This window comes from Falco peregrinus, chromosome 4 (assembly GCF_023634155.1).
Source record: "Falco peregrinus isolate bFalPer1 chromosome 4, bFalPer1.pri, whole genome shotgun sequence".
In the NCBI taxonomy this organism is placed as follows: Eukaryota; Metazoa; Chordata; class Aves; order Falconiformes; family Falconidae; genus Falco; species Falco peregrinus.
The window spans coordinates 112,824,978-112,897,066 of NC_073724.1; the positions used below are offsets into that span (position 1 = coordinate 112,824,978).

Genomic DNA, 72,089 nt, shown 5'->3' on the forward strand with positions numbered 1-72,089 from the left:
AAAAAGTTCAGCCTTGAGAAAGGAAATTACATCTTTTTTTTTTTTTTTTTTGATTGTGGTGGAATAGAAGCATGCCTTTGCATCCAGCACTGACTGCACTCATGCAGGTAACTAAAACCACCTGAGATGCTCTGAGGCTTCTGTACAGGGCTGGTGGGTACGGAATGTGTATTGGAATGTGAAGTAAGTAGCCAAGCCAGGTCCCTTTATCACACTAAGGATTTTTTGTTATGAAAAAGACACAGACTCTCACTCCTGTAACACATGTTCATGCACCCATGGGCTGTTAACGTTTGGAATCTCTTTCCCTGTGTTCTCACTGTTTCTCTGCCCCGAATCCTTTCTTGCCCTGAGGTCTGAACTTGTGGGATCTCTAACCCTAGAAAAAGATCCGTTGCTCTAGGGGTCAAAACTGTACCTTCAGCTAGTGACTCGTGCCTGTTTAAGACTTTTATAGCAGCGCTGTAATTGTAAGCTTTTAGCTGTTTTCAAAAATTGTAGTTCTTGAGATAAAACAGACACTACCATAGACTATCCCTGCCATCCAGATCTTGTTTTGGAGGACAGCTGGAGCACAATTCCCAAGAGGTAACACTTGGGCATGCCCATTAAATCCATATTGTTCTGTTATTGATATAGAGTGCTTTCAGCCAGGGTCTAGACTGAACTTTTAATGGGTGAGAGTAATTAAGTGCAGGAGTTATAACTCATTTCAGAACAAAAACGTGACATCTGACCATAAAAGCTAACTGGTACTTCTGTTGGTTGCCTAAACATTTGTTTAGATATTCCTTGAGGGATCTCTCCTGATAAAGTGTATTTTCTGCTAAGTTAATTATAAGTTAAGAAGATCATAATTTAATCAAAGAGGAGCCCTAGCTATGTTTGACAAGTCAATAACCATTCCACTATGGGTACGTTTGATGAGTCAGTAGTAATTTTTAACTGAATGTCTTAATCAAAAGAGCTGCTGGAATGGAAGAATAAAAAATCCAAACTAATTAAGTCTTTCTAGTGTGAAAATAAAATTGGGGGAAATGCACCATTTCCTTAAAACAATCTATTTGTCTGTAAGATATTATTCTTGTCATGATTGACCATTCCCTTAATGAACTCACTGAATATGCTATGACTGGAGTGAAGAAGACAATCTATTAATAAAAGATGAAAAGTCTTCTGTGTAGCCAACAGCTTAGTATTTATTCCAGACCCAGGGATTAATTGGTATACAGAAGTCTGGCAAAAAACTGTGTAGAATGTCAATGTTCTGTATTTTTTTTAAAGCAGGACAGGACATAAAAAATTCTCCTAATCCATCACATTAATTTCTCGGGGGGGGGGGGGCGGGGGGTGTTATACATGTATTGCATACACACACGGAGATGTTATATTTAGCATTTCTCTGGATTGCAGTGTCATATATATTCTATTATATTCAGTAAGATCAATATGATGGCATAGGCCAATCCCTTCAAGACATTCAAGGCTACAAGATATAACATTTATAGCTGTGGTGTAAAAAGCCTGGGTAATTAGATGGCAATGCTTTGAACACATACATTTCTAATAATTTGAATGTGTTTCCTTGCACAAAAAGATATGACCTCGTGTTTTCAATATCTCAGGCAACTTTGTAATTTTTAAAAGGTGTGTCGGTAACAACCGTGGTGCTCAGTCACGATTGATGTCCTTTTCTGTGGTATATGCAGTGCAAAGATCAGTGATAAAATCCAGGATGCAGTTATGAGTTATGCTATCCTCGATTCCTGTCAAATGTAATTGCATCTTCGTTTTACCACTTCTCTCAGAGCAAAATATCTTTACTAATGACAGAGGAATAGTGGCAAATTCCTGCAAATTATCACTGTGAAATGAGTTTCACTTTTATGCTGAGGCCAACACGGTCTGTAATGCCTTAAGTGAGGGAATTTCCTTAAGTGTTATTTACAATGGAGATGTGTAGAGTCTGTATCAATCCCTGCCAATCAAAATAGTGTTAGTATACTCTATTAATGTTAGTATAGGTATTAAAATAGAGATAGCCGAGCATCAGTTGACACTGTTGTGGCAAGTAGCATAGTGGATAGGCAGGGAATACAAAAACAAAACAGCATACATATGTATAATGAGGAGCCAACCAAGAGCTTATGGGTCCGAGTTAAAGGGAGGTCAGGGACGGGTGACATTACAGTGGGGATCTGCTACAGGGTACCCGACCAGGAAGACCAAGAGGATGAGGCCCTCTAGAGACAGGTAGGAGGAGCCGCACCTTCACAAGCCCTGGTCCTCAAGAGGGACCACAACCACCCCGGTATCTGTTGGAGGGACACCACAGCAGGGCATAGGCCATCCAGGAGGTTCCTGGATAACTTCCATCTCCAAGTGATAGAGGAGCCAATGAGGACACGTGCTTTGCTGGACCGTGGTCTCACCAACAAGGAGGGGCTGGTGGGGAATGTGAAGCTCAAGGGCAGCCTTGGCTGCAGTGACCATGAAATGCTGGAGTTCAAGATCCTTAGGGCAGCAAGGAGGGCGCACAGCAAGCTCACTGCCCTGGACTTCAGGAGAGCAGACTTTGGTCTCTTCAGGGATCTGCTTGGTAGAGGACCATAGGATAAAGCCCTGGAGGGATGAGGGGCCCAAGAAAACTGGTTAATATTCAAGAATCACCCCCTCCAAGCTCAGAAGCAATACGTCCCCACAAAGAAGCAGCTGAACAAAAATGGCATAAGGCCTGCATTGATGAACAAGCAGCTTCTGGGCAAATTCAAAGACAAAAAGGAAGCCTACAGGGGGTGGAAGCAAGGACAGATAACCCGGGAGGAATACAGAGAAATGGTATGTGCAGCCAGGGATCAGGTTAGGAAAATTAAACTCTTGATAGAATTAGATCTGGCCAGGGACGTCAAGGGTAACAAGAAAAGCTTCTGCAGGTACATAGGTGATAAAAGGAAGACTAGGGAGAACATGGGCCTTCTCTGGGAGAAACAGGAGACCTGGTTACCCAGGATATGGAGAAGGCTGAGGTAGTCAACAACTTTATTGCCTCAGTCTTCACTGGCAAGTGCTCCAGCCACACTGTCCAAGTTGCAGAAGGCAGAAGCAGGGACTGGGAGAATAAAGAATTGCCCACTGTAGGAGGAGACCAGGTCCGAGACTATCTAAGGAACCTGAAGGTGCACAGGTCCATGTCATCTGATGAGATGCATCTGTGGATCCTGAGGGAACTGGTGGATGAAGTGGCTAAGCCTCTATCCATCATATTTGAGTAGTTGTGGCAGTCCAGTGAAGTTCCCACTGACTGGAAAAGGGGAAACAGAACCCCATTTTTAAAAAGGGAAAAGAGGAAGAATTGGGTAACTACAGGCTGGTCAGTCTCACCTCTATGCCTGGCAAGATCATGGAGCAGATCCTCCTGGAAACTGTGCTAAGGAACATGGAAAATAAGGAGGTGATTGGTGACAGCCAACATGGCTTCACTAAGGGCATTCATGCCTGACAAATCTGGTGGCCTTCTATGATGGCATTACAACATTGATGGATGAGGGGAAAGTAGCTGATGTCATCTATCTGGACTTCTGCAAAGCATTTGACACTGTACAACGTCCTTGTCTCTAAATTGGAGACATGCAGATCTGGCAGATGGACCGCTCGGTGGATAAGGAATTGGCTGGATGGTCACACTCAAAGAGTTGTGGTCAACAGCTCAATGTCCAAGTGGAGACCAGTGAGAAGTGGATTCACCAGGGGTCAGGATTTGGACCAGCCCTGTTTTAATGTCTTTGTTGATGACATAGACAGTGAGACTGAGTGCACCCTCAGCAAATTTGCTGACAACACCAAGCTGTATGGTGTGGTTGACATGCTGGAGGGAAGGGATGCCATCCAGAGGGACGCTGACAAGCTTAAGGAATGGACCCATGAGAAACTCATAACGTTCAGCAAGGCCACATGCAAGATCCTGCACCTGGGTTGGGGCAATCCCCAATATTAATACAGGCTGGGGGATGAATAGATTGAGAGCAGCCCTGAGGAGAAGGACTTGGGGATGTTGGTTGACAAGAAGCTCAACATGGCCCGGCAATGTGTGTTTGCAGCCCAGAAAGCCAACTGTATCCTGGGCTGCATCAAAAGCAGCGTGGCTGGCAGGTCAAGGGAGGGGATTCTCCCCATTTACTCCACTCTCGTGAGATGCCACCTGGAGTACTGTGTACAGTTCTAGGGCCTTCAACATAAGAAGCACATGGACCTGTTGGAGTGGGTTCAGAGGAGGGCCATGAAGAAGATCAGAGGCTGGAGCACCTCCCCTATGGAGTCAGGCTGGGAGAGCTGGGGTTGTTCAGCCTGGAGAAGAGAAGGGTCCGAGGAGACCTTAGCCAGTGCCTAAAGGGGCCGACAAGGACGCTGGAGAGGGGCTTTTTACAAGGGTCTGTAGTGACAGGAAAAAGGGAATGGCTTTAAATGGAAAGAGGGTAGATATAAGATTAGATATAAAACCAAGAAATTCTTCACTCTGAGGGTGGTGAGAAACTGGCACAGGTCATCTCAGAGAAGCTGTGGATGCCCCGTCGTTGGACATGTTCAAGGCCAGGCTGGATGGGGATTTGAGCAACCTGGTCTAGTGGAAGGTGTCCCTATCTGGCGTTTGAACAAGATGTTCTCTAAGGTCCCTTCCAACCCAAACCATGTTCTGATTTTATGATGATTCTATGATGAATCTATGATTTTATGATTTTATAATAAAGTCATGTGGAATTTCAATTATTATTTACAATCCTTTAATGAAGTTTAAAATGTATGTCTTTACCAGAGAAGACACAGACAACCAAAATCTAAATGCTGAGATATCAACTATATTGGTGGCATGTTTACATGTTCTTATTGCTTGGACATTGTTGAAGGACCTGAATCAGCAGAATAAGGGCTCAGAGACACCGTCTGGTTCCCCCAGCTTAACAAGTTACTCTGTGTCATCTGAGCCTCGCTAACTACCTACCAGTGGGTGGCAAATGCAAGCTAATACGGTTTGTATTAGCTGCCCTTAACTGTGGTCTCAGGTAAGATTGCATTGCATCCACTCCAGTCTATGCGCACTTCCCTGGACACCTCTGCCTGCAGCAGATCCTTGAGTCACAGCCACCTGGTTGATTGCCTGAAGGGATCAGCTGGCATCATCAAACAAGTCTAGCAGTGATCACTTAAGACAGGACCAGCCCAAATTATCCACCTTTCCCCATGACAGTGCTTACTGCTCCTACAGCAGAGCTGCAAATGAGCAACGCATCCACACCTCCCTGCCCCGGTGCCTTCAGGTGATAACGAAGTTAAACCAGCACAGACACATAGTTCAGGATGTGGGAAGAGTCCTCCAAAAAGATGGAGCAAGGCAGGCCTGAGGGCCTTCTCCCACCTCCAGAACATTCAGCAGATGGTGTCTACAGAAGCCAATTCACCATGGAGCTAGGAGATCTGGGTACAGTTTTCACTCAGCAAAACACTTCACGCTTCACTTTACCTCAGCGAATCATCCCCCTAAATGCAATGAAGCCTCCTGCATGCTTACCCCACAACTGAACACCTCCCTTGTTGCCCCACCACCATCCTGGGGTGACCTCGATTAAGCCTATGAGGAGCTCGTTGTACCAGGGTGCTGCTGGGGCCAAGAATTTAGCCAGACTCAAAGAAGAATTGGAAACTTAAACAAGCAGCACAATTATCCAGAGCTATTATAGCTAATACTAACAAAAACTTTGGAAGAGAGGTAGAGCCTCATGCTTCTGGGTCTAGGCCAATCTCTAACTACACTTGCTAATAGCCTAAGACCTTTGGTTACCTAATTTCTGCTCACAGTGATCTTCTATGCAGGGTTCTCTGACAACTGGCCATCATCAAAGAAGGATAAAAGATCAGATGTAATTTCAACCTCATCCAAACCACTAATTTTGTCATTTTCTAAATTGCTAAGCCCTCTCAGCCTGTTCTTTTTTTTAGCATCTCAGATGGGAAACCTTCAACACTAGAGAGGAATTGTGACTGTTTAGAAGAGCAACAATAGAGAGGAACTGTGAGTGTTAAGAAGAGCTTGGGTATTGGACCCTCTCTGAAAATGGCAGTGCTGTGAAGGTAAGATTCACAGACCGCACACTACCAGGAGCAACAATAATAAGCTTAAATCATGTAAAGGTAGTAACTGATTGAACTCGTTTGCTTTTCAAATTATAGCCTTTTATGCTGTCCATAGCTAATAAGGCTAAGCCCTTTAAAATTTTCTCTCCAAACAGAAATATGCAAATGATAGCTTGTTTTTGGAAAGAGAATTTATCTTATTGGAAAAGGCTCTCTTATTAAAAATAAAAAGTTATTTTTATGTAAAATAACTAAATAATTTTTATATAAAATAAAGAAAATAAGACATTTTTCTCCACAAATTACTCATTTCCACTTTGTGTGTGTCTGTATATATACAAAATTTAAAGTTTGGAGTTTAAAGACTGATTATAAAAGATTGCATAACATGTGCCCTGAATTCTTTGTCTACTAAAATCCAGATTTTGGATAGATGACAAATTTCTAATGCCATTTCACTGCCCATTTGGATAAAACCTCCGTCAAATAATATTTCAGAAAGTGTGAAATGAGTTTTCATTTTAAGATCATCAATAAATGTAAAAATCATTCATGGATGAGTTCCATGCAGTATTAAAATTCTGGGGGTTTGCTATCAAAACTGTTAAAAGAATCAGACGCCTCTAGGCGAAGGATAGGGGTCTCCAGATAATCTGTTTATTTGAAACTGTCACTGTGTTCTTTGTTTAAAATGTAGGGTCAGTCATTTCAGTGGAATGATTTACTCAAATGTGTTCCATTGTTTGCAAGTTTGATATCGCTTGTTTTAGAAAACAGGACCATTGAGACACTGGCATTCGTATGCTTTAATGCTGTTATGCTTTCATAACTTCTGATTATCAGAGTCATGGGATAAATCTGGATTTTTTGCATTTTAGAGCCCAACTGTATGAAAAAACAAAGTGTAAGCTACGTGCTGCATTCAACAGATGTGAGTGTGCTTATCGGTACAGGCAGACAATCACAATTATGTTAACGAAATTTAAAAATATGTATCTGTTATAATTAAATTAATACTGCTCTCCTAGTGTGGATACAAGTAAAGATGTTTTATATTGCTATAACTGCCACTTCTAGTGATAGAACTGCATTAATGCTGATTTACATTGATTAAAACCAAATCACATCCAAAGTGAAAGTCACACTGATTTAATTTCTGCACTTTAATGGAGGTGTGAGACCTCTGAAAGGAGATTTCTGCTCTTTTGTTTTTTACAGTGACTGACACTTCAAAGATGTCTGAAAACAAGCATAGGTTGATAATTTATCACCGAGCAGACAGTGATTAAAAATGAGTGTGTACAACTAGTACAGAACAGAATCACTATCCTTCCAGTGGGGGTGAAACCGGGAACAGGATTGTTGCATGAATTTTCCTGCAAAGTCTTTGGTAGCCAGACTAATCCCAGACACACCTCGTGCTGACCTTTACACACATACGCACAAAACTTTCTGGGAGACTTTATTCCCCCAGTCCCTTGCTTACTTCATCTCCCAGCAGGGCTGCCTGCTGGACCTGGTGATCCTGCTTCTGTACAAAGGGAAAGAGCCTCCACCTACCTTGCTCTCCTTCCCTCCCCAGTTCTTCACTCCCTCTCTCCCCCTTGGGCTGGCAGGATTCCTGGGGCAGAGCATGCAATCAGTTCGCAGGGAGCAGCCGCAGCCACAGGAAAGATGCAGAAGCAGAATCAGAAGGAGCACCTCTACAAGCTGCTGGTGATTGGGGACCTGGGAGTGGGCAAAACCAGCATCATCAAACGTTATGTCCACCAGAACTTCTCCCCCCATTACCGGGCCACCATTGGAGTGGACTTTGCCTTGAAGGTGCTGAGCTGGGATGCTGACACCGTGGTACGGCTGCAGCTCTGGGATATTGCGGGTGAGTACAGAGAACCATTTGCCCCATAACCCATCCAGAGACAATACAAAATATACACCCAAATTCATTTGTACTGGTCTTTCTGCTGGAAACTACCAGTGCCTGTGCAGTGAGGGAGAGGAGACTGAGGAGAGAGAACTTCTAAACTTTCTAAAAACTTTCTAAAGCCTTCTAAAACCTTTCTAAAAGAGAAAAAGAGCAGATGAACACTCTGGAGTTTCCCTAAAGCTAGCAGCCCCCCAAAGAAGGGGTGTCAGAGTGAAACCTGCTCTGTCTGATTTTTTCTCCCAAGCCCTTAAACACGTGTGGGGACACGGGCACCTCTCTCCAAATGCCCCAGTCCTTCCCCTGCAGCTGGTGCTGTTCAGCTTGCCTCATTATGCTAACAGATCTCTGACAGGAGAGAAACAAGAATTTCCTGTTACATCGATTTAATTTAGTGGAAGAGATGCAGCATTCAATAAAATGGTTAAAATCATAGTTAAAAAAATAAGGAAAAAGTGTCACTAAATTTCTTTCTCAAAACACCTTCCTTCTTCCTTTCCTTCCTCTCTCTCCTACCTTCTTTCCTTATCTCCAATGAAACGTAAACAACTTCTGACATGCTTTGAAGAAAGAAGTGTTTCTGTTTGGCAATAATCCTGGTTGCTAAAAATGTATTCACTCATGTTTACTTGTCCTTATTCAAACGTCAAGAAAAAAAAAAAAAGATAGTTTACTCTGTGCCAGGAGAGAAAGAATAAAGAAGTCCAGCTATCCTTGCATGCGTACATAATTAAAAAGCATAGAATTTGTCACTGTTACTGCCAGTGCTTTGGAGTTTTTATCTTTGGCCTCCAATTAAAACCACAACAATTTTTTTGCCACCCCCCCTTACTAGCAATTAATTTGGATTCAGTCTGCAAAATACAAGTTTATCTTGACGGCATAATTTGCATGCTATAAGTAATCATTTTTCATTTAACGTTGGCAGGAATCCATGTATAGGTCTAACACAACGGCCTGCAGCAAAAGCGAGAGCATTTCAAAATTTGAATTCAATAAAGGAGTTAACCTTTGTTAAGTAGGGAATAAAGGTGAACATTATATCAGCTGTTAGGCAACTGTGCCAGCCGGTGGCCTGAGCTAGGGGTTCAGTGATCTAGTCTGGCACAGCACTGAGCAAAACTAGTGAAATGAGAAAATTCTTGACATTCTTATTGGAGGAGGGAGCGCCTTTCTTCTGCGCTGAGCTGCCTTGGGTCTGGGCTCTGAATTTGGCACCAAGGCACTAAAACTTATGCAACGACTCTGCTTTATGCAAAACATGCATAACCTCAGCTTTTTTACACATCGGTAGAGTCTTGTGGGTTTATGATATTCAATACATTTATGCTCGGTTTTCTTTTTATTAAAAGTTGGAATAATGGGGAGAGCATTACTTTTATTGCTCGCCAGTGACCAATTACAACAATAAATACATACACATCCAGCAAAACTGTTCTGCATGAGAAAAATCATTTAATAGTAAATTCTGAATGCATCAGGGACTTAGCGAATGTGTTTTGCCTGCCTTGTTTCAGAGATTTATTACACTACTAATCATGTGCTGGTGAATCATATGATGTAGCTTTCAGTCAGGCTGCAGGAGCAATTACACCAAGTTGTAGTACTGAATGACTAGCATGCTTTCTGAGTTATCACACATGACAGAGAGAATTACAACACCGTCCTAAATTTCATATGAATTGCTCAATTCAAAGCATCTCTGTGAAGGTCAAGACAGTGGCTGATAATATAAAGAGTTGCTGTCTCAGTTTTAATGACTTCTGTGTAAAGAGCTTTGGCTGTTGATGGCTGTACATAGAAAACAAGTTTTGTAAGCAGCTCACTGAAGTCACACCAGCGTGGTGTTGGCATAGAAGTTACCGTAAGGCATCTGGCTGGTGAGAAAAAAGTTGTTTAAAAATGAAAGCAAAATAAAACTGTTTGGAAATATGGAGGGAATGGAAGTGTTTTATCCTGGCTGTGGCTAGTCATATATCACCACTTGCAAAACACAAATATGCAAGGAGAAGAGGGAGGAAAGTAAAACCTCTGGTCTCAGAGCATCTTCTCTCTTTTGGGAGAATCTCTGTTAGTAGGTCCTGTTTAGCTTTCAGGGTAAGGGAATAAATTTCCAGTCTCTGACCAAGTTGAAGGATGTTGGCTTAGGATTCAGGACGTCTTGAATTGAAGCAAATGCTGCAAATGTATCACTAATGTTTCATGTCAGTATTTATATATTGATATATATTTATACGTGTGTGAGTGTGTATATAGATATATTAGGTATCATTTTAGCTCTTACATCCTCTCCTCCCCCTCTACATTATACAGCCAGTGAACTTACTACTAAGTGTAATGTGTACTCTTCATTGCACTTCACTATGTACATTAATGGGTAGTAAATTGTTTGACAATCTAGAAATAATTTTCTCAAAAAGCTTGTGAGTAAAACTAGTGTCAAGCTTATCTACAGTATTAGTAGGATTTACATATGTGGTGACTTCACTGGAGGAGTGATACTCCATCTGTGGTAGGACCAAGCAGTTTACCCTTGTTTACCCTTTACAGACATGAGAAGAAAAGCAAATTTAGTTCATTCGGTGCCATCTAATTTCATAGTTAATGTAGTATATATTTCTGTAACGTATTCTTCTGTATCATTTAATTTGGTAAACAAAACTACAGTAAGATCTAATAGCTAAATGATGAAACTGCATTTATTTAGATGAGAGATAAATGCTGAACAATAAGGATAACTAAGCATTAGAAAAATTAATTCAGGGATAAGGTAGGTTCTGCATCGCATATTATTACATTAAGGCTTGAGGGCTTTTTAACAAATAATATATTTCTGAAGCTATGTGTGTTAAACAGGAATAATTGGACAAAACTTCATGGTTTATGATGTTATGATATCTGTAACAGCACTGGCATTAAAATCTATGAATTTATGTCTGATTCAGCGAAGTGCCTGTTTGAAGTAACTGAATTTTCACTATAGTGTGTGGGAGGACATGTATGTGGTAGAATCCTCCTTGTCTTTAATGTCCACAAAGCAGTTCCACTTTATTTCACTGAATGTCCCAAATTCTCAGTTTTGGTGTTCATGTCCCTTTTAAAGTGTGCCATTACCTCTACTGCTGTGTCCTACATCTTTAAATCTTGCTCCTCAGTCATTTTTTTTTGGGGGGGGGGGGGTTGTTTCCTTATCTTTTCTGCTGCCTCTGCATGAGCATCCTTTAAATTCATTAACAGACAGTTAGAAAGAAAGCTTTAAAAGAAACTCTTAACCATATTTTGAACAAGGCTGCTGTGGTGGGGTTGGGCCCTGCAGATGCAGGCTGGGACCACTTTTGAAGAAACCAGCTACTGCAGGCAGTAGATCCACGTGTGTTTGCTATTCACTTCTCTGCAAGGCTGCTCTCACTGCTGCTGTCTGTGTTTCATGTCCACATGGCCCCAAGATTTCTCTGCAGACCAGTTTTAGCTACAGATTTACTGCAGGGAGCGGGTCTGGGAGTGCAGCGGAGGGCAGAGAGCAGCACTTCAGAGCCTTCCCCCCCCCGCTACTTTTTCACAGCAGTGTCAGCATCACCATTATCCCCCCTGCTGAGTCTGTGTGAGCTGGCTTATTCATTGCTACCAAAAATATGGTGGTTTGCTTTTACAAAGCTCCTCATCTCATAAAGAGTTGAACCAATGCATTGAAGGTGTCCATACGATACTGGTAGTGAAAGAACAGTTTCATTTCCTTTCCCTGCAACTTTCACCTTCAGAAACAGTAATCTTTGCACAGATACAGGCAAATGCCTCTGCAGTTGTAAAGATTTTAAGACTGTTATGCTCCAGAAGGAGTAAATGGACCGTTCACTAGTGCCAGGCACAGCACATCCTCAGCGGTTTAGGCTTTTAGTGGCTGCTAAGCATTGCAGTACATATGCATAAATGAGATAGTCATGGTGATTTATAAGGCTAAGTTACCTTGAAATTACTGTTCTGCAAACACAAATAAGTCCCTGGCTGTGGTGGGTTTATTTCAGTATAGATCTGCAGTGGGACCCATGGGCCTGATCCTGCTGACAGCCTGCTTTTCCACATTCTGGGGTGGTGAACACCACCTCAAGGCTTGCTTAGGTTTCAGTCTGTAAAGATAACTTGAATTTAAAGGTGAAAATTTTGCAAGTTGTTTTGAAGTGAAAGGTAAAAAATATCTAAATTTTCTACACAATTTCCAGCTTCTCAGCATTGGCTAAAGGCCCTCTGTAAATGCATGGTAGTTCCCAGAAACTTTTGCCTCTTAGGATGAAGGATGATGGCAAGAAGTAAAACCCATTGTAAAAGTGGGCATTAGGCAATTTTAATCAACTTTTATCATGCACTACATTTTAGATGCGGTGGGCAAGATGGTGGTAATTATCTGAGTTTTAGCACTTTATCAGTAGTTTTTATAACTTTATCAGAGATCATAGTGGTTAGTGAAATCTGCAGATTTCTGTACGAGCCATGCTGGCAAATTTATGTGGGGTGTATTTTTATAAACCATGATAATTCAGCTTTTGATGCTTTAAGCCCATAAAATAATACCTTTCCCTGCTGCAGAAGTGCCACTTGGATTGGGATAAACATTCAGGAAGGTGCCATTCAGACAGGGAATCCTGTCCTTTAATGGAAATCTTGTTGCTTTAGCATCTCGGTCTCACTGGGTTCACTTTAAGATGGGCTGGGATTCATCTGGTTTAACAAATAGACATCTTGTACGGAACCATCTGAGTATAAGCTACTCACCCCGGGCTCACCAGGGGCTTGAGGGTAGAGGTTAAATACCTCCATAATGAAGCTGTTGTGACCACTCTTAAATGTCTATCCTTGCTGAGAAGATGCCCCTAGATACCTCTTCTCAGTCTCTGAGTACAAATGGATCTTAGATACACCCAGCTAATTTTTTTGAACCTAAATTAGGGCTGATGAATCCCAATGTAAAGCACTGTCCCAGTGGGCAAAGGCTATTAAACTTGTGGGGTTTGATGCCAGATGCCAGTGGCCTTGCAAGGGATGCAGTAAAATACCATGGGCAGGATCAAGCAAACATTTCACAAGTTTCTTACCTTTCCAATGAAAAGCAAACCCCATCTTCCTCGACCTCTCTTGCAATAAAACAGACCCTAATGCTCAAGGCTGCCTGTGAGATAGCACTGAATACCCAATGCTCGATCTATTTTGTAGCCTAATTACTGCCTAAGCCATTGTGTTGCTGAAAACCTAAGGCCAGATTCTGACACCTTTAATACATCAAACAGTGCCTATTTTCATGAGTAATTCTGCTAAATGAAAAAGTTTTGGGATCCTCATCTATTACGATAGGGGTTTGTTCACATTAGGAAGAATCTTTGGGGAAAAAAAGAGTTGTCCTGGACCCTCTGACAAAATATGTAGCTCTCCAAACACAATGCAAATGCTAGAGATCACTTTTTCACAATTTAAATGAAATAAAAGTAAAGCAATTATGCAAACGACATAGAACTAAAAGTCTCTGGTTTTCAAATCACCTCTTTTTCCATTCAAAGTTTCACGATGTCTTTATGCCAAGTATGTTCATGTATTAATTGCAACTGATGGGGAAAAAGACCACTTCAGAAAGGGGTTAGGCAGTTTATTCAGCCAGCAGCTCCATTCTTTCTCTTTCTTTGAAGGGATTGATAATGGAAGTGGTGAGCCCTGTCATCCTGCATAAGGCTGCTTTTACAAACATGGTGGCTTTTCTGTGCAGTGAAAAACCTAAGTATCTGCAAAAGCAGCGGGAAGCAGGAGGTGAAAACATTGTGGGCCACTACTAGCCAGAAGACCACATCATGAGAGCCTTTTATTCCTCTAATAACTTTGTTTGTGATTAGTGATTTTATGATGCATATTAGTAATTTAGTTCATGTTCCATGACAACGTGTCCCACCTGTCTTAGAGATCTGGGTCCCAATAATTATGTGTAAAGCCCAAGTTTAGCTGTTCTTACATCATCTACATCTCATCTAGAGTGCAAGCATCTCTCAAACTTTGCATGAGAAGTAGAAAGTGTAACTGAAATACAATATGCTTCGAAAACTGCTTGTTACGTTGCTGCTTGCCTCACTGCTAAGTTTCTACCAGACCTTGACTTTTGTTTGAAGGCACCTTCTTGCAGATGAAAAAAAGTTGCTCAACAAGGAGATTATTGAATAGCACATGACTTAGCCATTTATCTGATTAGCCCACTGATAGGTATCATAAGACATTTTAATAAAGCATAGCCATAAGAAATTTTCAATATGACCTCATATTTCCCAGGAATTATATATTTCTGTTTTGCTTTATCAATGGGACACAGTGTTTGTTTAAGGTAAAAAAAAATCTAACATGAATTTGGAGCAGACAGACATCCGCTTTTGGTTTCTGTATCATGTGAATGACTTTCTCCTTCCTGCAACAGCTGGTGCATGACACCAAAGATAAACATCACAAACAGATGGTCTTGACCCCATAAGTGCGTTCAGTGCTATTTCCATTAACTGAAACTTCATGGTCTGGAAGCCCAGTAATCAGCACTCTTCAGTTCTCAATCCAGCCTTACATTTGACAGCACAGTTTCCATCAGATAAAACCTCCACAGGTAACCTTCCCAGGGTCTGAAGCAGACTGCCAATCTTCTCGTCTTCCTAACTTATTCAAGATTATGCACGTTGAGAAAATAAAGCTAGAAACACGTTTCCACTGAATGTTGTCTATTTCCATAGCACCTTTGCTCAGCTATAAAAGCATATGGCGAAATACAAGAGCTGTCTTGCTTAAAGACTGCTGTTGTTGTGAGATGTTTCACGAATTTACAATTCTACTTTTTCGGATCGCAGCTCAGCAGTAGACATCCATGGAAATTCTATTTTTTCACTTCAAGAAAAACTCTGTGTAATTTATTTGCATTCTTGGAAACATTTTTTCAAAGTTCCCATGAAAACAGCTTATATATTTACAAACCTACAGCTGATCAACATACCACATCCTGATCTCAAGTGTGTTAATTTTTACACTGTTAATCATATAAAATGATAGATATTTACAAATGTCCAAGTTTGAATACAATATGATGTTAGCTCACAAAAATATTGTAAAAAACTTCCCAGAAAACATTCTGAATTTAGAAAAAAACCCATGAGGCTTCTGAACAGATCTAGTGTGAAACATCTCCTCCCAGATCTTTTCACTGGAGCAATACAGCTCTTCATATTGCTGCTGCTCTGCTATTTCTTAGAACACTTTCCATGTTTGTAAGGCTTTAAATTTGCCTTTCTCACCTCTGTGTTTTAGTTTGCCAGTACAAGCAAATTCATAATGACTGTAATGCCTGGTATGGCTCCAGAGCTTAATTATGTTACTGTTGATTATTATCACTTGCATGAGAATGTGCAGTATCCTCTTTGTGCATGAGCAGATCGGCTGTTAGATGTTTCCCACAAAATACCACAACATCAACAAGTTTCCAATCTGGTACCTAGATATTTTTGTGACTCCTGTTTAAATCCCTATAATGTACACCAAGACCCTTGGTACCGTCCACGTCTCTAGAAATCTGGCAGCTTAATAAGACTGTACACTAAAGTTCAAGCTTGTCATAAAGTTATTGAATTTCCTTGGCTGTTTGCTTTCTAACTCCTTTTTCATGCTATATAATCCTTTGCGTTTTCATACAAATGAGCCTAGCATGGTACTTGTCATTATTTAGACAAAGAGTAGCTTTCCAGAGACTTACAAAATTAAGTCCTACCTTTAGTAACGTTCTCTTAGAAAACCTGCTATGTGAAATATTGACCTAGATTGGAAGCAATGATTTTTACAAGGCGGTGGTTTTTTTTCCCCCTCCTACTTTCTTTATCACAGGTCAGGAAAGATTTGGAAACATGACCAGGGTATATTACAGAGAGGCCATGGGGGCATTTATTGTCTTTGATGTTACGAGACCTGCAACATTTGAAGCAGTGACAAAATGGAAGGAGGATTTGGACTCTAAGTTGGTTCTTCCAAATGGAAAACCTGTGCCGACAGTCCTCTTAGCAAACAAATGCGACCAGGGAATAGATGTTCTCGTGAACAACGGCATCAAGATGGATCAGTTCTGCAAAGAGAATGGGTTCGTGGGCTGGTTCGAAACATCAGCCAAGGTAATGTTTCCATTTCTTTTTGAATGTTTCTCCAAGCACAGAGAAATTAGCTTGTAAAATACTTCACTCAGTTGAAATGTGTACCTTGCAAAGCTCCTCTTTGATGGAATTAATTAAAGGTGAACTTTTAAATTAACACATTTCTATTTCTTTTAGGCCTTTTATTGCAAGGCAAATTATATGTGACATTCTGAAATGCTGCTGCTCTAATCATAGGCCAGCAGTAAAATATGTATCTGGTCAACAACTTACTGCATAATAGCTTGGGGAGGAAGATGACCTTTGGCAAGGCACAAAAGCTGCCTCTTATGAATGATATGAGGATATTTTTCATAAATCTTAACTGTTAATATTATCTCAAAATATTTATATAACCACTATGCCTGAGAAATGCTGATCAGAGTCAATAGCTTTATTGTACTATCTTCCAGAAAAAAAGTCAGTCTACTGTAGCACTTGTACGATGCCTATTGTTAACGAGCTCTCATTCTCAACAGCCTTTGAAAAAAATCACATATCTGGGGAGGAAGGAAAGTTCAGTGGTCAAAGTGCCGAATGAGCTGCTCTGAGGTTCAATTCCTTGCCTCGGCACAGATTTCCTGGGCACCTATAAGAAAATGGAGATAAAAATTAGAAAGGGCACTGAGACTTTTAGAGTATAAAGGCCCAAGGTACAGTGATCCTGTATATCAATTTGGGATTTCTCAGATAATCTCAGCACATGCAAGATTTGGAAAGCTGGCATGTGAAATATTGATTTGAACACAACAATTCAATGGATATTGTGTTTATTGTCTTCTTCGATAATGAAAGTTGGTGTCATCATTAACAGCTCTGGGGAACGTTTGGATGTTATAAATATAAGCAATCTATAAGTCTGCTTTGACCTAGATTGTTAGTAGGCTGAAAGCTACATTCAATTGTTCAGTTTCTTTTAAACACTTTATTAGAGTTATTTAAGAAACTTTGGAGTGTATACTTGTATTTTACTTTTCTAGTCTTGACTCCCTCCTTCTTTAAGCACTAATATTTCAAAGTGTCTAGTTCTGGTTTAAAAAACAGGACAAGCTCTCTTACATCAGGTTCTTCATAATAATTAAGGCAGAAAGCTAATTATTCTGCAGGGCGGGGTTGGGGCGGGTGCGGAAAAAAAGAAAGAAAGAAAAGAAAAAGAAAACCCAGAGAGTGAAGCATTTGGAATGGCAGCTGTCAGTAAAGGTGTGGAGAGTTAGGGGTTTACAGCACAAATTATTATTATTTCTTTATTTATTTATATATATATATATAGATAGATAGATATATTCTGGCCCTTTTCAATATTTTATTAGGTGTCTAATTGTCTTTCAGGCCACAAATAACAGGAAATATCTGGTTTATTTAGAATTTAATATTTAGAATCCAGTTCACCAGTGATGTGTAGCACTGTATATGGCTGTTTTCTTCAACATTACTTTTTCTTCATTTCTGACATGTACATGAGTGGACATTTCCTAGGACAAGAACTAATTCACTGAAAACTGAGGCCTGAGGGCAAAACCACTGCAAAAATCATGTGCAGAGATATGAATCGCAAGTTGTTTTAAAATGCTAGCATCTAAAAGACTTTCAGAGGAATGAGAGGGAACAGGATGGACCATTGTTTAAAGGATACAGGGCTATAGTTTCATTATTCTAGGTTTGGATTAGCAAAGTCATGCAGCCGGTCACTGCTCTTCGGCCTTTGAGAAGGGAATCTGTCCACTGAATTCCATACATCAAGCATCTGTCCACTTCTTAAAAGAACAGCCACATTTATTGGGCCAAGGGCCGTTGCAGGTCATGACATGGTATGAATGTACAAACAATTTCAAAGGTCACAAAGAGGTTTTACTGTGAGGATGGATCCAGTCTTGGGCAAAACTATGGAAGTATAAAGGACATGTAAAGTTTAAAAACAGAGGAAAATTTTTCCAAGTCTTTCTAAGCCACGTAGAATTCAGATTCTGAGTTATTTTTAATGAAGGAAATATCTAGCTTCTTCCTACTTTATTTAACTCAGAAGCCCAAGCTGTCCTCAGGTTATCCATGCAATCATGTAGGAACAGAAAGAAATCCAGTTACGACAAGACTGGTCTTCAAAAGCCACTGTGAAGGGAGCAGTGGGAGTTAAGAACACATAACTCTGTTATCAGACTGTTCGCTGCTGATATAGACTAAAGGCTAGAAACTGTTATTCTGCAATCCCCACACCTGATTTCCACCGAGAATTGGAGGCTCCTGACTTTAAAATGATGTAAAGAAGAATAATTCTATGAAAGACGGTAGAATCACAATGTGTAGGCTAAGTTAGATCAGAATAATTTTCCCACCTGGTCTAAGTTCTGAACTAAAGCCTACTTTTTTTTTTTTAAACAAGAATTATTATTAGTGCTGTTTTAGAATATTGGATGTTACATGTACCTGGTATTCTTTCAGCCTAGGGTATATTAAATAATTGAACTTGGGTCTGGGGAAAATAAAAACCTAGCTATGTTTGCTGTAGAGAGCAGAAACCCTTTTCTGAAGCGAAATAATACTGACAGAGAAGTCATCATATTGCAGCTAGCAGTTTTAGCAGTTCAAATAAGAAATAACTCTTTTTTGTGGTATCCTGGAATAATTAGATCTCCAGAGGTTTTCTGCAGACGTGCTTGGAAATGTTATTGCCTTCAGAGCAAACTGGATATGATTTATGCATTTTGGAAAAACAAAGGTGATTACTTACAAAAATACATCTTTTAGTTCTGGTTCCCTTGCAGAGTAGCATGCTGTGTATGTACCTACCATATTTCAAGCTGTCAATGGTCTGAGATTTTTGTCTGTAGCATTGGCAGATTACACCAAAACCCATCACTGCATTATTCCCTGGTGCTATTTTTCTAAAGTTAACGACTTCAATATAAAACATTTGAGCCACCTAATGCATTCTCATGTATTAGTTTTGATTCTTACATTAATCTGAAGGAAATAGCCTGTTCCAATCTTCTGCTCCCTACGAAGGCAGAAGAATTTGTTCTGGTAGTTTGCCATGTAAGAAAGGACTTGCTGGGCAATAGCACAACGTTATCACGTCACGAGTTATACATATCACCATACATCCAGCCGAGAGCCTGATCTTTTTTATATATACATATTTAGTTTGCTCATATGGATTGCAGTCTGAAAGGCACATACCCAGATAGTAACGGAATAACCCTTAACTGTAAATTCTTTAATAAATTTCTACTGTGAAAGAGGCATTTTTTTTAAAAAGGAGGGAAGTTTCTCCTTCCTGTCACACATCTGATTATCCAGCATGTGGCCAGAGTAGCTGAGAGGTCCACTCACATTTCCAAGCCTTTAAATTGTTCTCACCACAATTTCTAGTTCAAAGAGGTGACCTTTTGACTTGGATTAGAAAAGCAGCAATTTCAAGCTTATTATCACTTTATGAAGAAAATGGAAATTATGCATCAAAACAGACAAGTCAGGCAAAACTAAATGTTCTTGAAAACACCTACTCCAGAAATAACTTGAAATACCTTACAACCAACCACAGCTGTGCTGTGATTGTGCCCAAGTTCCTCTTTTCCCTGCTGTAATTCAGCTGTTAGAAATAAAGAATTAGGTGAAAAGACACTCACATTTTGTCCCAGTTCCCCAGAAGGGGTGGTAGCTGTGCCTTTCAGATCCTAACCAAACTAGCTTAAGCACACAGCTTGTTGTCTGCTGAGCATCACAGCCTGGAGACTGAATAAACTCCGAGTCTCTGGGCTATTTGGATACATCCTATTTGGATGAGGAAAAAGTTACAGAATCTTTGCTTCTCTTGGAAAAGTGGGTAATAACATGTCCTTCCTCCAGCTCTTGTCTGACAGACAGTCCACAGTCTGTCATAGTGCCCAAATGCTGGACTAGGAATCAGGAGTCCTCTCCATCACTGATCTACCAGGTGACCTTCAGAAAGTCACTCTCTCCTCTGGTCCAGCCTCTTCCTCCACAAAGCAAGGACAGCAATTCTGCTCATCTTACCAGTGAGCTCTGTGAATAAACCAAACTCTGTTAGCCCTTGTTTAAATGACAAATTCTTCAGTTCTTCTGACTGGACAATTATTATAAAAGTTGGAAAAAAAAAATCTATATGGTAGACTTGCAGAAGAACAGGATATACAGTTTTGATTTCCATAAAGATATCTGAGGTTTGGACATTTATTTGAATGAGTCTGACACACTACAGCTGATCTGCTGATCTGGTAACTGAAACCAAAGCAATCCATCTGATACGGCCAGACCCACTTAGAGAGGTACGGCTCCTCACAGTGTCCTTTTAATTTACTCAGAAAAAAAAGTCTAATGAATCTCACTGCACACAGCTAGGCAAATATTTAAGCTTCCGCCATAAACCAAGAAATGAAGCTGACACCTAAGGCAGGCGCTTTCAGTTCAGATATACAGTCACCGTGCGGAATCCTCTGCAGAGTTCATTTCCTGTAACTAAGAGAAGTTGATTCAGATTATCCTACACGTATGAGCTGTCCTGTAGCTCTCTGGATCACTTTTATGAAATAAATTCTTTAGTGCTGGCCAAAAGCTGGAAATTAACAGAATCACAAAATGGTTGAGTTTGGAAGGTCATTTAGTCAAACAATTTTGTTGCAGAATATCCAACCAGCTGTAAGAACTCGATCACAGAAATTACCTCGTTCTCAAAGAGTTGCAGTCACAGAAGTTGACATCCATGAATTTCATGTTCATTCATCTAGATTGTTTTTAACTCGTATGGTTGTGTTTCTAGGAAAACATTACCACAGCAATATGGCACATCTGAATAAGATGCTGCTGCCAGCAATTTCCAAGGGAGCTCTGCTAAGTGTGCGTGTGGAGCCATTCCCTCAGATTCCTTGCTCCAGGGTTAAAACATCCTGAAAGTAATTTCCCTGCTTCTGGATTTTAGCACATTATAGAATCAAAAGGTGGAAGCTATGTGATTCTCACTGGGCTTGCATCTAATACCTGAATATTTCAGAATTTTTAAATGTTTACTTAAGGGAACTAGATTCCTTTCAACTCCAGTAGTAGAGCCCAAGGTTGTGTCTCTAAGCAGTGCTGGCTCAGACCTCCCCAAGTGTCCATGTTAGCCAGCTGCGCCTGCATACGTGTTGTTGTTCACCCTGACTGCAAGGTAAGATGCAGAAGCATCAGATTCAGTCAGAGAAAGAAACTACCCAAATGCAGAAAGGGAGCAGCTTTGTACCAGAAAACAACCAGACAGACAAATCTAAGATACCTGCATGGCACAGAAGGAAAAGGTTCATCTGGAAGTGAAACAGGCCCATAAAACTAGCAAATGCCTTCCTTCTCTGTAAAGAACTAAGAGCCAGGGTAGTCTGTGGGGTTTTATTTCATATATTAAAATGGAATGTTCTAAATGTTAATGTTCTGCATCTGCATTGGAGATGACAGATAAGGGGGAAGGCAATCCAGAATGCAAAGAAGCTTGCTGAGCTTCTGTACTGCTTTGAGACACTTTCAATAAAGTATTTCTTTTCCTTCCTGTTGATTGTTGCATTACAAGACTGCGACATTATTTCCCATAGCAATAGGTTCAAAGGTTTTAAATCATTCAGCTCTCCCTCCCTGCACTGAGTTGCTATCCATTCCATAAAACTGCCCTTCGGAACAACACATCTGAAGGAGATCGATCTACAGAGCAAACTATAATTTCATTTGTGTCTTTCAGCGTTCCTTTCTGGCTTTCAGAGATTGCTCAGAGTAATTTTCTTTGCCTTGCTTTCTTTGGTAATACAATAAGGAGTAGCATGTGCTGATTTTCACTTTTGCATTCCTTCTTGATGGGGTCAAGTGAAAGACTGACTCAAGTGGCCAAACATCATCACAGGAGCTGGGTTCAGGTCCTTGCTCTGGCAGACAGGCGGGGTAAGTCACTTAGGGCTGGATTCGTGATTTAGCTCTTGCATCGCTGACTGTGACAGTGTGTTTCAGGTGCTGGGGCTACTGAGGCACAAAAGTCACAGGAATGGGTTAGGCACCTCAGAGGACAGGGTAAGAAGAGATGCTCAGAAAAGGGTTTCATAAAAACTAGCACGCTAAATGAGGATGTCAATGTGAGAAGCAGAGCAAAAGCGGTAAGAGAGGACTGATAGCAACAAAGGCACCATGATACAGGTAAGATCCTTTTTGGAGGAGAGGAGAGGAGAGGAGAGGAGAGGAGAGGAGAGGAGAGGAAAAAGAAAAAGTGAACTGCAGCAATCAGGACAACTCCTACGGTGTTTTGTGTAGAGCAAAAGCGCTATAAGGGAGATGACAGTTAAGGCATTTCAACTTAGAGACCCTCTGAATGACATTGTTTCATACTGTTGTCTCACCTATATTATCTTTCTTTTTGGAAACATAATTAATTTTATTTTTAGACATAAGTGGGGCTTTTACCATGTTTCAGTACAATTAGTAAGATGTTTGTGATTACTCTTCTCTGTCCAATCTTACACCGTGATTGCTGGTTTCTTTGTATTTGTTGGGTGGATTTTCACCTGCTCCTTTTTCTCTGTCCTTCCCTAGACTGCCTTTCAACACCTCCTGCTCTCTAAAATTACCAGGTCTCTGGGTGTCTGTGTCTGGATAGCAGATCACCTTCTACTGTCTGCAGCTGCTTTGCTGCCTAGCAGAATATTGATTTTTCCTTTGCAAAACATGCTGGAGGAGGAGAGGTGCAGAAATCAATATTTCATTAGACAGACCAGAATACAGCAATGCCTGATCCACAGACCTAGGACACGAAGTGGGCACCGTGGGATCAGCGTTGTAACGAAAGGCACTAGTAGCATGGGAAAGGAAGCGGTCAGGGCATGGAGCTGGCACAGCAGGTGTTGCTTTGTTGGCACAAGCACAGGCTCCTTGCAGCAAGTGACTTAATGTGTCACTTCTCCATACCATGTACCAGTTGTTGTCTGAACCATGGGAGAAGGCTGGAGCGAGACACAAGCCCAAAACCAGCTGTGCTCTCTACCGGGTCACCCTGCCTTTCCGCTCCCCTTGTACCCCAGCAGAAATTTTCACCCACACAGCTTAGGCAGTTCATGTAAACGTTCAGGCTGAGAAAATGCCTCTGATCCAACACACACTACGGGCAGGACTTTTTATTCCTTTTCTCTCATACGGAACAAAAGGCAGAAATTGAGTCTCATGGGGGCAAATGCTTTAAATAGTGAATTCTCACAAACCAGCACATTTTGCTTGAAGAGGTGAGAGCTCAGCAGGCGCATCTGAAGCGATGATACCCTGGCAGAGAGGAAGGTGGGCACGGACTGAAAGCAGAAGCCTTTTCAGGTGGAATGGCCAGAGCTGGGGATGATCTCTATCTGCGTCTAATCCCACTTCACAGATGTTCAGTAGATCTAGGCAGACACCTACCAAGGAAACAGTAAACTCAATCTAAAATGCAATTAACACTGTAATAAGGGATATGGCTCAAATTTGGTAAATAATTTTATTTAAAAGGAGAAAAATCAATGCAGAAAAAAAGAAGCTTTTAATTTACCTATTCCCAAACCTAAATATTTTGCCTTTTTATGTCAAAACAATACTTGCATGTTCAAATTTGGCTTTCTTCCCCCAGAAAGCTATAGAGGTTTAAAAAGAAGTTTAATAATCCCATTTCATTTTTCTTTGAGTTCTGGCTGAAGAAAAACAACATTTTTTTTTTCCTTCTTAATTTTTAGGCTTGGGTCTGACACATGTACTTCTAGAGGGATGTACACCTATACCTATTTTATGCTTTTGTGAGCTTGGATTTTTTCCCCCTTTCCCACTCTTAGAAAATGCTGGCCTTAAATCTAACAAAGAGGGTTGCTGTGAATACACCTGAACATTAATCAATATGGGCACAATCTCAGATAGTCCCTAAGACATTATTGAAAAAATACATGCTGGCGTCCCAAGCAAGAATCAACACATGGGTAAATTAAAGGCTTATCAGTCCGTTGATAAAGGACAACACAATTCAAAAGATTCTTATGTGTGTGTTTTTGTGCATTTAACAATCCTGTTTTCTCTTCAGTTTTCTAAGCAGTACCGAGAGATATTTTTCACTGCTTATTCTTTCTAATGAAATTTCACAGTGTTCTGAAAAAGACATTTGGTGCACGCTTGAGGAATTTGCTTGTCTGGTCTGAAAGTGCCATGTGATACAGTAACATTTTAACATCTCAGTACAGAGCTGTTTTCCAGCTCTGTATTACTTTCCAGGGGTTAGTATGTAAATGACTTGTCTAAAGATTTGGATTTTTACAACCAACTGATAACCTTTACAGGTCAAAGATCAAATATTTAAGTTCACTTGTGTAGCTGAAGAAACCTATGAAATCTTGGCACTAATTAACATTCTCATTTAGATCCCCAGGTGGTGCAAAGGGATAGTTAATGGAATTTGTGGGGCTTTGCCATTGATTTCAAGGGGACTAGAAATCAGCCTCACAGAGTCCATTACTTCAGACTTTGAGCTTCATATAACTCCGACCATCTGTACTGAAACACACACAGACATGTGCTCTAGTGTCTCTTATAGCTGAACTTCATATTTAAACATTTCATCTGACTTTTTTTGAACATACACATTAAAAAAGATGTTTCACATGTTAAATTTTACAGGTTATTTTATTAATGATGCTGAATTGATGCTGAGCATTTGGTGAAGGTAGACTTCATGGCATTGTGTGCATGGGTGTTTGTGGTCTCAGTACAACAGACTTGGAACATTCAGCTTGGAAACCTGGGTAGTCTTCGATTGCAAATAAAAACATAATATTCATGGAGCAAGAGAAGTATGTGCATATACATAAATACATACAGATATGTATTGGTATGCATTTCTGTATGTATATATGTGGGTGTGTGTTACGATTTCACTGAGGATTGACGCTAGAGTGAGGTTTCTATCTCCTGTCACATAAAATAAGTTACCAGTGGTGATAGTAGAAGAGTGTCTTTTTATGCCTGAAAGCAAATCCAAACAAATCAGTGGCTGTCATTAAAAAAAAATCCTTTACTCCGTATTACTGCTTATTTTATATGCTGTGTGGAGCTGTGTCTCACTGGTCAGGCTGCTTCAGCTTTGCTTATTCTACAGAGTAAGGGTTGCTGCAAGTTAAATAAGCTATTGAAGTAAGCCATGTGTTGAAAAAGATGTGCTTTGCCTTGAATTCCAAACCCCTAGACTGAGGATTTCAGTCTTACAAATGAAACCAACAGTGGTATATCACTTCTGAAGCAATACATTTGGGATAGGTCAGCCTCAACAAAAAATGAGGACTCCAAATGATACAGAACATTTTTTACTGTTTTGTGAATAACTTGAGGTTGTTTCAGTTGATCCATTTATTCAATGAATCTAGTTTCATTGTGAGCACTGCATACAGAAATCTTGAAACTGCAGAAAAGGCTTTAAAAAATAAGTGCTATCGATGCCTGTAGTTGCTGATAGGTAATTAATAATTTGAACATCAGAGTAACAGTTATTCAAGCAGTGAAATACAGAATCTGGAGCTTTACTTCAGGCATCTGTCTTTACCATCCCTCTGGCATTTGTTTGTTTAGTTTATTAAAGCAATTAAATCACCAAGAGTTTGGGGTAATTTAAAATGAGCTTTGTGTATAATTTCAATGAGATATGAATCATAATATATGTAAAAACTAACTAACTTAAAAACTACAGTAAGCATTATTTAATACAGTCAATTTCTGAAAGCTGTTTATTAAGGAAAGTAAACTTTTGATGTTGCCTAGAGAAAAGTTTGATTATGCATAGGAAATATGCAGCATGGTGTAATTAATATTGACTAATCAACCTCTCTTTCTTTTTCACTTGCAGGAAAATATAAACATCAATGAAGCTTCCAGATGCTTGGTGAAACACATAATTGCGAGTGAGAGTGATCCAGTTCAGTCTATTGAACCAGATATTATAAAACCACACTTGAATTCCTCCAAGATTGTCAGTTGTTCAGCTTGCTTTAAATCCTAAGAGACTTCCAGACTATTACACAACCTGAACAGCTATGATTCAGGATTTATATTTTATCCAACGTACCCATCCTGTCCAGATTTTCCATAAGCAGATTGTCATTTTCTCAAAAATATACTTAATTTTTTCTGTAATTTTTTGACAGCTAAAATTTATTATGAGCTGTTCTTTGATAGCAACTATTCAAAACTGTCTTTGGCTATTGGTCAAATAAGATTCACGGTGACGGCTGTGTTTGCCCAGTTGGGTAGCACCACCAGTGATAACAAAACCTATTTCCTTGCAGTGTGGTTTCTGAAAGCTCCTATCTGTGATGTGACTGCAGCAAGACCCTACTTGCCCATTGGTCCTCTGGCCTGTCTTCTCAGTACCTTGACCAGGCAACCATCATCATTATACCATTTTGTCATCCCTCAAACTTGAGTGATCTTGTTTCGTATAAGGAAGATGATGACAATGAAAATATAGCTGTTCAGAAAGAGGCAACAAGAATGCCCACACTGAAATCTTCCCATTGCAAGTTCAGTCTCCTGGATGAAGTAGCAGGACTGAACACGAAGCAACTTTTCACATCATTCAGTTCTCCAGAAAATACCAAGTTCTGAGACTGAACCTTGATGCAGTATTGGCTCCCTCTTTCTGAAGAGTTACACTCTCATAGTTGTTAGCATCGTCTTCAGATGAAGCAAAATGGAACAAGTTAAGGGTGAGGGGTGACAAAATGGGGCATCAGGGGTACAGTCTCATAGGTGAAGCAGCTGAGAGTTCTCAGAAAGGTTATCTATTCTATAAAGCCAGCATTTCCTCTGAAAAACGCTGATTTTGTTCCTGCCTCTCCATCCATCATGCCACAGATTTCTCTTTGTGTTTAAACTATGTATATTCTACAGGTCCCTGAATGCATCCCTCCATTACATTGATTCTCATGGGAAAATTCACGATCCACACTATAAAGTAATAGCGGAACTTTTCAGGAATGCATCTGTCGAATAGTAGGGTATTTGCTTTCTGAGAACATAAACCCCACAATTGTATGAATGATCACAGGAAGCAAAATGAAACAGTCCTAAGAAACACTCCTGGAATATGTGCAGAATTTGCTCAGCTATGCTGTGGAAATGAAGTGGTTGATTTTCAGAGCCTCACAAAACATGCAGATTGGTGGGGCTGCTCAGACAAGTGTACCTAGACAAGAAGTCTTGACCTCTGGTTGCAAGTCCCTGCAAGACAAACTTTGCCTGTCTCCTGCCACAGACAAATCACTTGCATTTTCTGTTCCTACTCAGCCTTTTCCTTCCTAAGCTGTGAATTCTCAGCGGCAGGAGCTGTCTTCTGAGATGGGTTTCTCTCCTTAGAGGTGTGTAACACTGTGGAGCGGAAGAGGCAGAACCTCCTGGTGTCTTGTGTTTGCAGGCGTCAGTACAATACTTCACTGAACACTTAGCTGGAACTGAAGGAGTGAAACTCTCAAAGGCTAGTAAATAGGTGTTGGGTAGGAAAAATGAAAAAAAAACCCACCCAACTAAAATCCTCAAAATGACCTTACCCTGTAAGAGCTATGGGGTTCGTGTGCCTCTGAAGTTCATCCCATTCTTGGTGGTGTTAGGTTTACAGCTGGACTTGATGATCTTAAAGTTCTTTTCCAAACTAAATGATGCTATGATTATACCACTAACTGATCTGTTACTGTAGAGGCACTGCAGAGGAGAGCCAAGGACAGAGACAGCCCTTTATGTGCTCTTCCTAAAGCCTTACATCAATATATGCTTGTCACAGAATTTTAGAATAAGAGATCAAGATCTGTGTTTTAAAAGTAAAAATTGACATTGAAAATTAATCCACATGCACATATACATGTAAGGATCCATATATATCATGAGCTGGCTTCCTTTGAAGAGAGTAATTTTCAAGTTGTCTTGATTGCAGTGCTGTCCTTTAACACCTGTGTTAAACATCCTTTAACAGCTGCTGTGATGTGGGTTAAATAACCTTTCTGCCTCAGTTTCCTCACCTGTAAAATAGGGATTGATGTACACACCTACCTCACAGCACTCTTTGAAAGTTGCTGTTGGCATTGTGCTCTGAAGATATATGTTATACAAATGCCAAGCTCTCTTACTGCTCAGAATGAAATATGAGTGCCCTCTAGCATAAATACATGGTGCTGTAATGCCTTAATGTTCTAAATCTATCCAGGGCTGGCTTCTCTGTGCTGCAACAATTAGCTTCAATTATTCCACCTCAGTTAACCTAGTCGAGGTTATAAAGCGATGTGTGATTGCATGGGATCATTAGATTAACTGCAGATGGGTTGCAAACAGAAACTGTGGCTGCATAGATGTCATGGTACTAGTTTCAAAATGTCAGTAACAAAGCTGCAATTCAGAAGTAGTGCCAGGTCAGTAATTTCAAATATAAAGCATTATTTAAGTCAAGTTGTATGGATGCCTTATGAAGGGTAACTGTTCACACCTTGAGCCAACACTGTGGGGAACACCAGCACCTCAGATGGCTTCCAAAGGGTTAAGTTTTCATCATTTGAACCCAATACTTTACTTATAAATCTGGATGCCTCAGGTGAAGCAGACAAAGCTGTCATTTCTTCCAAAAAATATTTTGTTGCTCAACTTGCAATGAGCATAGCAGCTGCTAATGTGTTTTAGTTATATTCAGATCACTTGTCTTTTGTGGCTTGTAGCCAATATTCATTAGTTATAACGGTAACTTTCATTTTCATTTTGACAGCTATGGCTAAAGATCTGGTATAACAGTAATTAAAAAACCCCACATAAATAAAACACCACAATATAGAACATTTTTTTTTCTTCACTCTATTGTATAAACCTTCTTTAAACTATGAACTCATAATTTATTCCCTTTGATTCTGATGTGTCAGGTTTCACTGCAGTTACAGTTGTTGGGCAGAATTTCCACCTCTGGGAGATGGTGGACAGAGTTTGGCTAATTTCTACACTAAGGATTGTATAAGCTGTAAGTTCTGAAGTTATACATACTTACACCATAAGTATTAGAACAGTCTCATGAAAAATCAGGCCTCCTTAGGAGGTTACATAATTCCAAATATTCATTTTTATTTGTACTGAAGTGATAAAAATCTGTCAAGTCTCTTTCTATAATGCAATAAATGTGTGAATGCCACCTGGGTATCTAGCAAACAGAGCCTTTTTAGAAGGGGTTGTCATAGGCAGGCCAGAATAAAAATTTTAATTTGTGCCAGTACCCTTTCAGGAACAAATATAAAATGTAATTATACTCTGTCAGTCCCTAACAGGTTGGATTTCCTCAGTTTTTATTGATATATTCTGTGTTATGTCCTCTTTGCTCATCATTAGGGACCAGTATCTTAATTGCATGGCGATTTCAAAATTAAATATTTTCCCCTTCTGTTTACAATAAGTAATAGAAAACACAAGTCTCTATTGCCTTCCAAGTGGGCAAAGATACTGCAAAGTGGATTTAAAATTAGATTCCATTCTATTTCTCCATAACCAACCCCCTGAGAGTCCCAGCACCTAGAACCACAAGCTGATGGGTAGATGAGGTGCCAGGCATGAGACACCAGCCTGAAACACTCATGAAAAGTGTTTCTTGAGCATTTCCACCCGAAGGCTTCATTTTCCAGCTCATCCACAACACTAGTAACAACAGGATGTACTTCATTTTCCGTCTTAGAAGCTCCATACAAAAAAAAAAAAAAAAATATCATGATCTACTGAACTAGATACCTTGGGAAGCATATACTTACTACTGATAGGAAAATGGATGGAGTGAAAGGCAAATATTACTCTATTATTACAGAAAGATCATATTTTATTTGACCAAGTTGAGCTTTCAACAAAAGTCACTTAGACTCTGAAAAATCAGGCTCTGTATCTTCTTATGCACCATTTTTTTTTAGATCACGTACGTTCATTGAACTTTTCTATTCAGGAATCGTTTTTCCCAACAGTACCTTGAGTATGCAGCTTGAATTGTTGTATATCAATATTATCTTTTCAGATTTTTATTTTTTTTTGGGGAGGGGGCTTCTATTTTAACCTACCTGACCATATAAAAGGGGAGGGAAAGAGGGAGGGAGGGAGAGAAGGAGGGAGGGAGGCTGAAGGTGCATGTTTAAATAGCAGTTTTGTTTTACTTCTTACAACAGCTTGTCTAGCTGGATGAAGTGAAATTGGTAAATACATGCAGGAAATGCAATTTTATGTCAATTGCCAGGAAACAATCAATGAAAATATATTTTACTGCAACAATATTTATGCATGTGACTGCAGGTTCTATTGTAATAAAAGATTATATTTCTGACAAAACATGGAATATGAGTGTTTTGAAAAATTAATTCATTAACCGAAGTAAACATGTACAAGTAGCTTTCCTCATAAGTAGTCAATCTCTGAGATAGGTATAGATATATATATTAATATTTATTTATACTGTTTACTTTCTGTACAACCTCTCTTTTAAACCATCCAGGTTGGTGTTTGACATTGATTAAAGGGTTACACATCTGAGACAGAAACTTTGCGCCTTTTCTCCCTTCATCATCCTATTTGATATGCAATTCCAGGTGCAGCTTTTATGGCTGCAGCTCTTCAAAGAACCTCAGTTCAAAGTCTGATTTTACAGGCAGAATTTTTGGCTCACAGATGGGTGTATCATCAGTTTGGGGGCATGTTATTAACCACATGCTTAATTCTTGGAAGTCTGGCTGGGTAATAAATGGCCTACATTTGCAGATTGGGCAGCTGCATGTCTAGGATGTAGTAACTACATTTGTCTTTAGCTGTCAGGGCAAGCTGGTACCTGCAGCACTGTTACACACTTGACCTTTTATGATTCCCTGGAAATATATAGGTTGTTTTATTAATTTTTTTTAAAAAAAAAAGTACTTGTCTGCAGTGTAAGTCTAGTCGTAAGTCTAGTCTTTATTTTACAGTTTTTCGCTTTTCTGAAACAACAAAATAAGAAATTTACGTTCTGGGTTTATTGCCTTTTTTCATAATGCAACCTGACATTCTCCCACCCTATGGCTGGAGGTACCTCAAGACCCACAACCAAATCCCCAGCACTGAGTGACACTGTTGCAGCTACACTGAGCAATCAGCTCATCACAAGGAAATATCTTTGCAAAATTTGGGAACATTCATTTCCTGAAAATCACCTCCTTTAAAGTTGCAGTGCATCAGCTGCCTAATTAAGCTTGGAATCTCCATGTTTTATATTTCAAATGTAGTAACAGTAGTTTACAAACATAAGATACTAAAGAGAGCAAAGCCACAGCATGCGACTCCCTAGAGTGGGAGCTAAGCAAATGAACATCTCCTGGTAGACTTCTTTGCATGTCAGTAGCAGGACAAAGTTGTTCTAGTGTGATATTTGCCTGGTTTCTTCCAGGAAATTATTTCAGTTAAGCCATAGAAGCTCAGTTCTACAGCAACTGGTAATATTTGCACCTGGCATCTATGGAGTTTAAGCAGTTGTAAAAGACAAGCCACAGTTCCTTTCAGAAATGGCATCTTTGTTAAAAGTTTAAAAGTCAGGGGTGCCTAAATATTTCCTTGGGTACATACAAGGTAATTTTGGGTATGTAGCTCCCATGTTAATCTATCCATGTATCTTCTGGTTTTGTGAATTCATGCCTTTGTCTTTCACAAGCTGAGCACAGCAAGGGTCACTGCAAGATGTTCCTCTAGCAGAGATGTTTCAGCCACATCCAAAGTCCTGCAAAGGAGATGAACATAATGAATGAGGAGGCAAGGAATGCAGCCAGAGTCAGGGTGGGCAGAAGCATCTGGGACTGGTCCAGGACCAATTCAAGAAGCACTCAAGGACAATGAAATGTGCTCAGCAAGTTCCTCAGCAAGGTGCAGAAATTGCTAAGTGAAAATCTGACACAGTGTTAAGCTTTTATCAGTTAAATGTTTATGAATTTTCTAGGGCACAAAGAGTGATATTTTTACTTTGTGTGCCTTGAAACTTGCCTCTTTACTGGCTACCTTGCCAAAAATGCCTGGTTTCTTTCAGGAATTCTCTCTCTTTGGCCTTTGGTACCATCTCATCTCTGTGTCTTCAAACTTTGGTGAGGCACTTTTACCAGTGTCATGGTTTAACCCTGTCGAGCAACTAAGCCACACACAGCTGCTCACTCACTCCCCCCACAATGGGATGGGGGGAAGAATCGCAAGGGTAAAAGCGAGAAAACCATGAGCTGAGAGAAAGACAGTTTAATAGGTAAAGCAAAAGCTGTGCACGCAAGTAAAAGGGATTCACCCACCGCTTCCCACGGGCAGGCAGGGGCTCAGCCATCCCCAGGGCAGCCGGGCTCCGTCACGCGCAGCGGGGACTTGGGAAGACAAACGCCGTCACTCCCCGCGTCCCCCCCTTCCTCCTTCTTCCCCCAGCTCTATATGCTGAGCATGACGCCATATGGTATGGAACATCCCTTGGGTCAGGGGGGTCAGCTGTGCCGGCCGTGTCCCCTCCCCGCTCCTTGTGCCCCCCCAGCCCCCTCGCTGGCAGAGGCTGAGAAACTAAGAAGTCCAACAACCAAAACCATCACTGTGCTACCAACACTGTTCTCACACCAAATCCAAAACACCACACTGCACCAGCTACTAAGAAGAAGATTAACTCTAGCCCAGCTGAAACCAGGATACAGAGTCATTAGGATGGAGGCTGTTATGGTTTAACGCCAGGCAGAAACTAAGCATCACACAGCCATTCACTCACTCCCCTACCCAGCAGGATGTGTGGGCAGAAACTGGAATGCTAAAAGTGAAAAAACTCGTTAAGATACGAGTAGTTTAATAATTGAATAATAATAATAGTAATAATAGCAATAATAAAGATTGTGATGATGATGATAATAATATAATAATATTGTAATGAAAAGGAAAATAACAATCAGAAAGAACTAAAACCCAAGAAAGACAAGTGATGTAAATGAAACAATAATGTCCAGTCAGTCCCCCAGCAGTGGTCCCCTGCCAACATTCCACTTACTTTTATTGCTGAGCATGACGCCATATAGTATGGAACATCCCTTGGGTCAGGGGGGTCAGCTGTGCCGGCCGTGTCCCCTCCCCGCTCCTTGTGCCCCCCCAGCCCCCTCGCTGGTGGGGTGGGGTGAGGGGCAGCAAAGCCCTTGGCTCGGTGTCAGCGCTGCTCAGTGGTGATGAAAACATCCCTGTGCTATCAATGCTGTTTCCATCACAAATCCAAAACACAGCCCCATAGCCGCTACTATGAAGAAAATTAAGTTCATCCCAGACAAAACCAGCACAATGGTCTAAAATACATGAGAGTGTGTCAAACAGGGAAAGAAAGTCTTTGCACACTTTCCAAGTGAGTGTTTTTGCTTCCATATTTGATAATATTTTGACTAATTCAGTCTAAACCCTGATCCTAGAATGGTTTATTCTAGGTAGGGAACAGTTCTATTGCTTGCTCCACCTCAGGGCAGCATAAGCAGGGCTTTGAACCCCAGCAGGAAGAAAAGGTTGAATATTTTAACCAGTGGGCTATTACACAGAAAAGTGGGTGGCAGTAACACTTTGAAGTTGTATAAAAATGTGTAATGAGGAGCTGTGTAGCTGAGGATTAATTGGGTACTAAGCTGCTCACCACAGAGGCATCCATGAGCATGCCAGGAGGCAGAGCTGAGGCACCTGGAGCACTGCTGCTGCCAGGAGCTGAGGCACTGCAGAGCTGGGCATCTCAGGGCTGGCAGCTGCCTCTGTGTTTTGAGGACTGCAGTTTTGGATTTTGAACTGTATCCTCCACTGAGTGCTTAAGTCCTCTTTCACATCTGGCTTTCTTTTCTTTAAAGATTTCAAGCGGTGGTGGGCAAGGCTACATCTAAAGTGGTATGGGGCTGTAATAACAAAGCCCAGGTGGGACTTCACAGGAGCTGTAAACTGCTGACTTCCATGGCATGTTGAACCCATTCACATACGCTGGCTTCGTCGGAAGATAGGATTAATGTCCTCTTCAACTGCATGCTTGAGCTGAGGTTGTGTGGCATCCATCCTTGTTCCCATTTGCCAGGAACCCAGGGCACTGAATGGGAGCTGAATTTCCCCTGCACAAGCAAACGAGATGAGCTACAGCACAGAGAATCTGCCACAACACCCTGAGACCCCGACTCTTTCCCAGACATGTGTTTCTAAGTGTGCTGCTCTGCCATCCCACATTAGACTGCATCTTATGGTGTGAAGATGGAGGATGATGCAGTCAAAGAATGCACACGAGCTTATTGACATGGAAATCCTAAAATGATGGTCTTTTACATAGAGCTAGATGAGTAAATGCTGCAGGAACGGGCATATAAAATGGGTAGGTAGGGAAGTAGATCTAATCTATGTGATAAATGTACATCTAGCTTTCTTATGCTAGTCATAGAGTTCACAATATTTCCAATCACTGTCAATATCTTTTTGAATGTTTAGATTATAAACTTCTTGGGTCAGGAGATTCCACTGTGTTCTGTTAGTCTAACTAACAGTTGTACTTGGATGGAGATGGAGACAGGAGGAGGAAGCACAGTTCTTGGCCTTGCAGACCTTAGGACCTCAAAGGCATCTACTGTAATGTCAGATTCTTAATATTGATAACTGAGACCTATGAAAAGGCAGACTTGCACCCCTACTTCTGCCAATTTGCTCTGTTTGTGTAGTTTACAATAACCTCAGGGAACCCCACTCAGCAATTTCTGTGAAGGGTTTCTGCTGGCTGGATTTGTTACAGTCTGAACTACCTGAAATGAAGAGTTTTTATAATCCATTTGGGATAAGAGTTTCTAGAGACTGACCCCTTTCCTCCTCTCGGCTCAGCTCCTTCCTGAGTTTCATCACAAAGGTTGCTGGGGGAATTCCTCCCATTTCCATTCCACTGTGTCTGTGTTGAGAGTGTCACAGTTTCATCACCTCTCCCAGACAGTGGTTTTCCAAAGCGAATCTTTTCTGATAGGTTGAAGTTGAAAAGACAAGCAAAGGCATAACAAAATATCACTGATAGTTACCCAGAACCATTGGTGTAAAATAAGACATTTTATCAGACTCTATATTTATTTACTGGTTTGTGCACATGAAAAATGTAATGCAACAGTTTCTCCATGTGTGAATATATATCCAGCAGTCTGATGTTACTATTAAGTAAATGTTAAAAATGCCACTATGTTGCATATTTTTTTCTTTTATTGCCCTTTCTTGCTTCTTTTTTCCTAACTGATCTGGGCCCCCAGATTGCCCCCAGCTGCTGTTCCCTTTCTTTCCATATGCTAGGTCTCTTTCCTAAAATTATAAAATAATTGAGGTCAGAAAGGGCATGAGAAGGTCTTGTAGTTCAGCCTACTTTCCCTGTTGTCATCGTCCTTCTTTGTTCCTTTCTTTTATTGCTAAACCCTGGTATCCTTTTGGAGTCTCTATTACCCCTAAACTCCCACGTCTTACTCCTGTAATGCCATCTCCTCTCCACTGCCTACCTTCTACCCTACAGAGAAAGGGAGCTGACATGCCTGAAGAATCCTGACTCACTCATTCTCTAAATTATAAGTATCGGCATGGCATTTTCTAGCCCTAAAGAAGACACTTGAGAAGTGAGTCCAGTGTCCTGCATCACCATTGGGCTTTTTGAGGTCTGTTATCTCAGTATTGTTCCATCAAAGCAGTGTTTATGGACCTGATGAGATCACGAGACACATCTAGTTTTCACAGAATCATAGATTCGTGCAACGGTTTGAGTTGGAAGGAACCTTTAAAGATCATCTAGTCCAACCTGGACAGGGACATATTTCACTAGATCAGGTTGCTCATAGCCTCATCTAACCTGATCTTGAACACGTCCAATGATGGGGCACCCATAACTTCCCTGGGAGACCTGTTCCAGTGTCTCCCCACCCTCACTGTAAAAAAAGTCTGCCTTATATCCAGTCTAAACCTGCTGTCTTTCAGCTTAAAACCATTGCCACTTGTCCTGTCACTACATGTCTGGGTAAAAAGTTTCTCTCTTCTTTAGGCTGGACAATCCCATGTCTTCCAGCCTGTCTTCACAGGAGAGGTGCTCCAGATCTCTGACCACCTTCTTGGCCCTTCTCCAGACTCACTCCAACAGGTCCCTGTCCTTCTTATGTTGGAGGCCCCAGAACTGGACGCAGTACTCCAGGTGGGGTCTCACCACAGCAGAGCAGAGGGGCAGAATCCCCTCCCTTGACCTGCTGGCCACGCTGCTGGTGATGCAGCCCAGAATACGATTGGCTTTCTGCGCTGCAAGTGCACATTGCCAGCTCATGTCCAGATTTTTGGCCGCCAGAATCCCCAAGTCCTTCTCCTCAGGGCTGCTCTCAATCTATTCATCCCCCAGCCTGCATTAATACTGGGGATTGCCCCAACCCAGGTGCAGGACCTTGGCCAGCACTTAGCCTTGATGAACTTCATGTGTTTCTCATGGGTCCACTCCTCAAACCTGTCACCATCCCTCTGGATGGCATCCCTTCCCTCTAGTGAATCAACTGCACTACTTAGCTTGGTGCCATCTGCAAATTTGCTGAGGATGCACTCAATGTCTATGTTGCTGAAGATATTAAATAGTATTGGTCCCAGTATGGGCCTTTAAGGGACACCACTTGTTTGACCTGCACAATGAATGTTTTGAATTAGTGGTCAGCTAAGTTAAAATACAACCAGACTCAGAAACTAGGGTACAAGTAAGCTGGAGTGTCACTCATGGAAGGAGGAGGAAACACTCACATGAAGATCTGCGCTCCATATACCCTTGTGCCTGTTTGCTCCTGGATTAGGTGATTCAAAAGAAGAGTTCCAGCTGGTGCTTGTAGGGTGATCACTGAATCTGGACACCAAGGATATATCAGAACTCTGTTTTATTACCTCTGCTGAAAAATCACACAGCCAGTACTGCAGTGCTAATCCATGCTAGTCTGGAGCCTCCGTGCCATGCCATAGCAAGGAATATAGACTTACACACATGATTGCTTTTGTCCGTCAATGACCTGCTGGTCAAGCACAGAGCTGATTAGCGTGTCCTGCTAAACTTTGGCAAAGATGCTGCGTTCCTGGGAGCCTCCCAGAGCAACACCATGACCTGGGATGCAGCTGGAGGTGCTATCCCTCACCATGACCCTGACAGAAGGCTGACTGGGCATTCTGTCCCCAGCTTGGAATCAAACCTCTCTCCATGCAGCTGGTGAATCTGGCGGTGCAGGCTGGTTCCCTTGTGCCATGCACATGTGCTTCCCAGCTGCAAAAGCGGTAGCTGCCAGTCAAGCAAACTGACAAAACAACTTCTTTTGAACTGCTAATTTCTCTCTTCCTTTCAGCATTTGCTTTGATTTGCTTTTCATTTAAATTCCCCCCTCATTCCAAACATGGTTGATTCTGTTTACTTCATATGTCTAAATAGCTGATGTACTGTCACAGCCTCCAAGGGCACCTTGGTAAGTTGTCTCATTTTAAAGTCACTTAGACCGAAACTGTGCCTGCCTAGCCTCCAGACAACCTTTGCACATATGGAAAACATACTTTATTATATTCTGCATTTCAGGCTGGTTAAAAAAATTGTGGACCTTTGATGTTGTGTTTTACAACAGAAGATTCATATTCTCACATGCTACTGAAAAGGTCTATTACTGTAAAGGTTAATTATTCACGTTGGCTACTTGTACAGTTCAGGCCTTAGGATTTAAGCTGCCTAGGATGCGTGGATACACACACAGACACAAACACAAACACACAGACACAAACACAAACACACAGACACACAGACACACAGACACACAGACACACAGACACACACAGAGACACACACACACACACTTTACCAATTATGTATGTCCTATTTATAAAACATCTAAAGAGAGTGAGTTGTTCTCATCATTTATTAACCCCTCTTCCTATTGCAGTGCTTAGGTGGAAGATACCTTTCCCCCTTGCCCAGTTAACCAATTCAGGCTACCTTTTAGGAAGAGAAATATATTAGCCCTAGCTAAAGAAATTAGAAGTTTATACTTTATGAAAAGCTATGCTTTATGAGCTAATTGACCAAATAAGCTAATAATGAGGTTTTTTAATGCAAAAAATAATAGGTGTAACTCCTGTTCATTTTTCACCTAGCAGATACAACTAAAGCAAAGTATAAAGCAAAGTCTAAGCTATGTTTTCTCTCCAAAGCGCAATGAGATGCCAGGAAAGGTTTACTCCACCACAACAGGTATAAGAAAAAAACAAACCCCACAGCTTCCCTTTGTGTTTTAATTATAAAGGGCTCCAAAATTTGAAGACAAATCCAGGCTACATAGCTGTGTATTTGCTGTCATGTACCAAGCCTCCCATTGCATAATAAACACATAGCTATCAGAAAACAGGGAAATGAGGTGCTCTTTAACAATCTATCTGTGGTTTGAGACGTCTCTCTGGACTTCACAATATATGCTATAACTGGCCTCTCAGAGATTTATTTCTGTCTGGAAATAACAACTTTTATGCACACGGATCCCAGGGAAGATACAGGATCCTGTTAAACACTCCACTTCTGACAGAAGATTTTTTTTTCAGGGGAAATTGAAGACATTCATATAATGATGCTGCTTCCCCCCACTCTGCCCATGCTGGTTTTGCACTGTGTTTTCCAACCCCTACATCATGCTCAGATGTGGAATCAAGGTTTTCCTCCCAGAGTTACAATCCCCAGGCTAGATCTGACATGCTAACCTGGCCCAGATGAAGCCTTAAAACACTCATTACTTGTCTGCTGCCCAGCAGCAGACATAGACATCCAGGGGCAGTTGCCTTTGGGAAACCTCTTTTCAGATTTCTAGCTTTTTCGGTTTATTCAAACACCAGGTACACTCAGATGAGGCACATTAACATGCTTTGCCTGCAGACTCGTTTATGGATTGTTTAAAGTATCTTTTGTCTTTATCAGCCATGTGTTAGAGTAATATTGACTGTCACCGGTGATCAGAAATGCTAATGCAGGATGACATGGGGCCTTGGAGGCATCATTTGGATGAGCCTCTGTGCTGGTTTTGGCTGGGGTGAACTTAATTTTCTTCATAGCAGCTGCTATGGGGCTGTGTTTCAGATTTGTGATGGAAACAGCATTGATAACACAGGGATGTTTTCATTACCACTGAGCAGCGCTCACACCGAGCCAAGGGCTTTGCTGCCCCTCACCCCACCCCACCAGCGAGGGGGCTGGGGGGGCACAAGGAGCGGGGAGGGGACACGGCCGGCACAGCTGACCCCCCTGACCCAAGGGATGTTCCATACTATATGGCGTCATGCTCAGCAATAAAAGTAAGTGGAAGGTTGGCAGAGGACCACTGCTGGGGGACTGACTGGACATTATTGTTTCATTTACATCACTTGTCTTTCTTGGGTTTTAGTTCTCTCTGATTGTTATTTTCCTTTTCATTACAATATTATTACTGTTGTTGTTGTTGTTATTGTTCTTAGTATTAGTATTTGATTTCCATTTTTAAACTGTTCTTATCTCAGCCCATGAGGTTTGTCACTTTTACATTGCCAGTTCTCTTCCCCATCCCACCATGGGTGTGGGGAGTGATTGAGTGGCTGTGTGAAGCTTAGCTTAACTGGGGTTAAACCGCAACATCCATGGATTTTTTGATAGAAAGAAGGAGAGGAACTCCTATCTCTCCCGTTCCTGGCTGGATGCAATAACCAACATGGTACAAAGCCACATTGCCACAGGTTTCCTTTTCCTTAATAAATCCTGAACTGCTTGACAGAGGGTGAATGTCCTTCCCTGTAGCTTTCATCAGCCTTACCCCTCAGCTTACAAAGCCCATCGCCTGGTGATCTGAGGATTGTTGTGGAAAAAGTTAAGAATCAAGGTTTAGAGGTGCAAGTTCTATAAAATCTATGAAATATCCTCTGTGTTTTTATAACAGCTGTCTCTTCTTATTTTTATATATTGACTCTGTGTGTTTATGCATCACAGGTAAACTGTGAATAGAAATGAAATAGCTGCACTTACATTTCTGTAAAGCCAGGTTTGATTTAAGAGATGCAAAACCTATAAACACATCTGGATAAACATTGGTCTTCTGCACTGATAACAATAAATGCCTCTGTCGTGATCTACCACCTAATGAAGAAATTGAGGAAGAAAATAAAAAATGCAAATTAAAAAATGCAAACCGGGAGAAATTAATCGCGAAATGTTTTTAAGTGTTAAGGAAGTTAAGAGATAATCTTACAATGGAGATTCATAAAAGTATACTCTCATTAAGCAAACAATTGCAAGTCAGAATAAAACCATATGTCAAACACAAAGGGCTGTTAGCAAAAACACAGTGGAGCAATGTGTTGAAAATGATTGAAGAAAAATTGCAGAAAGTAGGAAATAACATGATAAAATTATTTAAATGGTAAAGAAAGACAGCATTGCAAACTCACAAGGTAAACAAGAAGGCATTGTAGATCTTGTGACGCATTCAGTAAAGGTATATCAGCAATACCAAATTACTGAAGGTATGGTATTTATAAGGGAAATGAGGACTGCAAATGCCAACCAAAAATCATAGCGATTTAGACCAGGTCTCAGATTTGTATACGCTTAATGCCCACAGAATAGATGCATTGGAGTACCTACAGCAAAGAATTAAGTAAAACCAGCCTGAATTAAGGAACGCTGGGAGCCCTGCAGCTCCTGCTGAGCTGCCAGTCGGTGTGGTACTGTCACACAAGGGAGGCACAGCAAACACGAAGTCAACGACAATGATTTTCAAGTATTCAAAAGTCATAAGGAAAACCAACCCCAAATAACAGCATGTTGGTTTCAGAGTCATGAGGTTCTTTTAAAGGCAAAATAAAAACTTTTTCTCTGATTCCTGGACACTAAGGGCTTCATACATTTTTCTTCCCAGCCTTTCTCATCAAGCAAGATCTGGAACAATCCTTTTTCTAAAAAAGACAACGAAAGACAAAATTCTCACAGATTCATGTGATTCCAGAAACTGGGAGATTAACAAAGCTCAGCAGAAGGATTGCCATTGATTTGTGTTAATTAGCAGCTTCAAGTGACTGTCCAAATTCAACTGTCATTTCTGAAAACATTGGCTTTAGCACAACATACAGTCGCATGTATATATATAGTATTTATAGAAAGAATACATACATATAGTATATGTGATTTATGTACAGTATTATCTATGCACCTTACTTAGTACAACATATAGCGGTTAGAGATACGTGTGCAACTGTAGATGTAGGGCTGCTAAATTTCCAAAGGGAAAGAAAGTTCCTGCCAGATAAGCCCGCTGCTGCGTGGGCTGCTCCCCGCGGGTCACAGCCCCCCGCGGGCACCCCCTGCCCCGGGCTGCGGGGGGGAGCTGCTCCCCCGCGGGCTCCGTGGGCTGAGGGGCACAGCCTGCCCCGCCGGGGGCTGCCCTGCCCTGCCCTGCCCTGCCCTTCCCCGCGGGCTGCCGGGGAGCCTCTGCTGCGGCGCCCGGAGCCCCCCCGGCCTCCTCCGGCCCGGCCCGGCCCGGCCCTGCCCCGGGGGGCTGCGGGGCTGCTGCTCGCCCCTCCCGGCCCCCCTCGCTGCCGCCGCTGTTCCCCCCCGCGGGGGTTTTTCCCCTTCTCAGCCCCTTCTCCCCGCGGCGCTGCCCCCGCGGCTGCGGGGCTCGGCCTCGGCCAGCGGCGGGCCCGGCCTGGAGCCGGGGGGCAGCGGCTCTGCCGGCCGGGGGGAGCTGCCCGCGGCACCGGCACCCGGGCACGCAGCCCCGGTACAGCCCCAAAAGAATTCCTCCTCCTCCCCACCTTTCCTTCCGTCACAGAATTCCCTCATTCCTCCCACATTTCTCCTTCCTTCAGAGCTGCCCTCGCTACGCAGCCCATTGCCCCGGTGCCCTGTGCTGCCCAAGTCCTACAGCCCCGCCAGCCCACGCCAGGCCCCCATCTCTGGCCGGCCATGACTGGCTGCTCTCTGACTGACCCCAGATGGTGGCCAAGCTTTGCCCTTTCCTGGCTTCTCCTAGTAGGACAACTTTTGTGGCGGGCTTAAAAATCCTAGCAAGAGCTTGTGCTTACTAAAGCCAGTCAGCCAGACCTCTAAAGGCAGAAAACTAGGACAGATCCAGGGAATGAAAGCAGATATAGGGTGGATCAGTGGAAGGCGGTGTTTTATACTATAGCTCGCTGACTGAAGCACCTTCACAAAATGTGTGGAAGGACAGTTCACTGTAGTGTCTTTGAATGTATCAATCTCAGCATGCTGCAGGAGGAGTATAGTTTCTTCCCTATTCCTTGGTGACTGTTATACAAAAGCAATGCCTCTAATAGGGTGACGATCAAAGAAAACCATCCTCTTAGATTCCAAGTCCCAAATGTATCTTTTCTGGGTAAGGAACACAGAAATACCAAGGGGAAGATTCAGCAGCTGAGCCCCTGGAGTGTGCCCATCAGCACGTAGGCCAATTCCCTAGGAGACCACCAGTAAGGTACTTAAATCTCCATCTCCCTGAGGCCACACATCAACCCAGCAGCTCAGTCCCTTTTTCTCACCTTTTCTTGTGCCTGTTTTTGCTGTGCCACATAATGACTGGCCTCACAGAAAACTTCACTAAAACCAGAGGTGGTCTGGCAGCCACAGAAGTCATTGCAATCGAGTCGTTAGGCTGTCTAAGACTGCGGTCATTAATCAGAAATCTTTTCATTTGCTTGTAACAATGACAATAAAAATAAGCTTTTCTCAGATCGTTCTTCTAGTTTCTCTCAGAGCTTCTCCCTAATGAAGCAAGAATGGAGGGCAGGGCAGCAAGACTGCAAGAGAGCCAGGGAAGACTTTATGTGCCCTCAGAGACAAGACAAATTAGTGGAAGCAGGATCTACTGAACCACACGCAGCTTGAGAGATTCTTATGCTAAGAATAGCTGGTAACTGAGACAACAACAAGGAACTGCACTTTTCTTACTCTGCTCTCATTGCGTTTGATGATTAGTGGAAATAGGGCACTAAACCCTTGGTCTGACTCAGGAGGAATCTTTTTATGTCATGCAGTAAGTAGAACAAAGTCAGCTGAAAATGTTTTGGGGGACTACAAGCCTTCATCTCGTAGGAAACCAGGGTAATCGGGCAACAGGTTTTTTGGCCTGTGTTCATCAAGAATCACACTGCACATAAGGAAAACTTCTCTTCAGTAATCACTTGGAGCCAAGCGATTTGACATCCTGAGTATTGGCATTTTAATTCTTAGCCTCATGTAAAATGTTCCTTTGCATAACATGTTGTGGTGGGTTGACCTTGGCTGGCTGCCAGGTGCCCACCAAACTCTTCTATCACTCCTCCTCCTCAACAGGACAGGAGGAGAAAGTGTGATGGAAAAGCCTGTGGGTCAAGATACAGACAGGGAGATCACCCAGCAGGTACCATCACAGGCAAAACAGACTTGACCTGGGGAAATTAATGTAATTTATTTCCAATTATTAACAGAGTAGGATAGTGAGAAATAAGAATAAATCTTAAAACACCTTGCCCACAACCCTCCCGTCTAACTGGGCTGAGCTTTACTTTCAACCCTTCTATCTCCTCCCCTCAAGTAGTGCAGGGGGACAGGGAATGGGGCTTATAGTCAGTTCCTAATGCTTCATGTCTGCCAGTTCCCCCTCCTTCCTCTCTTCCCCTGCTCCGGCAGGATCTCACCCAGTCCCTCATGAACTTCTCCAATGTGAGTCCTACCCATGGGCTGCAGTTCTTCAAGAACTGCTCCAGCATGGGTCCTTTTCACAAGCTGTGGTCCTTTTGATAAGGTGAAGTCCTTCAGAAACAGACTGCTTTAGCATGGTTTCCCCACAGGGCCACAGGTCCTACCAGAAAACCTGTTCTGCATGGGCTCCTCTCCAGCGGCAAAGGTTCCTGCCAGAAGCCTGCTCTAGCACAGGATTTCCATGGTGATCATGGCTTGCTTCAAGGCGCATCAACCTGCTTGGGGTCCTCCAAGGGCTGCAGTGTGGATATCTGCTCCACTGTGGACCTCCATGGGCTGCAGGGGAACAACCTACTTCACCATGGTCTTCATCACAAGCTCTAGGGGAATCTCTGCTCTGACACCTGGAGCACCTCCTCCTGTCTTTCTTCACCATGTATTGGTGTCTGCAGGGTTCTTTCTCTCACATTTTCTCACTCCTCACTCTCACAGCTCCTATGCAGTGTGTTTCACCATTTCTTAAATAACTGTAGAGGTGCTGACAGTGTTGCTGATGGGATCAGCTTTGGCCAGTAGTGGGTCCGTCTTGGAGCTGGCTAGAATTGGCTTTGTCCAACATGGCAACAGTTCCTGGCATCTTCTGACAGAAGCCACACCTGCAGCCCCCCGCTACCAAAACCTTGGCATGTAAACCAAATAAACCTGTCCCTGACATGACAAATGGCTTGGTCTATGTTTTCCTTTCCCCTTCCAGTCAGTGGCTGGATTTATCCCAACCAGCTACTGTTTCCTAAGATGTCAACATTTAATCTAAGCTTGTTTCCTTTTCTCCTTTAGACTCTGGAAAGCAAGACAGATATCCCAAGAGAAGATCTCCCTTGTTTAGATAACTCTCTTAGGGAATCATGAACAGCCTTTGGATATGATTTGACATTGGCTGTGGCAGAAGCACACATGACCAGCATAACTAGCTGGTTGACTTTTAGACAAAAATTTGGGTGAGAAGCATATTACGTGTTCTAATAAACCTGCCTTCAACAAACAGAAATGAAGCCTAGGAAAGTTTAACTGTGAAATGTTTTAAAAGGTAAGGAGTCTAGCATAAATGTGGAAAAGTAGATAATGTACAAAAATCCTTTGCCTTCTAATAATTTTAGGTTAACATTAACTCATGTAACAGCATTTTAATAACCCACCCCATCCTCATTTTGACCGTGTTTCTTGTTTTTCCCCAAGAACTATAGATTTTATATGAGGCAGATGAGTTCAGATTTCTATTTTCTTGTCCATTTGTTCCTAGATTCCTTTGGTATTTGGAATAGCTTGTCTTGCCTACATCTTCTTCAATGTCCTTTAACAAGACAAAGTAAGATATGAGTTTACCAGTGCTTCTTTTTTGTTAATAGTCAGTTGACTCTTCTTTGGCTATATCTTACCTCCCTATATCTTATCTTTTGTCAAAGTCAATAATAGATGTTGAAGATGTTTTTTTTTCCTTTCCAAATGAAATTTTTGCCAATTGTAGCCAATATCCATGCTGCAACAAATGTTGCCTTCCAGGTCATTTGATAGAAAGTGTACTACAACTTCTAAATTACTACAAGAGTATAAATATTGTCATAACTCATTTATGAGGTTTTAGCTAGTCAATCTATAATAAGAAAACATTCTATCAGCCTACAAATTGATGTAAGTTTTGCATTTGTTGCATTCCGGTTTTCCCCCTCTTTGTCTTAGTGGTTGTATTCTTTGTGGTCTGTATAGTTTTGACAGTTTGTGGTTGACCCTATTACACTGATCTAATTGATGACCGCTTGAATTATGATGACAAAGCAGCTGTATTAATCATGTAACATATCTGACTTCTTTTACCACATTAGCCCTCTGGGAAATCCTTTAGCAAATTATATCCACATGTTAAGCTCCTTTGAACAATCGGTTCAGCTAAAGCCTTAGCCACCAAAATTCATTTCTATTCTTTAGAAATCAGTCTTCTGATTTCTAGAGACTTAGCCTTTTTTCCATCAGGTTAAAACCAAATTATATGCATATTTCATGCCCAAAGAACATTCGTTTTAGTACAGGCAAATAGAATGAACACAGTAGCTGTCAAATGATGTGAATTGTAAATTTTCCTAGTCTGAAGTACGTAACAACAGCCTGCAAGCTTGAAGAGCTTCGTTGTTCTTCCTTTTTCCTATGTGCTGAAAGGGACCTGGAATATTTATCAAGATGAATAAAACATGCTCAGTTTTCACCTTACCCTGGAAAATCTTTTTGTCTTCTCTCCTTCAGTACAGTAGAAACAAGAAAGGAAAATCTTCAGTGTGGACATGTGAAGCAATTCAGATATTTTTTGGTTGGGCTCCTTTGTTAACAGTACATCCTGTAAAGAACATTAACTTTTTCATTTCTTAACTTTGTAACAATTTATATGCAGTGATGCCACAGTTCAGTGTAATGTCTGCTTATTTGTGTAGGTAGATTTTCTTTCATATGTACAGGTCTGCACTGCAGCTGCCTGATTTGTGTGACTTTCCAAGATAAATGCATATGGAAATCCCAGCTGGGAGGCACCCTTTCCCACAGGAACACAAAATCTCAGCACCATTAAGCCTCATAATTAGTTCAGAAGTTGTATGCTGTCTTTGCACTACATGAATAAATATCAGCTCAGGTGTGTGAGTTACACTCTGAGTAGACACATGATGTTCCTTATGCTTCATGCACCTGATAGAAATGTAGTCAAGCTAGCACAATACTGAATCTCACTGCACTTATCCTGCATTTCAACACCACTTCTTAGGTCAGATTTAGCATCCTCCTGCTTTGTGGTTTCTCTAATGCTCAGCATTCTACCTAACAAGAAGTTCTAGAAATAGAGTCATTAAGGGGAGATTTGGAAAGAACTGGGTTTTAACTAGTGAAAACCACCCTTCTGCCATCACACGCCACCAGTCAGATGTTAAGTAAATTAGAAATGGCAAAAGTACTGATTTCCTGAGGGTAGTTTTCAGAATTTCTTTGCAACAGAGCTTCAAAGCTTACAAATTCACTAATCTTCCAGAGACCCAAGAGTTGGTCATGCACAAACACAACATTATTATTCACTAGGTGGATCAACAGCCTGCTGTAGTGGGGTAAAATATCTCTTATTATTCAGCTGTACACAATGGAGGTAGCCCTAAAAGGTGTTAAACAAAAGTTACAGGTCTTGTCTCAAAGAACTTGTGGTATAATTACTGGCTGCACATGATGTATGAGGCCACACAAGTGTGACAGCAGTAAGCTTACACATCCACTTCATTGTTGGACCTGATTTCACAGCTTTAAGTGTCTTTAAGATAAACTATTGTTACACAGAGATTTGAAAAAAAAAATAATTAATACTTCAGTACGTTAGATAAAATATTTTTTGAGCATTCTTAGTGGGAAAAAAATGTTTTTGCAGGTATTTTGGGTAATTCTTTCAAATTATCTGGTTTTATTATTCTTCCTACAAAAATTCTAATGGTATTAAAATGTTAGTTCACTGTATTTTCTGATAAGGAAATGTCTTGTATCCATGTATGTTGTGTGTGGTGAATCAGATTATGAAACGTGTTTCTGGAATACTTGGGCACCTAGGTAAAGTGAACAATCTAACCTACTGTTGTAAAATGTAGTGGTTTTCTCAGTAAGATAAAAGACATGGTGGCAGAAACACATCTTGATACAAAGCATACACTAAGAAATGCTGACACTGTGAGTGATCTGCCAAGCTATATTAAAATGCAGATTTTAACTCCCACTGTGCCTTAGCAGCCAGAAACATTGTGGGATTTTTTAAAAGACATTCTCATGACACTCATCACATGGATTACTTCATAAGCTTTTCCTTTCTGCCCTCATTAAACTGGAAAGGGTGCTGCTTTCTCATTATCTGCCTCTTGGGCTTGATCTACCCACATACATCTTGCTCTGTCCAGCTCCCATCAGGTCACGAAGAGCAGATGACTGAGTTGAAAGAGAAATCTCTTTAGAAGATAGAATAACGTGCTCATGTCTTTTTAGGGTGAGATCTTAAAGGAATCTCCAGTTTCCCACACTTTGCTTCTGGGAATGCATATTTTGGCATTTAAGAGCTATTTTTCTAGGACACATAGAGGCATTGAGCTCAGCTCACTCCTATGTTCACCACAGGTTTTAACCACTGAAACAGTTTCATTTTCACAATGAACTGAGTATACTTTTCTTCTGTGCTGCACTGCCTCTGAGCTGCAAGCGGAAGGGATGGAAGAAGTACAATTGCTTTGAGATCTATCTCGATTCCAGCACTTCCCCAGGAGCCTTCCTGTGAGCATATTACATTTGAATTTTGGGGAACAATAAACCTTCAGGAAACAAATGCTGGAGAAAAGCTTCCTGAGGAAAAGGATAGCTGCCTAGATCAGCAGATACCGCTAAGGATATGGTCATTACAACCAGAACAGGCAACGGAGACTTTGCAAGGGACCTCATCCCTAATGTGTTAGGTCCCACCTCACTTTATCCCAGAAAAGCTGGATCTGCCAGTGGATTTTGCCTCTTCCTCCCTCCAAACAATGTCATCCATGAATTGAAAGATCTTGCCATATTTCTAATAATAAAAAAGAAATAACCAGTCATCACAGAAACAAGCATTATGAAAAGGACTAGCTCAGCTGATTACTGGCTTTCCTGTATGCTCCATTTGCATCTGATTTGGCAGAATAGTTTCACAATGAGCAGCCCTGGGAGCTTGAACTTGGTCAGCCTGAATTGGTCAGGCGGATGGACTACATGATCATTGCAGGTCCCTTCTAACAGAAATAGTCTATTCTTTCTGGTTGGACTGCAATCAAAGATGAGAAGTCAGACAGAAAGGACACCACTGGGAACTTTTCTCTCTCTAACTATGCACCACTTTCATTCTAGCACACTCTCTGGGTGATTGCTCCATTATGTTGAATGCCATCACAAAGCTTCACGTCAGGCCCTTTGAAAAGCCCAGGTCACTATACAGAAATTGTGAGTTGTGCTGGTTAGCAGAAGGTGATAAAAACAGGAATATTTTGGTTTGTGTACAAATTACTGTTATCTTGAAAACAGGAAAAATCAAATCAGCTGGGCAGTTCCCCAGCTCTGAGCTTTTTCTTAGGGTCTCTTTTCTTGTGCTTCTGTGGCTGTGGTTGATGTGGCTGTGGAGCACCCCTACACCTTCCCCTTTCTATCCACAGAGAGCAAGAATAACCCATAGCATCTCCTCCAAAATTATTAAAATTCCTTAGAGAACTTGCATTGCTTTCTGATTTGAGTGGAGATACGTGTCCATATTTAGGATTTCACAATATTTCAGGGACTTTCCTCCACAAGGGAGCTCAAAGATTTCTCACAGCACTTGAGTGAAAGGCAGTAACTACATTCAGTTGTTTGACCAATGTTCAAAAAGATGGACAAAATCATCAGTCTGCATCTGAAGATAATAAGCTGACTTGGGTGGAGAAATGCGGGAGAATATCTCTTGTATATTATTCCTACATCACACGTGAGCATACACCCCCTCTTTTCCTCCTATATGAAGGGAATGAAGAAGCGGTCAGCAAAAGTATTGCAGCCTACTTGCTGAAAGAACAACTGGTAAAACCACCTGGAACTCTTTAAAGTACCCTTCTGTTGCCACGGGATCATCAGAGAAAAATTTCCCATGGTGAAGAATTTACTTGTCTTAATGGATTCAACTTTCAGGAAAATCTTTGTACAGGGCATTAATTTCAGCTCCAGAGGCACTCTTGCTATTGTAGTGAGAGTATTGTATAGCAAATACCATATTGTAGTATTAACCATGAATCCAGTGTGCTGTTGAACAGTCTGGGGGAGAAAGCACAAAGTCTTCAAACTGCAGGAGATACATCTCCATTATTCTATAAATGAGATTATTGTCTTCCTTGGCTCGTAAAATATGTTTTTCATTCCACAATTATTACAACTATAAAACTCTGTGAGGTTTATAAGAGGAACAATAATATAGATACGAGTTCTTCCAGATGATACTAATTGTGAATAGCATAAAATGACACTGAATCTAAACCAAACATCTAAAGATCAAGCCATGCACATACAAGTATCTAAATTTAGATTTACACCATGTTTCAGAAATAAAACTGGGTTGCTTTAAGTGACTACCATCTGATTAATTGCAGTGTTCTCCAATTTGGTCTGCTTTTTAAAGATGTTTCATTGTGCACGTTTTGAGTAGGTATCATTCATGCCAATAAATCATTGGAAGAAAAATAAACACAGGAAGAACAGAACTGACATCATGCCATGAAAATAACTATCAAGGATACTCCTGAGCTAATGGATTTGTCATGGTTGTTGTCTTCTAATAATAGATTAACACTCTATTATTATAATAATTTTAAATAATAATATAAATAACAACACCTCTGTAGTATATATAAACATGGTTATGGGTTGTTTATACCACACAGTAAAAAGCAATGTCCACCTGAAAAAAACAGGTAACAAATGGAGACATAAGCAGGCTAATATGAGGAAATCATGTATTACAGGATTGGACAGGAAATTTTGGATCATCTGTTCCCATTCTATTACATCTTACATCACATATTGTCCTATTAGGTCACTGTGTTCAAACATTACGCATGAATGCATCCAGAAGACTTTTGGGAGCGTTTATTATGGTTTTGTAGCAAGTCTAGCACAAAAGATGGCTGGTTTATGACTAGTGCTTCTTCAAGCTGCTGCAAAACAGATTTTATATAATAACAAAAATAGCTACAGCTCGTTTTTCTTTCATATTTTGTGTTACTAATACAAGGCAGCATTGCAGGTCCACTATGAACCTCATTTCTAGTCTGTGCTGAACACTGAAAACTAACATTTAAAGAACAATAATGCATTCTACCAATTTAAAAATGCATGCCTAGCTATATGATTTTTTTCAAAATAAGTTGATCACCTCATAATGTTTCTGTTAAAATGCACTTCTGATTCATGGTATAAAGTAACCTGCAATTGATTACATTTTTCTTACAAAAAACATCACAAGTTGAAAAAAAAATACCAAGGTCAAAACCCCCCTAAGATCTTCAATGAAAAATGTTGTCATTGACTTTAAGTTAAAAAAAATGGTAATTTGATAAAAATTTTAGAGGAAAGAGGAGATAATTTACACCAGAATTGCTGCCAAAGATGCACTATTTCTTGATTAGACCTCTCCAAAAGAAAACAGGAGTCAATATGGAAGGGAAGGACGTTCATACTCAGCCTTACTCTTGCTCCTAACCATTATCATTTCCATTCAAAATCAACCAAATCCTCCGCTCCCTGTCTCAGAGGAAGATGTGTGTGTAGTCTTCTTTCACAGTGTGGCTCCTTTTGCCTAATCACACATCACTTCAGGGAAAAACAAATAATCAGTAGTCCTGCACTGTATTGTCTTCATGACGGTTCCTTCTGGAAGGAGCTACAGCTTTCCAGTGTGACAGACTAGAAAACCCTCCTTAGTGTCCAGCACTGAATTTTCCTAAATTTCTTAAATTTAATTTTTTCTACATTATAAAACCAGATGTAATGTATGAAAAGCATAAAATGCCCTGCTCACCTTGTAAATATTAAATAAATATGACTCAACAGACATGCTGAAAGATGAAGGACTTGCACCCTGTGTGCTGTCCTCCGCTTGGCTGTGTCTCTTCATGTATAAATATTTACTCTTACCAGGATTGTTTACACAAGATTTGATGCTTTTGCCAATGTTAATAGAAGGTGTGCTGCTGTCTTCCCTTTAGCATCTTTCTGCATTCCTTAGCTGAGATTAGGTAACTAAAGGAGTCTAGAGTACAAGAAACCACTCCAACCTGTGAAGCTTTAAACCATTATTAATGCTGGAATTAAAAGATTAAAACACTTGTTTCAAGCGTTAAATAGTCATGTTTTGTTATTAATTTCACACTCTACTAAGCATTATGCCATACTTTGCAATGCATGGATTCATCCCACACATCCTGTGCTGAAAAGTGCTTTGGGCTTGCGTTTAAATTTGAGTGCTCTCCTACATCAAGATTCCAGGCTTTATACTCTCTGACATTCATTTCTTCCTCTTATTCTCTACAAACCCACTTCTCAGTGCCTTTAAATGTGTTTACTTTGAAAGCCACACTTAAAACTCAGTGATATTATGATGACCCAGAGCAGACGTTTAATCTGGAGACATCCCCAGACATCATACGCCCAAATGCTTCATTGAATCAGGTCTACTGGGCCAGGGATAAATTCATCTTGAAAGGTACCCTGTGCTCGCAGTTCCCGCTGAGGCGTCTCTATCTGTGTTCCTGCACAGGCATTTTAAACATCTGGCTGCATTTGCCTGTGCTGCGTAGCTGGATGTGTGACAGACTTTCAGAGCCATTTATCACTCCTGCCTTAACATATTCCCGTTTTGCTGTACTGTGGAAGTCTTACTTATCACATTAAAGATGCAAGAAACAATTAAAGAATCCCACTCTTAATGAGATGGTACTTCTCCCATCAATTTTAAGCAATGAATATTGCAAACTCCTTTTCAAGCATGTTAGATTAGTATTCACCACTCTCTGTTGTCAAGGACAGAAACTCCCACTGTAACATGCTGAGCTCCTGACACTTGGAGGATCTGCACAGAGCCAGGCTGTTGGGTGGCTGTCACGTCTAATTAATGTCCATCCCAGCCAGGGATCCCACCTCTAAGTCACAGCCCTTGGCCAGGCAGACTGAAGTGCTAAACTAGGTAGAATATACGGAGCATATTCATTGAATGTACTGAATATAGGGTGTGCCACTTTACAAAGCAAAAAAATAAGCTAGATAAATTTCTATTTTAAAATGCCTGATTTTTTCCTGTGGAAATGAATGTACATGAAGTTATTTAAATGATGGAGATCTTAGGGGGAAAAAAGTGTCAGTGTCAGTATTGTAGACATTAGGAGAAAAAAAAACTTAATCAAGACAAGATGAATTTACCTTTGACAAAAGCAAGATAAAACCCAACAGGCATCACAGAAAATACAACATGCATTGCTGAAGCTACACAAGTCAGTTAGCAATGTGTAACAATTCATTATTGTTCACTTTCTAAAGGTAGCTAGTGCAAGTGTTGAAGTAACAGAAGAAAAGCATGCTTCAACTTTTTAAACAAAAGGAGGACTATGAAGCAATGTTTAGTGCAGAGCTGATCTAGCTGGTTAGTGTCTGTTCATGCAGAACCAAAATAATGCAGGACAGATGTTCAGTCATGAGCCTGATGTGTTAAGGGAATGGATGACTGCGGTTGCTGTCAAAAAAACCTTAATTCTTACTACCTGTAGCCCTATTCAATCCCTTTTCTAATCGACTTGTACATCCAAATGTGTGATTGCAACCTATATGTATAAAACCTTTTACAGTCTTTCAGTTTGGATAGTATTGCAGAAAAGGAACAGAATATTATATAGAATAAAGCTACTTATTTTTATGACAACTCTGAAAATTGAGCAGAACAGGGTTGTTTGGTAATAATCTGTGTGGCAGTTGTGTGATAATGCTGAAAGCATGCACAGAGGTCTCTCAGACTGCGATATCTGTGGAGGCTTTGAAATTTTGAAGGGAGGAACAACAAGAAAATAACCAGCCCATTCCTGGCCAAAGCAAACATTTTCATTGTGTCAGGGTTCAGATTCCTACTTGGGAATAATTTAGGTGGGAAGTGACCTCTGGATCCTATTTAGTCCACCTGCCTCCTCAAGTCAGGTCTAATTTCGAAGTTAAAGGAGGATGCTCAGGGCCTTGTCTAGTTCTAGCTTTGAAACAATTCCACCACCACCTCACTTTGAATTTTCCCTTGTTGGAAGTTGCATTTGCTCCTTGTCTTTCACTGTGCACCTTGGAGAAGAGTCTGGCTCCATAGTCATTACCTCTCTTAAGACCATTTAGGATACATTCAGGAATCACCTCCTGAATTACTCTGCAGAGATGCTTGCACACTTTCCTGACTAGTTCCCCTAGCAAATTTAACTCAAATTTCCAGAAGCAAATTAGGAACAGAAACATAGATGTCATTGCAGGGAGATGGAAATTTGAAAGCAAAGATCTCTCTAGTCATGCAGAAAATATCTCTCTCATCTTGATTCAAAGATGCAATGAAAACTATTAAGGATGGTTTTCACTGCTAAATCTAATGAAAAATGCTTTTGATTTAGGCAATATCCCATAAGATTAGAAATGTTAAAGTAGTGAAAGTTAAATGTACCTTTACTGTGAGGGTTCTCTAGCTCAAATGGAATGCATCCAAACTCAGACTTGTGGACTTCGTTTCTACAGGAAAACTCCCTCAGGCGGACGCTATGTGTAACTGCGTTGGTCATTTTCTTCTGCAAGTTCACCGTAATAAACCAGTTATTTGCCACGTATGTTAAACCTCTGCAGTCTGTGCACAATCACAGAATTTCTCAAATTCATGTTAAATTTACTGGGCATTTACAGCTGAAACAAAATAGGCAAAATGTTTTAGAAATCCATAATGTATTGCCTTGACTTTCCGGCAGTGATGCTTTTGTTGTTGTTGTTTTGTTTGTCTGTTTGTTTGTTTGTGTGACACTTGTAATAAAATTCAAGGAAATACAGAGCATTACACACCTCCACATCTACTCATACAGTAGTAACCAAAGAACATGAGAAACCCATGCTGAAATCCCTGCTCACACAAAGAAAACTGAACAATTCTCTCTTGTTTCCAAGAAGACAACACCAGGCATAAATATCAGGGCATTAGATACCCATATTTAGATAACTGACTTACTACCCAGTTGTTAATATCCCCAATGCCTTCTATCCTTTTTTTTTTTTCTTTTTCCGTGGGAGAACATGGGTGTACCTATTCTCCAGGATTACAGCACTTCATACTGAAGTTCCTTGCACCTGAGTTTGGACTGCTGCACCTTGTGCCAGTGAGCCATCCTGGACTCCATGTTGGTAAAGATGTTTGTTAATGATATGGCAAAGATGGCTAGCAGGGAAATGTAGCACCATAGGGAAAAAGCATGAAGAGATAAGCCCAACAAAACCTGAAGATTTTACAGCTCTCCTAAGATACCCAGACAACTCCATTTGTAGATCTTTTCTGCTGACATCTCAGCCATTGCTAATCATTTCATGTTTGGTGACTTCTAGAGACTTCAGACAGGTTATATTGGAGTTACTAACAGTTCAGACCACACTACAACAGAAGTAAAAAGATAGTTATGTTGCAAATTTTTCACCCAGTTGATCCCACAGCTGGTTTTAAGCAGCTGTCATTATCAGCTAGGGCACCACATTTAAAAAGTATTTAGAACTATATACATTATATATGTGTACATACATAAATACATATAGCTAGCTGCCTTACATTTTAGAGTAATATTACAATTAATGCATTCTCTTACCTTGTCTCTGAATTAGCTTCAGTATTCCTTCTTCCAACCTTGGCTGTAAGTTTTTTCCTCTGCTGATTCTCTGCAGGTCTCCATGCCTGCAAAACCCAAACTTGATTTTCACACTAAGCTGCACCACGACTGTGGGGTTTATTGGACTCCCGTTGAGACACATTAATGGTGTCCTGCTCTTAGGCAATAATGTCACTGTTATTTTGTGTCATTCTCATCTCTATAGATTTCTATAAAATATGCTCATAAAGCACAAGCAGCAATCTCAAAGATCTATATTTCCCACTCTTATTAAAGGTTACCTAGAAACATCTGCAGCACAATAACAGTAAACTTTCACACACCCAAGAATACTTGCCGTAAAGTGCTCCATTGTGCCAATTAAATGTGGTATGAACTCTGCACAGGGGAGCACTTTATTGCTTCATTATTGGTTTTATATCATTTTAAATCCCGTTCATTGCAGAAACAAACATCCAAACAAATATTTAAAAAGCTAAATGGGGAAGTGTAGCACAAGTTAATCTACTATTGGAACCTTTAATGTGTGCAACTCCACATATGGCATATCTGTGTTCAGGGTGTAATAAAATATTTTCAAAGGCACAAAGAAAGAAGTATATTTGCCTTTTTAATAAATGCAGTTAGACGTAATGGGATGTGGTGGCTGCATGCCCAGGGAAGTGGTTGTGTCACCATCCCTGGAGGTATTTAAAAGACTTGTAGATGTGGCACTCAGGGACATGGATTAGTGGTGAACTTGGCAGTGTTTGCTTTATGGTTGGACTTGATCTTAAAGGTCTTTTCCAACCTAAATGATTCTATGATTCTATGTGATCTGATTGGTAAAGTGGGCTGACTTAGTAACATGTACAGGTGGTATACATATTGCAATGATAGTTTAGGAGGACTGTAAACCTAGAAAGGCCCAATTCACTGTCACAAAAACCACAGTTGTGTGGGAGTGTTAAAGATTACCCCTTGAACAAAGAATTTTGCCAGCAATGTCATTCTTCACCATCATATCAGGTTGAAAATTCTGGGTAACAATTGCATTTGGTGTAATTAAGATCAGGTATTTGAGAAAAAGTAGATATGTTTCAAAGTGTAAGTTTCCTTTACCAGTCAAAACTCTCTGAGCTTGGAGAATTAGAGCTTTTGAGGTGCTATTGCAAAGCCAATGAGGTGGCAGAGCTGATGTCTTCCCTGTGTGATTGATCACAAAACTGAAGGACTCAAACAGCAGGTACCTCAGAACTGTAGCGATAGTGCCATTTTAGTTTCATTAAAATGTTGCCCGTCTGTTCTTTCCAATATTTTATCATAAGATTTTTTGACAAATCATTTTAACTTTCAATCTGCATGGTCATGCCTCAAACTCAAGCAGCAACTAAGAGAGTCATAATTTAATTTGAAGTCATAAACCACTGCAAAGAACTTTTTGTGTTTCTGGAGTCATTTATGCATAGAGAGTTCTGTACTTTTAAACTAATTTTCTTTTTTTGAGGATGACATTACATCTACCTCAGATGCCACAACATGGTTTTCCCCTTCCATTGTCCTGTTATAGATAAGTTTAGTCTACCTATGGGACAAGCCACAGCTTGAAGGAATGACTCCCTATCCTTGGCAGCAAGGCTGTGCCAATACTCTATCATATTTCCCAGTCAACCCTAGAAACCATGTTAAACAGATGAAATTCATTTCAAAGGGGAAAAATGGGTGGGAAAAAGCAATGAGGATATTAACGATTCATTGTGGAAAGCAATCAACTTGGCTCTCTCTGTATAAACCCTGTAGGCTTTCTGCTTTGAAATAAAAGTAATTAATTCAGAAATGTACAAAGCCACTTCATGAGAAGAATGTCTATTTCAGGATTACACCACTTTGATTTCATAATGCAGTGGCCATTTGAGGGCAATTCCAAACTAGATGTGGAATAATATCTAGAAAACCTCGTTAACTTCCTGGTGATGGCAAGCTCATAATATCACTTGCCGCCACATGGTGCATAATCTCATCAACCCACATGTCATTGTGTTTATTGTACTACTTCTTTCCCACCTAAACTGGCAAAGCTGTATGAATCTCTTCACTACTAGTTATGACAGCAACTTTTTAGAAAGATAGTTCAAAAAACTTGCAGAAAACTTAAATATTGAAATCCCAGAAAGTTTTGAGAGAGGAAGAGAGGGAATATACACTTGAAGCATACACTGAGAAATCAAGAAGTCTAAGGTAGAGGTCAAAAAGAGTGCTTCATTTCAGCTTAGGACAGGAAGGAAAGGGAGGAGTAGCAGCAGTGAACTTACCCTATATCATAGCCAGAGTTTAGAAACAGAGATTCAGCCACATACTTTTATTTATGAATTGGGTAGAATATGGCTCATACCTTCTTTTGGAGGCAAAACACTGAAGAGCTGCAAGAGAAGAAGCAAGAGGGAAGTACACCTTGTAACTCAGCCATGAGACAGTAGGGAATTCCTGCTCCTGCTCTAGTGTTTGCTCCCCTGATCAGGGCCTCAGTCCTACTCTCAGCTGTAAGCTGCTGTCAGATTTCCTCTTCTGCATTTGCAGCCTTTTTACTTAATGGACAAGCATCAATAATGTCTCCTTCCATTTGAGGAAAAAAATTCTTTAATTCCTTGGACTTCCACAGCTGTCCCATGGAAATCTGCAGATACAAGTTCCTGCACATACCATATGCAAGAAACACCTCACCTACCAGTGGAATGTAAAGGTGTTTGTACGGAAAATACAAACATTATTCCTTGAAAAGCCAAAGAAGTTAGAGGCCACAGAACCAGCTTGCACAGTAGTGATGTTTCCTTATTTCCAAAAAATCTTTGGGGTCAAAAAATATTTTCCTTTGAGCCTCTGCGGTTGTCCCAAGTTGAGATTCTGTGTTCTGCTGAATCTGTCTGATTCAGGGTAATGAGTCCAATTGCTCTGCTGTCCGATCTCTGAGCAAGGAGTGCTATCCTTGCTCTCGTTGCAAAAGACTGCAGTGTAATTCCCTGAAGACCAGAGAACAATTATGATGAACATTGCTGATAACAGTGTGAAAATGTTTTCAGTCTTATGACATTTTGAATCCTTTAATCTGTCACATTGAACGGTACCACTACATTTTTACATTTATAAAATAATATTACTCTTTGAATGCTTGCTGCAGCCTCTGTGATCTCAGAGGAGGAAAAAAGGAAAGGAGTCCTATTATATTACAGCCAGTATATACCCAAGGAAAATTTATTTAGCACTCTTTCTGTATGACTATAATGTGATTATAATAGAGATGAATTAGATTCTAACCCCAGAAGAAAACCAGAAAAACATAATTGAAGTCAATAGAATTATTTTCCATTTTACTGTGTGACAGAGATCAGGACCTCCCTCAGTTCCCTCCTTTAGTACTGGTTTACCAAGTACGAAGTCTGCAGTGCAAATAGATCTTTTTAGAAAATAGTGGGTTTACTCTACTTAAATGGCCAGTTTGCCCACAGGATGCAAATGGAGGGTTCAGCCCTTCCCCACCCCGATGAATTTCAGTTATTTGTGTATTAAATCTACCTTAATACTCTGGTAACAGTTTCACTCACACAAAACAAAGCATATATTCAAGTAATGATGCATATATAATGTTAGGTCTCTGCCTCCATTTTACTTCATCCTGTGGCTAATTGCCTCGCTGCAGACTGCCAATTAGTTTGACTCCCAGCTGTATTCAGGAAGCCAACTGGGAATGCCTGCATAAGCCTTTGAAGTCCTATACATTATCTGCTAATCTAAAAAGCTTATCAACACAGCATTTGAGAGGAAGAAATGAATACTTATTAAAAAACATTAATCTTTTCAAAGCTTTAGAAACTGCTTAAACACAATAGGAGATGCTAAAGTGACTCTTTGTCCCCTGCTCTCTCAGTTCTGTCAGGATGCTCATGGTAACATTGAAACGTAAAAAAAAAAAAATAAAATTTTTTTCCCTCCTGTTTTAAACAATTCTTTGGATACTGGTGAAACTGTAGGAAGGACAACAGAATGTTTTTGTTAACAAGTGCTGGTCATCACCACCAATAAACTCTAAACCCACCTGGCTGAAGAGTTACAACTGAACTTGACCTTTGGTGCATCAGAGACAGACTCTATCATCACAGCATGCTGCAAGGCAGTAAAGTAAGTTCCAAGAGGCTGTAAAAAATCTTGAGGTGTTTGACCTGAAGGTAGAAGAGTTATTTTCTCTCTTTCTTTAGTAGCAACAGTAAATGAGCAGAAACATAGGTATACTCACTGTAAAGCTCTAAAGTCTAAACTTATGACTGCTCATTATTCCCCTACAGTCTGGTTTTCCTCTGACAAAACAAAAGCTCTCACATCTGCTTATCCATGCCACAGGCTGATGGTAAGCATATAATTAGTTAATAATGATACTGCACTTCAACAATATGAGATTTGGATGGTTAAAGGCTATTGCAGCACTCCCAACAAATCCAAGCAGCTGGCAGGAGTTTAGATCCTCATCCCAACTTTTCTGAGGCTTGAAAAAAAGCACCTCAGGCCCCCAAATAGCTTTCTGTGACTTACAGGCTAAGCATATTATCTTACCCTTTCTTAAGTCTCTGGACACAAGGAAGGATCTGAGCTTTTGGAAGAACTTCTCCTCTGCCCTATAACAATTAAGGAAAGCTAAAGCAATGGTTTGGTTAGGTTGGTAAGGATCCAGAACAGCATTGCTACTTTTCATTGCTTCTGGTCACTTCAGCAACATTCTCTCTGGCTGTACTAGCCTGGCTCACTTTCAAAGGACGTTCAGTTCTGTCAGTGCCATATGCATCACACTTCTTTATTCTCTTCATTGTCTTGAGTCTATTGAGTCGAAAGCAAATCTTTCCATTAACTCCTGTGAAGAAGTTATAGTTGGTATTTTTGTTTTGTTTCTAGTGACCTTTTATACTTCTAGGCCTTAGCCACTCATATGTGGAAAGGGCTTACAAAATTATATACATAGTTGTGATCTCTTGCAGATGTTTATCTTCCTCCTTTGCTGTTGATTCCTTCAAACAAAATGGCTGAAGTTATCTAAACTTTAAGTCTGTGACTATGTTTTGTCAATGAAAAAGCAAAAATATTTTGATCCTGGAATAAGTGATTCACCTTGTTAACATAGAAGTATGAACAGGAGGAAGAAATACTACAAAATTTCAAAATATGTTCTTCCCATTCTTGATGAATTATTCCTTCCCAACTCCTTTTTTCTTCTCTACCTTCTCTTTCTTTTTTTCATTTTTAATTCTCAGGTTTTATCTCTGTTTCACATGTTCATATCTTTACTTTTATGTTTACTGTTCTTTCAAACATATTACAAAGTCTTCCCTACAGAAAACCTGTATGACTATGTGGGTATGAATATTGGATTAAAAATGTTATTCATAACCTATTTTTTGTAATACAGTATTAAATATTCTGAGCTATTGTGAACTCTGATCTTTCAGAATCCTATTCAAATACAATAATATTCTGTAAACATGAGAAAGACACAACTTTCTCTTTCCAAGTTGTATGCATTTGCTTCCATCGTCACAGGTGGATGGATAGATAGATGGATGGATGGACAAATGGATGGGCTGACAGGTATATAGGCATATGTGGAAACCTGAAGAATACACATTAGAATATCGTGTTAAAAATCTTTTAATTTTGGTTATTAATATATGCCACATAAATGTTCTCCGTTATACACAGACTTGAAATTAAAACCAGAAAAAAAGTAAATACAGTGCTGCAGAATTATGCACTGGACTGGAAATCAAAAAGCAAGCGAGTTCCAAGCTCCCTGAAGTATTTCCCTGATGTAGAGAATCAACTTTTTTTGCTGAGCAGTGATGAGTTAGCTCTTGATGTGAGGGTATGGTGTGAAGCTATGCTCTTTGGAAGTGATAACCTGTAACTCCCTGGGGTTAGCAAATGAAATAATGCTATATAATATATAACATAAATCGTAGCTCTGCAAAGTCACTGGACCACAGGGCAGTACTTCTGTGAATGATTAAAAAGAACAGAGGATCAATGGTATTTAGAGCATCTGCTATGTGAAAGCTTAGGACAAGGTTTTAAGCAGCAGTTAAGATATGATTTCTTCTGTCGCTAATTTTCTGAAGCAACTGGCAATATTTATGACAAGTGTTCTTACTCACAATTAAAGTACCACTGTAATTTGTCTTTCCCTGGCATCTAATTTATCGTGTTAAGCACAGAAAGCAGGATGAGTGGAGACCACAGAAAATGCATTCCTTGTGTAGAGGGAAAAAAAGAAACATGGGTGCAATTCAATCCTGAGAGCTCCCAGACTGGGTGGACACTGTCATGGTAAGAAGCTTCATAAAGAACAATATGCAATACAGAAAGCTCCAAGACTTTGAAAATATCTCAGGTACATACTAAAATTACATTGCTGTCTCTGCAAGTTAGAAAGTTAGTGACACCTCTAAAGTCTTGTTTTAAAGGTTGAAATAATGTGGATAGACATATTCAAATAATAGGCATACCATTCACGTAAAGTGCCTACCTACCATAATGCTTACAAAACTCATTTTACAAGCTAACGCAGTACCTTCTTCAACTAGAAAGGCACAACCACATGATGAAAAAATCACATCAAACGCATACAGACATTCATCAATGACATTGTACCAGCTTAAGAATGACTCAGAGGGCTGTTATGACTCCATCTGTTTCAATGGTAGTGAGCCATGCAGCAGAAGATGGCGGTGAAGAAATTCTAATTATACAGCCTGGGCAGTCCTTAAACCATTAAGGATGAATAAGAATGGCAACCAGTTTCCATTCTGAAAGGACTGGGAAAAAAGTTAACAGAAACAGAGTCTTGCTAGGCTCTGAAAAAAAAGCAGCTGTCTTTCCAGGGCTACTCTAACACATGCTGTCTAAGGAATAGGCTTTTCAGAAAAAAAGTTTATACACTTTGACAGAAATAGCCAAACATCTTCCAGTCAGTTAAAACAGATGGCAGTTCAAATGACAGAGGACATCTGCTTATGACTCATCAGACTTTGCAAAAATTATGAGAATGTGTGATACAGATTTGTTTCCTCATAGGTGAGAATGGAGCTACCTCCATATGGCAAAAGGTCTAATTAAAGGTAATGCAAATTTGCAAAATAATACTCATTATTGATCAAGAAGCTACTTTAGAAGTAATATGCAGGTCTTCAGGGAAAAGTTGCAAGATGTGGATGCGTAATGCTTTCAGACAGAATGCTTTGTTCCTATAAAGAAAATTTGTTTTCTGAATATTTCTTCCTTTCATTTTGTAAATGGAAAATGCAGAGACAGGAGCCAGCTAGGAGCACATTCTTTCACAAATGTTTCATTTTTAGTTAAAGAAATTATGAAGTAAACTATTGTTGCTAGAGTTGTAAAACTGAAGTGATTCAGTGATAATGATAGTCTCAACTCTTTTTCTTCTCTATTTGAAGCATCACTGACAGCTGAAAAATATCATTCTGTACTGTGCCAAAATAACTGTGACTTTGTTATGAAAGATATCAAGAAATTTTCCACAATCAACAATGGTTTTATCTCTTCCCAGCTGGTCTCACGCATTTCAAAAATAGGATACTTGAACCCATTTGCTAGAGTTAATGCTCTTCGATGCACATACACAGGGCTGTGTAAGAGAATGGTGTTAAACAAAAATGGTAGAAAGTTTACCCTCAAAATCTCTCCACAGACGTACCGATTAACTTCAGTAGACCTAAGATGTGGCCTCATATACGCAGAACAGCTGTCAGTTGACCACACCATTTTTAATGTCTTGCGGACTGAATATCACGATGTGTTTATAGTGTGTAGATAAACCAGAGAGTCTGTGGAGAGGGTGTGACTGCTTTCTGGAGGTAGGTAACAGCACGGGTAAAAGAGGTTTATGCCCATTTCACTGCTTACATATGCTCATGGACTTTATTGGTCCTTTATGATCCTTTATGAAGATGTTGAACATCATGGGGCCCAGTATCGATCCCTGGGGGACCCCACTTGGGACAGGCTACCAGCCTGAGTAAAAACCATTGATTGCCACCCTCTGAGTGTGGTCTGTGAACCAAATTTCTACCCAACTTTCAGGCCAAGCATCCAGTCTGCATCCTGCCAGTTTTTCCAGAAGGCTCTGGGAAACAGTGTCAAAACTTTGCTGAAGACCATATAAACAACATCCACTGCACTCTCCATGCCAATAGAAGATGCTATTTTTTTGTAGAAGGTTATCAGGTTAGGCTGGCATGATTTGTCCTTGGTAAATCCATTCTGTTTTTTCCCAATCACTCGTTTCATTTGGTGAGTAATACTTTCTAGAAGAACTCATTCCATTACTTTCCAAGGGGTTGAAGTATGACTGATGGGTCTGTAGTTTCCTTGGTCTTCTTTTGGGCCCTTCTTGTAGATGGGTATGACATGTTTCATACTGCTGATCTACTCCTGCTATGACAAATTACTTGGTAACATTAATGTAGCCTGAAGGTAGGCGTCTTAATCTTAACTTGGAATTATGCCTCTTAAGCACAGTTTAAACCAAAGCCCAGCTGATATGCAAGTTTAACTCACAATGAAGCTCTTAACTTTCATTTCCTTGATGACTTTCCTCAAAATGCCAGATGGTAAAGGCCTAAATGACAATGGACTTCTCAGTCTCATCTCCACTGTGATGACCAGGGCAATTGCCAAATAAATGTTCACCATGCTTTTTACTTCTGCCAAAAACATCTGAAACAGCTGTATAGTTGCATCTATGGTTCTCACCATCCGCGATAAGTGGAAGCTCTTTGCTATCTGGATCTCACAGCAGTACTTAAAGTAGAAAATGCAGAGGAGAGTTATCAGCGGTTTTTCAGCCCCAGGAAGATGAAAGATGCTACATTCTCCTATAAAAATAAGTAAAACTGAAATACTTATCCTGTATATAAATTAAATTATGTATTCTTATCTCTTTGTTCCAGTCAAGGGACTGAAACATTCAAAGACAGATCCCAGCAGTTGGTGGCATTCATTAGGAGTGTCTGAAATTACATCTGAAACAAAAAGGTAGAATACTTTATGAGAAAATGGTTTCTGGAAAGAATTATATCTAGAATTGCAATACCATAGTATGGTAATTTATACTGAATACATGTGGCAATAAATACATATAAGTTGCAGATTCACACACGTACAAATACTTGTAAAATTGACCTAAAGATTAATTTTACTTTGTTTTTCTGGCTCAGTTCACAATTGCATATAATACAGCAATAAAAACATCCCATCACAGAAAGTTTAATGAAGTACTCCTAGAGCACATGTATCTCAGGAAGGAAAATAATTGCAAGGGACAGATATCTCTGCTGTGGATTACTACAAACTATTTATGAGTTAGAGAAATCTACATTTACTGTTTTGCTCTTTGGGTATTGACTGATTCCTTAATTGTTGTAAAAGGGAATAAATAATACTTCCTGCTCTGCTCTTTTGAAGGAAGATAGAGTGAGTGTGCAGTTGTGAGCTTTGAGTAACTTTATTGCTTCTCTTTGTGTCTTGGTTTCAGCTGGGATAGTTAATTTTGTTTTTATTAGCTGGTACAATGCTGTGTTTTGGATTTAGTACGAAAATAATGTTGGTAACACACTGATGTTTCAGTTGTTGCTAAGTAGTGCTTACTCTGAGTCAAGGACTTTTTAGTTTCTCATGTTCTTCCAGTGACGGGGGAAACAAGAAGCTGGGAGGGGGCACAGCCAGGACAGTTGACCAAAACTAGCCAAGGGGATATCCCATAACATAGAGCATGCTCTGTATATAAACTGCAGGGGTTGGACAGGACCTGCCGGTTGCTGCTCGAGGACTCAGTCAGCAGGTGGTGAGCAGTTGTATTGTGCATCACTTCATCACTTCCTTGTTTTGGTTGGTTCCCCTCCCCACCCCCCCCACCCCCACCCCCCCTGCTTAGGGTTTTATTCCTCTCTTCTCCCCATTCCTTTTCATTACAATTTTTATCGTTGTTGTTATTATATTTCAATTATTGGATTGTTCTTATCTCAACCCACAAATTTTGCCTTTTTCCTGATTCTCCTCCCCATCCTACTTGGGCTGGCGGGGGAGTGAGCAAGCAGCTGTGTGGTACTTAGTTGGTTTAGTTAATTTGGGGTTAAACCATGATACTGGCAACTATCTACTAGATTAGACTACTACATAAAAACTTTCTAGACAAGTACTTTTATGAAAATTGCAGTGAAAAAATGCTATGGATTACAATTTCCCTTGGGAAGACAAAATTATAGGAAATTCCATTGAATCTTGTCAGTACAATAAACTACAGCATTTCACGTCTACAAATAATGAGGAGAAATTACTACAAAAAGCAACCCAGCATTGGATGTTTAGAAAATTGAGAGAGTCAATCAGAAATGCTTCTGCTTTGATGTTCCAAAATAAATGCAAACAATAAATATCCTGTTTTCAAATTATTTCACAATAATAGATGCATCTTTACCGTACTCATACAAGAAAATGCATGATTCAGTATAAACATAGTGGCAGAGAATAGACAGTGTAGCAGAAAAAAATGTTCATAGGAATTCATACTAACTGGAAGTTATTTTATAGTAAGACTTAAAGCAAAAAGCAATCTACATTATTTAATGCTAAGAGCAGAACAACAAAATTTAAGCTAGGGATAATTGTTATCTGATTCCTATTGAAATAACATACTTCTATTCTAAGCCTCCTGCTATGTCGTCAGCTGATCGCAGTGTGGATCAGAGTCCCAGTTATTATTCTGATAGATCCCTATATTTGCATGGTTATGTTCAAAATCTTGTTTATGGGCAAAAAGAAAGCGCTTTTTTGTATGTGTGTGTGTATATATATATTCACACTTTTCTTTCTTCATTGGTCTGCAGTACCAGGTTACACCCAAATGCACTATATATGGTGCCTTTGACATATGTTATTTCCCTGTTCTTTTCATTGCCACTAAACCCGCTTCTTTCCAGCCCCAGATCTGCAGTTTTCTTAATCGACTATTACTGAATTTATAGTGTGGGGTCTACAGTGCCAGGCTGTGCCCCATCTGTTGCCTACACTCCCCTGCCAGAATTTCTCTGCATTGCATCATTGCATTAGCCTTAAATATCTCATTCTACCTGGAACAACTGCTATCTGTATAGAACTACAGTTGTACTACAAACAAAAGTAAAGAAAAATTAGCAACAGGCACCTGATCAAGTAGAGAAATTGCTGTCACAGCTAAACTGAGTCACACAAAGTTGCAGGTGGGTCAGGAAAAGTTCAGACAGAGCAAACATGAGCCCTGAGACCTTACGAACTCAGTACAAAGCCTATGGCCAATGGCTATCCTGTGCTACAGGGCTATATGGGTACAGTATTTTACAGAGGCAGAACATCTGTGATACAATGGATCCAATTGAAGGAACGTGCCAGTGCACTTTAAGATCCCAGAGTACCCCTCTGTGAGTGCACACTTAAAAAGTAATTAAAGAATTCTAAAAGTTTGTAATGGACACATAATGGAAAATAATAATTAATAACAAAATGTGGGGAACTTATCAAATATCTAAAAAAGGAAGACAATGGCAAGGGTTCTTCGAATATAAGTTACTGGGAAGTTGAACCCTGTTATTCATCGTTCAGCAACTGTATGAACTGTATATGCTGTAATCCTTGCTACTGGAAAATAGCCCTAAAAATGAATCCAAATCTACCACTGAGTCAAACTTTGTGGCTGGGCAAGACTGATAAAGTCTGCTCCCTGGGGCAGGTGGGACATAGACTCTGAAGCTGCCAGCTATGTACAGTGGGTGAGTATCTCTGCTCCCAAGGTGCTACTTAACGGTGTTTCTTAGTGGAACAAGTTAATCAAAAACTACGCAGAAGACAAAACATAGAAGAAGCAGCCAACAGGGATTTCCAAATTTGAAGACCAAGAATTTTCTTTTAAAAACTAAATTCATGTTAGTTAGGAACCAGGAACTAGGAATAATCATAAGTGATGTGTTAAGTATAATACCCTGCAGCATATAAGCTCAGCTGGGAGAGAGCCTACTAATATGGTAAGATGATTGAATTGGAGGGCAATGACACCTATCATTCTGAGGCAGGTGTTAGTGAGTTTGCAGACCTTGTTGAGTTTGCCAGTTCCTTAATTATTCAGTAGTATATATCCAGGTCTTGTCTCCTTTGGATGCCTAAAAATAGGCATCTGTTGCTATTTAAGACAATCTAAGTTATCTGACATATCCATACAGGGCAGACAGATATGACACTGGACCTATAGGAGACCCACACCCTTCTGGAATGACAGAGATGAGGTGACTAACATGATGCTTACTGCACCTGCATTAATATTGGACAATTTAGGAAACAAGTTAATTTAGAAAGTCACAGTCATTATACTGACATTAGGAAGGAGAGAAGGTGAACCTGGCCTGGAGCTCACTAATTGAAAAAAGAAAAAAACCCACCCTCCTTGAGCATGCATCTATGTGCAAACACATACAGCATTTGTAAATACCTGATAAAAGACCCTAAATGGGACTTTGGGATATTTTAAGTAAATGGGAGGGGAATATTTTGCAATATACCATGTTTCTCATTCTGTCATCTTAAATCAAATGGGTTTAGGATGCAAACAATATCTTAAGAGAAGATTTTATGCCTGACAGCTCTTTAAATCCCAGCAACATACAGAGTTGATTTGGTTCAGGAGAAAGAAATCATCCGCACACAGTCTTCTTATGAAGTTAATAAAACTGACATCTGCCTCACCATTGTATGTTTACCATTCTATGTTTGTAGATAAATAGCACTGGAGAAGATTTCTTCTATGCATACCTGAAGGGCTGGAGTGGAGTCAACTTCTCACTCCAATCCTGAATGAGAAGACATGGTCAGTCTGCTTCAGTTGTGGGAAGGATTTGGTAAAGAAAACATGGGAGGGTGAGTGCTGGAGGGAAGGGCAGGTGGGTATAGTGCAGAAGCAGAGGGATACTTTGTGTCTCTGCTGCCATTATAGGGAAACTGGAAATTAGGTGAAATTAGCTGTAAGAAATTTGAATGAAACAAAGAAAATGTGAAGCAAAGGGGAGGACAAGTACTAGTAGGATCACAGGGGAAAATTCAAGGCTTTACGGCTAAGATCAGTCACAGCATGGAGGCAAGGACAAAGTTTAAAGGATCTGGTGAAAACCATAATTTTCTCCCTGTAGACAGAAGAAATCTATTGCAACAACCACAGAATTGTCGTCGTCTTCTCACCTTCCCCACATAGCAGAAAAATGCTTTATCCTATTCAGGATGTGGAAAAGTGGAAAGGACAACTGGAAAGAGCATAGTATGTGCAGGAAAACACAGTACCCACCTTTCAGGGTGTGTGGGGTGTCAAAGTCTGGTCTCTGTGAGGTAGACAAGAAGCCAGAAGATCCATGAGCAGATTGGTACTGCCCTACAGCCATCATCACTAAGACAGCAAGCAACAGCTGCGTGCATGAAAATTACAGCCATGCTTTCCTCTGGGCCATGCAGTTTCTCCTGAGTACCAGTAACAAGGAAAGTTTGTACTGCTTTGCTGAAGACAAAAGCTAAAAAGGAAGTTTCAGTACCCAAGGTGGGGCAAGCTATAGGGAAAAAATTTTTCTTGTAATCTACTTCCTTCCACAGAAGCAAAAAAGTACCAAACAAAATATGTCCTGAAATATGCTTGTGTTTGTGGGGGATGGAAGATGCAGACCAAGAAAGTGTTTCCACAAACACATTGCCAGTTTGGTGTTCTCCCATCAGTGGAAGCTCTGAGAAAGCACGAGTGGATGGGAAAGAAAGTGAACTGAGAACAAGATCTACCTCTTATTTAGCCTAGAACAATGCAAGCCTTTCTTTACAATATTACAGTTGAAAATTAAGAAAGTTGATTGTCACAGCACTCTCCAAACTATCAAGCTGTAACAAGGTCTTTTACCACTTCATACCAGCACACTCTTCATACAGTCCCTCTGCTGCCTTCTCCTCATCCAGGGTGTCTGCTCTCTCCCCTCTTGCTTCTTCCTCTCTCACCTTCTCTTCCTCGGCTGCTCCCTCTTCACTGACTCTCAACCCCTTAACAGAACCAGCCACAGCTGCACCTTATCTACATCAGCCAGCCCACCGCCCCTGAAGCCAGCCCACAGTTGTATATTATCAATGCTAATTAACCAGCTTCATTCCACTACAGCTGATGACTTGGAAACCTGGAATAAATGTTGTGTAACTTCCATTCAGCAAAAAGGAAAGAAGACATCAGGTGCTTGCACTTCGTGCCAGCAAAAGGAAACTTAACTGCTCATCTGAAAGAGGAACAGGACTTGAAAAGTTCAGAGAATGTTATGTGAAAAATATTAGAACTGAATCTTCCACCACTAACACAGTATGACAGATCCAATAGTGGATTGTATCAGCCAGTGATGATCTGAAATTTGGTGAAGGGGGAAATCAGACTGTACAGCTCCAATAGCTTCACCTCAGAGAAAAATGATGGGCCTAGAGAGCAGCGACATTCGTAGAATTTCCGCCAAACTCCCAGGAATGATCTGATACTTCAGTATAAAATTTCATTGTGAAGAACAAACTGAGCAAGCAGAAAAGTACGAAAGAACGCTTTAAATATGTAAGTCTTCGATTGATATCTGGTCCTCCCAGCACCCGCACCCCCCAAAACCTCACACATTTTGAAATAACTATAGAAAGTGTGAAAGTATTTGAAAGACTACAGAAAAGGAGTGTCAATGCTCTCATCTGCCCTGCAGTCATTTCCTTACAAATTTGGAAATGAAGGTAATCTATTATTTCGCATTTATCTAAAGGGGAATTTTCCAAGATATGAGCATTTTGGGAAAAGGGACATAATTACACTCACTATTAAGTGTTTTGCATGTATATGCAGTTCGTGGCCAAAACAAACAAAAAATTTGATAGGATCTTCAGTTGTTGAAATTCACAGACAAGAATGTGCCAACAGTGGTTGCATCTTAGACTCTTGTGTGTTATGTAAAACAGGAAACGTCTCCACCAGAGTTTCTAACAATAATAATCAGTTTATGGGGGAAAAAAGATTCTGAGAAATGAGTAGAATTGCATTGCAAGTCTGTGAAAGATCTTTAATATTCTGAATTTCACAGAATTACACAGTCACACAATAGCTGAGGTTGGAAGGGACCTCTGGAGGTCATCTGGTCCAATCCCCCTGCTCAGACAGGGCCACCCAGAACCAGTTGAAGCATACAAAGCAGAGAATAATGCATGCTTTTGCATTTCTACAGTGAGATGACTAGCTTGATGGACAAGAGCAGAGGAGGGACAATTTTTATACAATATCTTGTTTGATGGCATAAATGAGAATCCCACCATTTTTTTTAGTTAAGGTAATTCGGAAAATGGGTGCACAATTTCTTGGTACACAGGTTCTTCTCATTGGGAAGTAAGAAACAGAATTAATAAGGACTGGCATCTTCCCAAAACAAAATGTATTGCCATTTTTTATGTGAATTAAAGACATTTTAGCAGTAAAATGAAGACTGCAGGGGCTGAAGTTTTCCTGACTGTGAAGAAATAGGCAATCTTTTGAAAACAATGTGAAAAGGATAATGGTGCTGTCTGCTCCTTACAGAAGACCAATATAATGCCTCAAGAAAAGCTGGATGACTCATCATACAACCTGGAGGTATTTCTAAAGTAGCTTCAAAACAAAAATTAGAGTTTAGTCACTTCTCCTGGAGAAGGCAGAGACGTGAACATATAGGGTAAAGAAGAAAACACATACATTACCAACAATACCCAACATGTCAGGGAATTCAGCAATACCAATTGTTTCTTTTTCCATAGAAATGCTTGGCTGAGCTTGCTGTCTGAAAAGAAGAAATCATCTTTGACACCTGGATTTCACTTATAATGACAGTTTAAACTGAAAGAGAGATTTTGACAACAGTAATTTTCTTTTCTAAAGAGGAATGGGGCTTTGAGAAATGAGTCCAGCTGATGCTGAGCCTGTGACAAAATATCTTTAAATCCACATTCAGCCACAACAGTAAATTATTAAAAATACAGACACTGTCAACCTGTGACCCCACACATCACTCAAGAAATTCTGGAGACTCACACCAGGAATGTTTTATTATTTCATGCTTCTTCAAACAAAGCAGAACATGACATATGGTTTGTTGATTAGACAGCATCACAACCTTTCTTGGTAAATCCCTATTGAAATCGAGGGAGGCATTTCAATACATAATTTTCTTCCAAGCAGGGCGTGACAATGACAGAAAGAACATTTCAGCAGAAAGAAATCAGATGTCCAGGATAGATGCTCATGTTCACTAAAGGACTGGAGAAGATTGTAGAGGCCACAGAGTTTATACACCACAGGTGAAGAACATTGTTCTGAATAATGGTGGAGGAGATCTTCCACTCTGTGCTGAGTCACCTTAATTATATCACATATTAAGACAAAACAGAGACCATATCAGATCTCTGAGTTCTGTCAAGCCCCTCTGAATTAGCAGTATCCAGACTAACAAACAGTTTACAGAAGAGATTCATATATCTAAAAAAAACCCTTATGCAAATTCATGGAACTTAAATATCATAATCAAACC

The 72,089-nt window shown here is 40.4% G+C and overlaps 1 protein-coding gene across 1 annotated transcript; it reads left to right on the forward strand.

Moving 5' to 3' along the window:
- The first annotated feature begins 7,745 nt into the window (after positions 1-7,745).
- RAB38 (RAB38, member RAS oncogene family) lies at positions 7,746-30,304 on the forward strand. The gene is made up of 3 exons (XM_027779410.2): positions 7,746-8,005; positions 15,935-16,215; positions 26,099-30,304. The coding sequence occupies exons 1-3, from the start codon at positions 7,801-7,803 to the stop codon at positions 26,249-26,251; spliced, it is 639 nt and encodes a 212-aa protein (XP_027635211.1). The 5' UTR covers positions 7,746-7,800; the 3' UTR covers positions 26,252-30,304.
- The last annotated feature ends 41,785 nt before the right edge of the window (positions 30,305-72,089 follow it).

Excerpts from the sequence above, each read along its gene's own strand:
- RAB38 (XM_027779410.2), top strand. The coding sequence starts at position 7,801 with ATGCAGAAGCAGAATCAGAAGGAGCACCTCTACAAGCTGCTGGTGATT. Across the intron at positions 8,006-15,934 it reads GCAGCTCTGGGATATTGCGG|GTCAGGAAAGATTTGGAAAC; the intron begins GTGAGTACAGAG and ends TCTTTATCACAG. Across the intron at positions 16,216-26,098 it reads GGTTCGAAACATCAGCCAAG|GAAAATATAAACATCAATGA; the intron begins GTAATGTTTCCA and ends TTTCACTTGCAG.